The following is a 72089-nucleotide window of genomic DNA, read 5'->3' as shown; positions in this document are numbered from 1 at the left end:
AAAGGTAAAGGCAAAGGAGCCAGAATAAGTAAAACAACTTTGAGAAAGCAGAATATAGTTGGAGGATATTAAGACCTACCGTAAAGTTATAAGTAAGACAGTGTGGTACTGGTGGAAGGATAGATACATAGTTCAATGAATAGGATAGAGAATACAGAAATAGACACATACCAATACCACAAACTTTTTTTTTTACATAAGTTAAAAAGCAATATAATGCAAAAGGGATAGTGTTTTTAAGAAATACTAAAATTAACTGAAAATGGAACATAGATTTAAATGTAAAATTTTAAACTTTGAAAGTTTTACAAGAACTAGGAGAAAATCTTTAAGTCCTAGGACTTGGTGAAGAGTTCTTACACATGAGAGCAAAAACACTACTCAGAAAAGAAAGAATAGAAAATTGGACTTATCTAAATTAAATGTTTTCCTGCATTAAAGACCCTGTTAAGGATGAGAAGAAGCTACAGGTTTGGAGAAACTATTTGCAAACCACACATCTGACAAAAGACTTGTATCTGGAGTGTATAAAGAAGTATCAAAACTCAACGGTAAAAATAGGAACAATTCAATTAGAAAATGGGGAAAAGATATGAAGAGACATTTCACCAAAGAGGACATATGTTTGGCAAGTAAGCCATTAAAGTTGTTCAAAACTACTACCCGTTAATGAAATTCAAATTTGGAACACAATAAGAATAATCACATGTTGATTAGAACAGCTAACATGAAACTTAATTGTATTGCCAGTGAGGATGGCTAGAAACAGGATTTCTCTTAGTATTGTTAGTGGGATTGTAAAATGATACAGCCACACTGGAAAATAGTTTGGCTATTCCTTTAAAAAATGGAATATATACATACCATATGGCCCAGCAATTGCATTCCTGGCTATTTATCCTAGGAGAATGAAGACTTATGTCCACACAAAAATCTGTACATGATTTGACTGTAGAAGCTATATTTGTAAAAGCCAAAGATTGGAAACAACTAAAAATTCCTCCTAATAGGTGAATAGTTAAAATGGTGTTACACCTATACCAGGAACACTACACAGCAATTAAAAAAAGAACAGTTTATTGATACAGCAACTCTTTGGAGGGACTCAAGGGCATTATGCTGAGTGATAAATGCCAGTCTCAAAAGGTCGCATACTTTATTCTATTAATATAATATTCTCAAAATGACAAAATTGTAGAGTTTGAGAAAAGATTAGTGGTTGCCAAGGAATAGGATGGTGTCAAGGAGGAGATGGGTGTGAGAAGTATGCCTTCTCTGATTATTTTTTTGAATTTTATTTTACTTATTTTTCTATACAGCAGGTTCTTAGTAGTTATTCATTTTGAACATATTAGTGTATATATGTCAATCACAATCTCCCAATCATCACACCACCACCACCTCCCCGCCACTTTCCCCCCTTGCTGTCCATACGTTTGTTCTGTACATCTGTGTCTCAATTTCTGCCCTGCAAACCGGTTCATCTGTACCATTTTTCTAGGTTCCACATCTATGTGCTAATATACGATATTTGTTTTTCTCTTTCTGATTTACTTCACAAAGTATGGCAGTCTCTAGATCTATCCACGTCTCTACAAATGAATCAATTTCATTCCTTTTTATGGCTGAGTAATATTCCATCGTATATATGTACAACATCTTCTTTATCCATTTTGTCTGTCGATGGGTATTTAGGTTGTTTCCATGTCCTGGCTACTGTAAATAGTGTTGCAATGAAGATTGGGGTGCATGTGTCTTTTTGAATTATGGTTTTCTCTGGATATATGCCCAGTAGTGGGATTTCTGGGTCATATGGTAATTCTATTTCTACTTTTTTAAAGAACCTCCATACTGTTCTCCATAGTGGCTGTATCAATTTACATTCCCACCAACAGTGCAAGGGGTTCCCCTTTTCTCCACACCCTCTCCAGCACTTGTTGTTTGTAGATATTCTGATGATGCCCATTCTAACTGGTGTGAGGTGATACCTCACTGTAGTTTTGATTTGCATTTCTCTAATAATTAGTGACATTGAGCAGCTTTTTAAAAATTGATTTTCGTTAATATCTTTATTGGAGTATAATTTCTTTACAATGGTGTGTTAGTTTCTGCTTTATAACAAAGTGAATCAGCTACACATATACGTATGTTCCCATATCTCTTCCCTCTTGCATCTCCCTCCCTCCCACCCTCCATATCCCACCCCTCTAGGTGGTCAAAAAGCACCGAGCTGATCTCCCTGTGCTGTGTGGCTGATTCTCACTAGCTATCTATTTTACGTTTGGCAGTGTATATATGTCCATGCCACTCTCACTTTGTCACAGCTTACCCTTCCCCATCCCCATATCCTCAAGTCTATGCTCTAGTAGGTCGGTGTCTTTATTCCCGTCTTACCCCTAGGTTCTTCATGATCTTTTTTTTCCTCTTAGATTCCATATATATGTGTTCACATACAGTATTTGTTTTTCTCTTTCAGACTTACTTCACTCTGTATGACAGAGTCTAGGTCCATCCAACTCACTACAAAGAGCTCAATTTCATTCCATTTTATGGCTGAGTAATATTCCATTGTATATATGTGCCACATCATCTTTATTCATTCCTCCGACGATGGAAAATTAGGATGCTTCCATGTCCTGGCTATTGTAAATACAGCTGCAATGAACATTTTGGTACATGACTCTTTCTGAATTATGGTTTTCTCAGGGTATATGCCCAGTAGTGGTATTGCTGGGTCATATGGTAGTTCTATCTGTAGTTTTTTAAGGAACCTCCATACTGTTCTCCATAGTGGCTCTACCAATTCACATTCACACCAGCAGTGCAAGAGTGTTCCCTTTTCTCCACACTCTCTCCAGCATTTACTGTTTCTAGATTTTTTGATGATGGCCATTCTGACTGGTATGACATGATATCTCATTGTAGTTTTGATTTGCATTTCCCTAATGATTAATGATGTTGAGCATTCTTCATGTGTTTGTTCTGTATATCTTCTTTGGAGAAATGTCTATTTAGATCTTCTGCCCAGTTTTGGATTAGGTTGTTTGTTTTTATGTTATTGAGCTGCATGAGCTGCTTATAAATTTTGGAGATTAATCCTTTGTCAGTTGCTTCATTTGCAAATATTTTCCCACATTCTGAGGGTTGTCTTTTGGTCTTGTTTATGGTTTCCTTTGCTGTGCAAAAGCTTGGAAGTTTCATTAGGTCCCATTTATTAATTTTTGTTTTTATTTCCATTTCTCTAGCAGGTGGGTCAAAAAGGATCTTGCTCACATGGGAGCACATGTATATGTATGGCTGATTCACTTTGTTATAAATCAGAAACTAACGCATCATTGTAAAGCAATTATACCCCAATAAAGATGTTAAAAAAAAAAAAAAAAAAAAAAAGGATCTTGCTGTGATTTACGTCACAGAGTGTTCTGCCTATGTTTTCCTCTAAGAGTTTGATAGTTTCTGTCCTTACATTTAGGTCTTTAATCCATTTTGAGCTTATTTTTGTGTATGGTGTTAGGGAGTGATCTAACCTCATACTTTTACATGTACCTTTCCAGTTCTCCCAGCACCACTTATTGAAGAGGCTGTCCTTTCTCCACTGTACCTTCCTGACTCCTTTATCAAAGATAAGGTGACCATATGTGCGTGGGTTTATCTCTGGGCTTTCTATCCTGTTCCATTGATCTTTGTTTCTGTTTTTGTGCCAGTACCATACTGTCTTGATTACTGTAGCTTTGTAATATAGTCTGAAGTCAGGGAGCCTTATTCCTCCAGCTCTGTTTTTCGTTCTCAAGATTGCTTTGGCTATTCGGGGTCTTTTGTGTTTCCATACAAATTGTGAAGTTTTTTGTTCTAGTTCTGTGAAAAATGCCAGTAGTCGTTTGATAGGGATTGCATTGAATCTGTAGATTGCTTTGGGTAGTAGAGTCATTTTCACAATGTTGGTTCTTCCAATCCAAGAACATGGTATATATCTCCATCTATTTGTATCATCTTTAATTTCATTCATCAGTGTCTTATAATTTTCTGCATACAGGTCTTTTGTCTCCTTAGGTAGGTTTATTCCTATATATTTCATTCTTTTTGTTGCAATGGTAAATGGGAGTGTTTTCTTGATTTCACTTTCAGATTTTTCATCATTAGTGTATAGGAATGCCAGAGATTTCTGTGCATTAATTTTGTATCCTGCTACTTTACCAAATTCATTGATTAGCTCTTGTAGTTTTCTGGTAGCATCTTTAGGATTCTCTATGTATAGTATCATGTCATCTGCAAACAATGACAGCTTTACTTTTTTTCTGATATGGATTCCTTTTATTTCTTTTTCTTCTCTGATTGCTGTGGCTAAAACTTCCAAAACTATGTTGAGTAAGAGTGGTGAGAGTGGGTAACCTTGTTTTGTTCCTGATCTTAGTGGAAATGCTTTCAATTTTTCACCATTGAGGACGATGTTGGCTGTGGGTTTGTCATATATGGCCTTTATTATGTTGAGGAGAGTTCCCTCTATGCTTACTTTCTGCAGGGTTTTTATCATAAATGGTGTTGAATTTTGTCGAAAGCTTTCTCTGCATCTATTGAGATGATCATATGGTTTTTCTCCTTCAATTTATTTATATGGTTTATCACATTGATTGATTTGCGCATATTGAAGAATCCTTACATTCTTGGAATAAACCCCGCTTGATCATGGTGTATGATCCTTTTAAAGTGCTGTTGGATTCTGTTGGCTAGTACTTTGTTGAGGATTTTTGCATCTATGCTTATCAGTGATATTTGTCTGTAGTTTGCTTTCTTTATGACATCCTTGTCTGGTTTTGGTATCAAGGTGATGGTGGCCTCGTAGAATGAATTTGGGAGTGTTCCTCTCTCTGCTATATTTTGGAAGAGTTTGAGAAGGATAGGTATTAGCTATTCTCTAAATGTTTGATAGAAGTCGCCTGTGAGCCATCTGTCCCTGGGCTTTTGCTAGTTGGAAGATTTTAAATCACAGTTTCAATTTAACTTTTTGTGATTGGTCTGTTCATATTTTCTATTTCTTCCTGGTTCAGTCTCCGCAGGTTGTGCAGTTCTAAGAATTTGTCCACTTCCTCTGTGTTGTCCATTTTATTGGCATAGAGTTGCTTGTAGTAATCTCTCATGATTTTTTTTATTTCTGCAGTGTCAGTTGTTATTTCTCCTTTTTCATTTCTAATTCTATTGATTTGAGTCTTCTCCCTTTTTTTCTTGATGAGTCTGGCTAGTGGTTTATCTATTTTGTTTATCTTCTCAAAGAACCAGCTTTTAGTTTTATTGATCTTTGCTATTGTTTCCTTCATTTCTTTTTCATTTATTTCTGATCTGATTTTTATGATTTCTTTCCTTCTGCTAGCTTTGGGGTTTTTTTGTTCTTCTTTCTCTAATTACTTGAGGTGCAAGGTTAGGCTGTTTATTCGAGATGTTTCCTGCTTCTTAAGGTGGGCTTGTATTGCTATAAACTTCCCCCTTAGAACTGCTTTTGCTGCATCCCATAGGTTTCGGGTCGTTGTGTCTCCATTGTCATTTGTTTCTAGGTATTTTATTATTTCCTCTTTGATTTCTTCAGTGATCACTTCATTATTAAGTAGTGTATTGTTTAGCCTCCATGTGTTTGTATTTTTTACAGATCTTTTCCTGTAATTGATATCTAGTCTCATGGCGTTGTGGTCGGAAAAGATACTTGATACAATTTCAGTTTTCTTAAATTTACCAAGGCTTGATTTGTGACCCAAGATATGATCTATCCTGGAGAATGTTCCATGAGCACTTGAGAAAAATGTGTATTCTGTTGTTTTTGGATGGAGTGTCCTATAAATATCAATTAAGTCCATCTTGTTTAATGTATCATTTAAAGCTTGTGTTTCCTTATTTATTTTCATTTTGGATGATCTGTCCATGGGTGAAAGTGGGGTGTTAAAGTCCCCTACTATGAATGTGTTACTGTTGATCTCCCCTTTTATGGTTGTTAGTATTTGCCTTATGTATTGAGGTGCTCCTATGTTGGGTGCATAAATATTTACAATTGTTATATCTTCTTCTTGGATCGATCCCTTGATCATTATGTAGTGTCCTTCTTTGTCCCTTTTAATAGTCCTTGTTTTAAAGTCTATTTTGTCTGATATGAGAATTGCTACTCCAGCTTTCTTTTGGTTTCCATTTGCATGGAATATCTTTTTCCATCCCCTTACTTTCAGTCTGTATGTGTCTCTAGTTCTGAAGTGGGTCTCTTGTAGACAGCATATATAAGGGTCTTGTTTTTGTATCCATTCAGCCAATCTGTGTCTTTTGGTGGGAGCATTTAGTCCATTTACATTTAAGGTAATTATCGATATGTATGTTCCTATTTCCATTTTATATATTGTTTTGGGTTCGCTACTATAGGTCATTTCCTTCTCTTGTGTTTCGTGTCTAGAGAAGTTCCTTTAGCATTTGTTGTAAAGCTGGTTTGGTGGTGCTGAACTCTCTCAGCTTTTGCTTGTCTGTAAAGGTTTTAATTTCTCCATCAAATGTGAATGAGATCCTTGCTGGGTAGAGTAGTCTTGGTTGCAGGCTATTCTCCTTCATCACTTTCAGTATGTCCTGCCACTCCCTTCTGGCTTGTAGGGTTTCTGCTGAGAGATCAGCTGTTAACCTTATGGGGATTCCCTTGTGTGTTATTTGTTGTTTTTCCCTTGCTGCTTTTAATATGCTTTCTTTGTATTTAATTTTTGACAGTTTGATTAATATGTGTCTTGGCGTGTTTCTCCTTGTATTTATCCTGTATGGGACCCTCTGTGCTTCCTGGACTTGATTAACTATTTCCTTTCCCATATTAGGGAAGTTTTCAACTATAATCTCTTCAAATATTTTCTCAGTCCCTTTCTTTCTTTCTTCTTCTTCTGGAACCCCTATAATTCGAATGTTGGTGCGTTTCATGTTGTCCCAGAGGTCTCTGAGACTGTCCTCAGTTCTTTTCATTCTTTTTTCTTTATTCTGCTCTGCAGTAGTTATTTCCACTACTTTATCTTCCAGGTCACTTATCCGTTCTTCTGCCTCAGTTATTCTGCTATTGATCCTATCTAGAGTGATTTTAATTTCATTTATTGCATTGTTCATCGTTGCTTGTTTCATCTTTAGTTCTTGTAGGTCCTTGTTAACTGTTTCTTGCATTTTGTCCATTCTACTTCCAAGATTTCGGATCATCCTTACTATCATTATTCTGAATTCTTTTTCAGGTAGATTGCCTATTTCCTCTTCATTTGTTAGGTCTGGTGGGTTTTTATCTTGCTCCTTCATCTGCTGTGTGTTTTTCTGTCTTCTCATTTTGCTTATCTTACTGTGTTTGGGGTCTCCTTTTTGCAGGCTGCACTTTCGTAGTTCCCGTTGTTTTTGATGTCTGTCTCCAGTGGCTAAGGTTGTTTCAGTGGGTTGTGTAGGCTTCCTGGTGGAGGGGACTAGTGCCTGTGTTGTGCTGGATGAGGCTGGATCTTGTCTCTCTAGTGGGCAGGTTCACGTCTGGTGGTGTGTTTTGGGGTGTCTGTGGCCTTATTATGATTTTAGGCAGCCTCTCTGCTAATGGGTGGGGTTGTGTTCCTGTTTTGCTAGTTGTTTGGCATAGGTTGTCCAGCACTGTGGCTTGCTGGTCGTTGAGTGAAGCTGGGTGCTGGTGTTAAGATGGAGGTCTCTGGGAGATTTCCACCGTTTAATATTATGTGGAGCTGGGAGGTCTCTTGTTGACCAGTGTCCTGAAGTTGGCTCTCCTACCTCAGAGGCAGAGCCCTGACTCCTGGCTGGAGCACCAAGAGCCTTTCATCCACACAGCTCAGAATAAAAGGGAGAAAAAGTAGGGAGAATTAGTAGAAGTATGAGTAAAGAAAGAAGGAAAGGAGGAAAGGAAGGAAGGAAGAAAGAAGCAAAGAAGGAAAGAAAGGAGGGAGGGAGGGAGGGAGGGAGGAAGGAAGGAAGGAGGGAAAGAAGGAAAAAAGACAGAAAGAAAGATGATACAGTAAAAATAAAATAAAGTATAATATAGTTATTGAAGTAAAAAATATTTAGAAAAAAAAAAGGGACGGATAGAACCTTAGGACAAATGTTGGAAGCAAAGCTATACAGAGAAAATCTTACACAGAAGCATACACATACACCTTCACAAAAAGAGGTAAAGGGGGAAAAATCATAAATCCTGCTCCCTGAGACCACCTCCTCAATTTGGGGTGATTCGTTGTCTAAAGGAGGGAAGGAAGGAAGGAAAGAAAGAAAGAACGAAGGTAAAGTATAATAAAGTTATTACAGTTAAACTTAATTATTAAGAAAAAGAATGTTTAAAAAAAAGTCATGGACGGATAGAGCCCTAGGACAAATGGTGGAAGCAAGAGTATACAGACAAGATCTCACACAGAAGCATACACGTACACATTCACAAAAAGAGGAAAAGGGAAAAAAATCATAGATCTCGCTCCTAAATTCCACCTCTTCAATTTGGGATCATTCCTTGTCTATTCAGGTATTCCACAGATGCAGGGTATATCAAGTTGATTGTGGAGCTTTAATCCGCTGCTTCTGTGGCTGCTGGGAGAGATTTCCCTTTCTCTTCTTTGTTCTCACAGCTCACAGGAGCTCAGCTTTGGATTTGGCCCTGCCTCTGCGTGTAGGTCGCTGGAGGGCATCTGTTTTTTCGCTCAGACAGGACGGGGTTAAAGGAGCCGCTGATTCGGGGCCTCCGGCTCACTCAGGCCGGGGGTTGGGGGATGGGGGAAGGAGGGGCACTGCGTGCGGGGCGGGCCTGCAGCGGCAGAGGCAGCGTGACGTTGCGGCAGAGGCCAGCGTGGTGACGTTGCACCAGCCTGAGGCCCGCCGTGCGTTGTCCCGGGGAAGTTGTCCCTGGATCCCGGGAACGTGGCAGTGGCGGGCTGCACAGGCTCCGCGGAAGAGGGGTGTGGAGAGTGACCTGTGCTCGCACACAGGCCCCTTGGTGGCGGCAGCAGCAGCCTTAGCGTCTCACGCCCAGCTCTTGGGTCCGCGGTTTTAGCCGCGGCTCGCGCCCGTCTCTGGGGTTTGCGCTTTCAGCCGCGGCTCGCGCCCTCAGCCGCGGCTCGCGCCCGTCTCTGGGGTTTGCGCTTTCAGCCGCGGCTCGCGCCCGTCTCGGGGGCTCGCGCCCTCAGCCGCGGCTCGCGCCCGTCTCTGGGGTTCGCGCTTTTAGCCGCGGCTCGCGCCCGTCTCTGGAGTTCCTTTAAGCAGCGCTCTTAAACCCCTCTCCTCGCGCACCAGGAAACAAAGAGGGAAGAAAAAGTCTCTTGCCTCTTCGGCCCGTGCAGGCTTTTCCCCGAACTCCCTCCCGGCTAGTCGTGGTGCACTAACCCCTTCAGGCTATGTTCAAGCCGCCAACCCCAGTCCTCTCCCTGAGCTCCGTCCAAAACCAAAACCCGAGCCTCAGCTCGCAGCCCCGCCCGCCCCGGCGGGTGAGCAGACAAGCCTCTCGGGTTCGTGAGTGCTCGTCGGCACCGATCATCTGTGCAGGAATCTCCCCGCTTTGCCCTCCGCACCCGTCGCTGTGCACTACTCCGCGGTCCCGAAACTCCCCCCTCTGCCTCCCGCAGTCTCCGCCCGCGGAGGGGCTTCCTAGTGTGTGGAAACTTTTCCTCCTTCACAGCTCCCTCCCACTGGTGCAGGTGCCGTCCTTATTCTTTTGTCTCTGTTTTTTCTTTTGCCCTACCCAGTTACGTGGGGAGTTTCTTGCCTTTTGGGAGGTCTGAGGTCTTCTGCCAGCCTTCAGTAGGAGTTCTGTAGGAGTTGTTCCACGTGTGGATGTATTTCTGGTGTATCCGTGGGGAGGAAGGCGATCTCCGCGTCTTACTCTTCCGCCATCTTCAAGGTCCCCCCCTGAAAAAAACTTTTATCCTCTGACACCTATAGCTCTGCCAAATAGTAAGAAGAGTAACTACCAGCGAGATAAATATAAAATCTCACACTAAAGGCCTATTTACTTCAGTTTCTTTCACTTAGTCCACTACGTCCAGCTTTCGACATAAAGCTGCAAGCCATAAAAAAAGACACACACATAAAAAAACAGTTTGAAGGACAGAGCAAGCATCAGAAGCAGACTCAATTATGGCAGACATATTGGAATATTCAGACCATGAATATAAGATAACTATAATACTACAGACTCTAGTGAAAAAAGTAAGCAACATGCAAGAACATATGGGTAATATAAGCAGAGATATGAAAAAAATCTAAGAATTAAAATAAATGCTACAATGTAAATCAAATACACTTCAATTTTTAAAAACTTTTTAAAAAGTAAATGCTAAAAATAAAAAGCACTGTAACCAGAATAAAGAATTCCTCTGATAGACCTGTCTGTACACTGGACACAACCAAGAAAAGGATCCATGAGCTTGAAGATATGCCAAAGAAATTTCGAGAATGAAAAAACACAACAATGTATCCAAGAATTGTGGGATAATTATAAAAGATGTAATATATGAGTAGTGGGAATACCAGAGGAGAAAAAAGGAAAGAAAGGGCCATAAAAAATATTTGAAGTGATAATGACTGATAATTTTCCAAAGCTAATGTCAGCCATCAAACCACAGATCCAGAGATCTCAGAGAGCAATAAACAAGATAAATACTAAAACTTCTACACTTAGGCATGTCATTTTCATACTGCAAAAAAAAAAAAAAAAAATCAAAGGTAAGGAGAAAATGGTGAAAGAAGCCGGGGGCGGGGGGCAGGAAACACTTTACCTGTAGAGGAGCAAGGAAAACAATTACACTGGATTTCTCTTCAGAAACTATGCAAGCAAGAAGAGAGTGGAGTAAAATATTTTAAATGTTGAAATAAAGAAGCCACCACCATAGAGTTCTGTATTCAGCAAAATTATCCTTCAAAAGTGGGAGAGAAATAAAGACTTTTTCAAACAAACAAAATTTAAGGTTTTTTTTACCAGTAGTCCTGCCTTGCAAGAAGTGTTAAAAGAAGTTCTACATAGAGAAGGAAAATGATATATAACAGAAAATCAGATCAATATAAAGGAAGGAAGAATTTTGGAGAAAGAATAAGTGAAGGTAAAATACAAATGTTTATTTTTCCTATTCTTAATCAATCTAACAAACATCAGTTTGTTCAAAATAGTGATAATCACTATGTACTCAGTGACGGACTATAGCTTATGGATGAATGACAGCAATGTTATAAGGAAAAGGAGGGAAGAATTGGGAATACTCTGGTACAAAGTAGTTGCACTACCCATGAAGCAGTATAATGTTATATGAAATTGAATGTAGATTAGTTGTAAATGTATAATGCAAAATCAAGGATATCACTAAATATGTTTATATATATATATACACACACATACATACATATACACGAAATGTTGAGAGGAGAAAAAATGGAGTCATAAAATGCTCAATTAAAATAAGAGAAGGGGGCTTCCCTGGTGGTGCAGTGGTTGAGAGTCTGCCTGCCGATGCGGGGGACACGGGTTCATGCCCCAGTCTGGGAGGATCCCGCATGCCGCGGAGCGGCTGGACCCGTGGGCCATGGCCACTGGGCCTGTGCATCTGGAGCCTATGCTCCACAGCGGGAGAGGCCACAGCAGTGAGAGGCCCGTGTACCGCAAAAAATAAATAAATAAATAAGGGACCAGAGGGCAGACAGCAGAAGCAAGAAGAGCTACAATCTTGCAGTCTGTGGAACAAAAACCACATTCACAGAAAGATAGACAAGATGAAAGGGCAGAGAGCTATGTACCAGATGAAGGAACAAGATAAAACCCCAGAAAAACAACTAAATGAAGGGGAGATAGGCAATTTTCCAGAAAAATAATTCAGAATTATGGTAGGGAAGATGATCCAGGACCTCGGTAAAAGAATGGAGGCAAAGATCGAGAAGATGCAAGTAATTTTTGACAAAGACTTAGAATACACTAGAAAGAATCAATAACAGAATAACTGAGGGAGAAGAACGGATAAGTGACCTGGAAGACAGAAAGGTGGAATTCACTGCTGCGGAACAGAATAAAGAAAAAAGAATGAAAAGAAATGAAGACAGCCTAAGAGACCTTTGGGGCAACATTAAATGCAACAAGATTCGCATTATAGGGGTCCCAGAAGGAGAAGAGAGAGAGAAAGGACCCGAGAAAATATTTGAAGAGATAAGAGTCAAAAACCTCCCTAACATGGGAAAGGAAATAGCCACCCAAGTCCAGGAAGTGCAGAGAGTCCCATACAGGATAAAGCCAAAGAGAAACAGGCTGAGACACATAGTAATCAAATTGGCAAGAATTAAAGACAAAGAAAAATTATTGAAAGCTGCAAGGGAAAAACGACTAATAACATACAAGGGAAGTCCCATAAGGTTAACAGCTGATTTCTCAGCAGAATCTCAACAAGAGAGAAGGGGATGGCATGACATATATAAAGTGATGAAAGGGAAGAATTTACAACCAAGATTACTGTACCTGGCAAGGATCTCATTCAGATGCAATGGAGAAATCAAAAGCTTTACAGAAAAGCAAAAGCTAAGAGAATTCAGCACCACCAAACCAGCTCTACAGCAAATGCTAAAGGAACTTCTCTAAGTGGGAAACACAAGAGAAGAAAAGGGCCTACAAAAACAAACCAAAAACAATTAAGAAAATGGTAATAGGAACATACATATCAATAATTACCCTAAACGGGATGGGATTAAATGCTCCAACCAAAAGACACAGTATTGCTGAATGGATCCAAAAACAAGATCCATATATATGCTGTCTACAAGACACCCACTTCAGACCTAGGGACACATACAAACTGAAAGTGAGGGGATGGAATAAGATATTCCATGCAAATGAAAATCAGAAGAACGCTAGAGTAGCAATACTCACATCAGATAAAATAGACTTTAAAAACAGATTGTTACAAGAGACAAGGAAGGACACTACATAATGATAAAGGGATCAATCCAAGAGGAAGAAATAACACTTATACATGCACCCAACAATGGAGGACATCAATACATAAGGCAATGATAACAGCTCTAAAAGAGGAAATCAACACTAACAAAATAATAGTGGGGGATTTTAACACCTCACTTACACCAACAGACAGATCATGCAAAATGAAAATAAATAAGGAAACAGAAGCTTTAAATGACATAATAGACCAGATAGATTTAATTGATATTTATAGGACATTCCATCCAAAAACAACAGAATACACTTTCTTCTCAAGGGTGCACAGAACATTCTCCAGAATAGATCACATCTTGGGTCACAAATCAAGCCTCAGTAAATTTAAGAAAATTGAAATCATATCAAGCATCTTCTCTGACCACAACGCTATGAGATTAGAAATGAATTACAGGGAAAAAAACGTAAAAGACACAAACACATGGAGGCTAAACAGTACATTATTAAATAACCAAGAGATCACTGAAGAAATCAAAGAGGAAATCAAAAACTATCTAGGGACAAATGACAATGAAAACACGATGATCCAAAACCTATGGGATGCAGCAAAAGCAGTTCTAAGAGGGAAGTTTATAGCTATACAAGCCTACCTCAGGAAACAAGAAAAATCTCAAATAAACAATCTAACCTTACACCTAAAGGAACTAGAGAAAGAACAAGCAAAACCCAAAGTTAGCAGGAGGAACGAAATCATAAAGATCAAAGCAGAAATAAATGATAGAGAAACAAGAGCACAGATCAAGAAAACTAAAACCAGGTTCTTTGAGAAGATAAACAAAATTGATAAACCATTAGCCAGACTCATCAAGAAGAAGAGGGAGAGAACTCAAATCAATAAAATTAGAAATGAAAAAGGAGAAGTTACAAAAGAAACCGAAAAAATACAAAGCATCCTAAGAGACTACTACAAGCTACTCTATGCCAATAAAATGGACAACCTGGAAGAAATGGACAAATTGTTAGAAAGGTACAACCTTCCAAGACTGAACCAGGAAGAAATAGAAAATATGAACAGACCAATCACAAGTAATGAAATTGAAACTGTGACTAAAAATCTTCCAACAAACAAAAGTCCAGGACCAGATGGCTTCACAGGTGAATTCTTTTTTTTTTTTTTTTTTTTAACATCTTTATTGGGGTATAATTGCTTTACAATAGTGTGTTAGTTTCTGATTTATAACAAAGTGAATCAGCTATACATATACATGTGCTCCCATGTGTCTTCCCTCTTGCGTCTCCCTCCCTCCCACTCTCCCCCTCCCACCCCTCCAGGCTGTCCCAAAGCCCCGAGCTAATATCCCTGTGCCTTGCGGCTGCTTCCCCCTAGCTATCTACCTTACTACGTTTGTTAGTGTGTATATGTCCATGACTCTTTCTCGCCCTGTCAAAACTCACCCTTCCCCCTCCCCATATCCTCAAGTCCGTTCTCCAGTAGGTCTGCGCCTCTATCAAACATTTAGAAAAGAGCTAACAACCAACCTTCTCAAACTCTTCCAAAAATTTGCAGAGGAAGGAACACTCCCAATCTCATTCTATGAGGCCACCGTCACCCTGATACCAAAACCAGACAAAGATACTACAAAAGAAATAAAATTACAGACCAATATCACTGATAATTATAGATGCAAAAATCCTCAACAAAATACTAGCAAACAGAATCCAACACCACATTAAAAGGATCATAGTGGGATTTATCCCAGGGACGCAAGGATTCCTTAATATACACAAATCAATCAATGTGATACACCATATTAACAAATTGAAGAATAAAAACCATATGATCAACTCAATAGATGCAGAAAAAGATTTTGACGAAATTCATCACCCATTTATGATAAAAACTCTCCAGAAAGTGGGCATAGAGGGAACCTACCTCAACATAATGAAGGCCATATATGACAAACCCACAGCAAACATCATTCTCAATGGTGAAAAACTGAAAGCATTTCCTCTAAGATCAGGAACAAGACAAGGATGTCCACTCTCACCACTATTATTCTACATAGTTTTGGAAGTCCTAGCCATGGCAATCAAAGAAGAAAAAGAAATAAAAGGAATAGAAATTGTAAAAGAAGAAGTAAAACTGTCACTCTTTGCAGATGGCATGATACTATACATAGAGAATCCTAAAGATGCCACCAGAAAACTACTAGAGCTCATCAATGAATTTGGTAAAGTTTCAGGATACAAAACTAATGCACAGACATCTCTTGCATTCCTATACACTAATGATGAAAAACCTGAAGGAGAAATTAAGGAAACACTCCCATTTACCATTGCAACAAAAAGAATAAAATACCTAGGAATAAACCTATTTAGGGAGACAAAAGTGCTGTATGCAGAAGACTATAAGACACTGATGAAAGAAATTAAAGATGATACCAAAAGATGGAAAGATATCCCATGGTCTTGGATTGGAAGAATCAATACTGTGAAAATGACCATAACACCCAAAGCAATCTACAGAATCAATGCAATCCCTATCAAATTACCAATGGCATTTTTTACAGAACTAGAACAAAAAACTTAAAATGTGTATGGAGACACAAAAGACCCCAAATAGCCAAAGCAGTCTTCAGGGATAAAATGTAGCTGGAGGGGCTTCCCTGGTGGTGCAGTGGTTGAGAGTCCGCCTGCCGAGGCAGGAGACACGGGTTCGTGCCCCGGTCCGGGAAGATCCCACATGCCGTGGAGCGGCTGGGCTCGTGAGCCATGGCCGCTGAGCCTGTGCTCCGCAACGGGAGAGGCCACAGCAGTGAGAGGCCCGCGTACCGCAAAAAAAAAAAAAAAAAAAAATGTAGCTGGAGGAATCAGACTCCCTGACTTCAGTCTATACTACAAAACTACAGTAATCAAGACAATATGGTACAGGCACAAAAACAGAAACATAGATCAATGGAACAAGATAGAAAGCCCAGAGATAAACCCACACACGCACCTATGGTCAACTAATCTATGATAAAGGAGGCAAGGATATACAATGGAGAAAAGACAGTCTCTTCAATAAGTGGTGTTGGGAAAACTGGACAGCTACATGTAAAAGAATGAAATTAGAACACTCCCTTACACCATACACAAAAATAAACTCTAAATGTATTAGAGACCTAAATGTAAGACGGGACACTATAAAACTCTTAGAGGAAAATGTAGGAAGAACACTCTTTGACATAAATCACAGCAAGATCTTTTTTGATCCACCTCCTAGAGTAATGGAAAAAAACCAAAAATAAACAAATGTGACCTAATGAAACTTCAAGGTTTTGCACCACAAAGGAAACCATAAACAACATGAAAAGACAACCCTCAGAATCGGAGAAAATATTTGCAAATGAATCGACAGACAAAGGATTAATCTCCAAAATATATAAACAGCTCATGCAGCTCAATATTAAAAAAACAAACAAGACAATCCAAAAATGGGCAGAAGACCCAAATAGACATTTCTCCAAAGAAGACATACAGATGGCCAAGAGGCACCTGATAAGCTGCTCAACATCACTAATTATTAGAGAAATGCAAATCAAAACTACAATGAGGTATCACCTCACACCAGTTAGAATGGGCATCATAAGCAAATCTACAAACAACAAATGCTGGAGAGGGTGTGGAGAAAAGGGAACCCTGTTGCACAGTTGGTGGGAATGTAAACTGATACAGCCACTATGGAGAACAGTATGGAGGTTCCTTAAAAAACTAAAAATAGAATTACCATGTGACCCAGCAATCCCACTCCTGGGCATATTCCCAGAGAAAACCATAAGTCAAAAAGACACATGCAGCCCAATGTTCATTGCAGCACTGTTTACATTAGCCAGGTCATGGAAAAAACCTAAATGCCCATCTACAGACGAATGGATAAAGAAGATGTGGTACATATATACCATGGAATATTACTCAGCCATAAAGAGGAACGATATTGGGTCATTTGTTGAGATATGGATGGATCTAGAGACTGTCATACAGGGTAAGTAAGTCAAAAAGAGAAAAACAAATATCGTATATTAACACATATATGTGGAACCTAGAAAAATGGTACAGATGAACCAGTTTGCAGGGCAGAAATTGAGACACAGATGTAAAGAACAAACGTATGTACACTAAGGGGGAAAAGCGGTGGGAGAGTGAGGGTGAGAGTGTGATGAATTGGGAGATTGGGATTGACATGTGTACACTGATGTGTATTAAATTGATAACTTATAAGAATCTGCTGTATAAAAAAATAAATAAAATAAAATTCAGAAAATAAAAACATGGATTATTTAGAAGTGTGCATCTTAATTTCCAGATGTTTTGAGGCTTTCTACTTCTCACTCTCATTTTTATACAATTTAAAGCTTAGACTTTGGACACAGTGGAATAAAATGCAATTATGTTTGTTTAGTTACTTTATAGAGGTCCTCCAAATATCACTGAAGTGAAGTTTTGAAATATTAATTTTACATAGTAGTTCTCAGACTTTTGCACTTGTAACCATAAGTGAATTCCCAAAAAATATGTAACCCTGGCTGCTGGAGCCATGTTTATCAGGGGAAGTTCACAGACACAGGAATAATGGGGCATTTGTGGGTCCCCACTGCACATTTTTTTCTGGGCCAGCACACAGGGATCCAGTAGGGATCCAGGGTCCAGGAGAGGGACCCAAACTTTGGGCTCTGGTGCTTTATATGTCCATGAAGTCTTGAGGAAGACTGGCCTTCGTCCTGCAGGGAGACAGTCTTGAACAAGTTAGCCCTGTCCTGTCACTACTTCAACAACCATAATTTTCATTACTCCCTCTTGCTCCCCAACCCCACTCAGATAAAAGCGTAGCTTCTCATGGGGTTGCCAACCTTTTATTTTCCAAACATTATCAACATCATTTCATAAAAGGAAGGACATTCAAACCCCAATTAACTAAGAAGCACATAGTGCAGAATAAGCTCTTTTGCCCTAAAATAAGACCCTTAGCTATTTCCATGGATCATCCTTGATTTCTCCATTATGCTGCTGAGTAGTGCAAAGTTGGTGCTCAAGAACTCCTTGGATGACGGTGTGCTATCAACAGCTGCTGTGAAAGAAAGAAGCTGGCACCCTCGGTGGCTATACGGGCAGAGGAGTTGAGGAGACAGTAGGTGATGGCTCTGTGCTGTCAGTGAGGGCTGTCCTCTGCCCGCACCCCTTTTAATCCCTTCGTATCCCTACCACCTGAGGAATGAAGGCAGTGATGAATTACTGGCAGAATTGCCCTGTCTGATAAGAGGGTCACCTGCAAGCCAGAGGGCCCAAATCCTCCCTGGAACACATCACTCCCTACCCACCACTTAACAATTCCCTTCAAACAAAGGTGCAAATTTGTAATAGCTGTACCGTTAAGATATGCAGTCTATGATTCGGAAAATTGTGACTCCTTTCAATTGTCCTTTCGGAAAATTGTGCCCTGTTCTTGGAGAAACATGACATTTTGTAGGGAGAACCCAGGCCAGGTGGCCAAAGTCTCTGTCAAGTCTGTTTCTTCAGCCAGTAGTTTGATTTCAAGTGAGGGTGTTGGAGATGAGTGCACCTTCACCATGACAGCCTTTCCCTGGTATCACTGGCCAAGGTTCCCTTTGGTGAATAAAACGTACAAAAGGTTGCCCAGCACCTGCCTCGCTGCTACTCCTGGGATTAGGCACCTGTTTTGAACACCCTGTGGATGGTGGTCCTTTCTCTGATTCTGTGAATGTGTCACTTGTTAAAGTACTCTTTCTTGAGGCCTGTAAACTATTATTTCTTGATGTCTGTGCAAGTTTCAATTCTGAAATTTCTATTTCATTCTTCTTACGGATTGAAAAACACTAGTGAAATTCCTCATCTTACAATCTATGCTCCTTAACATTAACCCTGGTCTGCTTAAAGTCCTTGGTCTTCCTCTCTCGGAGGCTTCCTGGGCGTGATTCCAGTGGGCTGGTGAGGTAGATACCACTGAGCTTGACAACATGCCATACTCCACCCAAGCCTGGAGATCTCCGATGTCTGGAGGAAAAGGCAGGGGCCATGAGACAGGAGACAAGAATGGAGGTAAATTCAGGGGTAAAGCCCAGGGAAGAGTCCATAGGTCAGTTGCAGGTCAGCTATGTGCCCTCTGTCCGAGAAGACGCCCCTCAGTGTGGGATGACCAGCTGCTCTCAGAGAGAGCGAGGCTCCTGGGCCCGGCTTCTCATGTGATACTGGGCGGATCCTATGCACAGAAGCTGTGACCTGCAGGGGCATCTATCAGCACCTCTGCAGGGGTGAGGGGCCAAAGGGGGCCATGGGCAACCTCTCCCAGGAGAAATCACCTGTCCTGGGGCTGGGGCATCAGTCCCTCAGACCCACACCATCTACCTTTCTACCTGGGTTCCAAGCCCAGCAAGGCACCATCCTGACTTCCCCAGTGTAGGATTTCCCCAGTGTGTGACAAGCCAGGCTGTGGCCACCTACCCCGAGGGCCTAGGTCAGCAGGGCAAAGCCCATCACTGCCCCCTGGTGAGGCAACTACAACAGCAAGGTGAGCTTTTGAGAGCAAGGATCAGGTGTCAGGGAGGAGAGGCAGAAACCCAAGAAGGGACCCATCGCCTGAGGCCACATCCTTGTCCACCTCTGTGGGGTCAGTCAGCCTCCAGTGTCTGCTCTGAGGTCACAAAACCCCACAGTACTGGCCATCACAACCACCTGCCTCAGAACTAAACAAGAGGGCATGAGAACAGGAGGCCCATATGAAAAGTGTGGTCCGTTGAGGAGGTGCTCCTTGGGCCAAGTGACAAGACATGGCTTCTCAGGGCACAGCTGCCCCCAGACTCAGCATAAATGTCTGGGCTGTGAGCCCATTGATTCTGGGAAGGGTACCAGTACAAGGTGAACAGATGCTCCATACTTTGAGTCAGGCAAGCCAGGAGCCAAGCACTGACAAACAGCCTGCGTTACACCCTCATGTTTCACAGGGCAGGAGCCTCACGGTGGGGGGGGGGGGGGGGATGGGGCCTGCCCTGAGGTCACAGCAGAGAAGGTTTGCTGCTGGAGGGCCATACACAGGACAGCTGTATAGAATGTGATCAAAGGCTCTCTAGTACTTCATGCCATTCAAAACCAGGGGCTCTTAAATAGCCCGAGGGTAAGATACCTCCAAATCCTTGCTAAAATTTCTAAGCCCATCCTCAGATCCCAAATTTTGCACAGATTGCCAAAAGTTTCATGGGCTTCTGGTCAAGGACCCGATTCATCTGGACTGCTCAGTGCACAGCAAGATTGCCAGGACAGGGCCTAGGGATCTTGCCCACACAACTGTCCCTGACATTTGCTCCTGGAGAACCACCTGCCCAGCTACTGACATCTCCTCCTTCCCTCTAATCAGGCTAAATGCAACTGGGAGAAAGGCAACACAAAAGGAGGCAAATGTGGAAAAATAAACCCAACAGTGCTGTCTCCCCCAGCCAAGACTAAGAGTCCATGAGTCTACCTACTGCACTCACCTGAGAGCCCCCACACATCACAAGGAGCACAGAGAGCACACAGGCCATCAGATACACCTGACCTCAATTTCCTCCTGAGAGAGCACTCAGGGGCCTCCCTGGGATTTGGAGGTGTCAACAATTCACTGCACTGTGGCTTATGCCACGGAGCAATTTTGAACAAGGATTGTAGTACCAGTAAACTTTAAGCACTGCTTTAAGGCCAATCACTTTACGTTTAAAGAGAGAGGAATTGGAACTTCCGTGGTGGCGCAGTGGTTGGGAATCCGCCTGCCAATGCAGGGGAAACGGGTTTGAGCCCTGGTCTGGGAAGATCCCACATGCCGGCGAGCAACTAAGCCTGTGCTCCACAATTACTGAGCCTGCGCTCTAGAGCCCACGATCTATGACTACTGAGGTCGTGTGCCATGACTACTGACGCCCACACGCCTAGAGTAGTTTGGTTCATCATCACCGGTCACAGTAAAACACATCAGGAGAGAGAGAAATTGAAGACCAAATTTTTAAGCAAAAGAAATCAGAACGTAGAGATTTGGAAACTTCTCAGCCTATAGCCTATCCATATTTGAAAGTGAGAAAGCTTGTTCTGAAGAAAACTCGAAGGGTGTAGCAGGTGTGCTATTAATTTAATTAGTCCTCTCAGCAGAGGCCAGGAATATAGAAGGATTAAACCAGCAGGGACACTGCCAGTTTGAACTAAAGGGGACAGAGAAAGCCGGGCAGAATGAGGGAAGGCTGTCAGAATTCTTGGATTCTACAGAATGGGAGACTAGAGCAATTCGGCTGTGAATGTGTACTCCTCTTTTTTTTTTTTTTTTGCGGTACGTGGACCTCTCACTGTAGTGGCCTCTCCGGTTGCGGAGCACAGGCTCTGGATGCACAGGCTCAGCGGCCATGGCTCACGGGCTCACGGGACCAGCCACTCCGCAGCATGTGGAATCTTCCTGGAACGGGGCACAAACACGTGTCCCCTGCATCGGCAGGCGAACTCTCAACCACTGCGCCACCAGGGAAGCCCTGTGTTCTCCTCTTGAAGAAAAGGGAAGAAAGACCCCAAAGGTGACTCTGAGGTCATCGGGTCTGTCAATCCCACCACAGGCCCAGGGGGCCTCAGTTTCAAAGTGTGAGATTGTCACCCTCACAGAGAGTCATGGTGTAGGTGGAGGCCTTACAGACAGCTGCAGTGTGGGTGGCACCCCACCAAGCTGAAGGAGTGGGGCTGCCCCACCGAGTTGTGGGGATGATGTTGCCACCTCAGTGGGCCTGGAGGGCAAAGCCTCAAACCAAAGAGGATTATTCTCGTACCTTAAGATCTAATGGGATTGACCTTGCTAGGCTTTGGACTTGCTTGAAAACTTTCACCACTTCCTTCTTTCCTATTTCTTCCTTTCGGAGTAGGGATGTCTATTATATGCCAGTTCCATCATCGTATTTGGAAACAGTTAACTTGTTTGGGTCACAGATTTACAACTACAGAGGAATTTTGCCTCAGGATGAATAGTACCTCCATATGTGATTTCGATGGTGTTTAGATCAGACTTTAGATATAAATTTTACAGTTGATGCTGGGATGAGTTAAGGCTTTTGAGGCTGTTGGGATAGAATGAATGTATTTTGCATACAATAAACACTCGAATCTTGGGTACCAGGGGCAGAATGCTATGGACGTGTATCCCCCCCACCAATTCTTATGTTGAAGCCCTAACCTTCAATGTATTTGGGGATAGGGCATTTGGGAGGTAATTAGGTCATGGGAATGGAGCTTTCATAATGGGTTTAGTGCCCTTAGAAGAAAAGACACAAGAGAGATCCGTCTTTCTCTCTGCCACGTGAGGACACAGTAAGACAACCATCTGAAAAGTAGGAAGAGAGCTCTCACCAGGAACTGAATATGGCACCTTGATCTTGGCCTACCAACCTTCAGGACTGTTAAGAAATTACCGTCTGTTTTTAAAGCCACCAGGTCTATGGCATTTTGTTATAGCCGTCCAAGCTGATGAAGACATAGAGAATGTATAAGATGGTCTAATATACATATATCTAGGGTTCTAGAAGTAGAGGCAGGAGAGAATGAGTAGAAGTAACATTTGATAAAGATAATATTATGTTCTAGATGAGATGAAGAATGTGTTATCACTTAATGAAGCAAAATAGATCACATGGAGGATCAATTTTTTCAACCTGAAACTAATCACAAGTGAAGAAACTGGAGAACACAAAAGACAAAAGACAATCTTAAAAAAAAACAATTAGCAAGGAAACTGATCACCCACCATGAAAGGGTGTACTGATGGCATAATTTGAAGAAACAGTAACAAAAGCCATATTCGATGGAATAAATATTCAAAGTTCTGAAAGGAAAAACTTTTCCTCTGGAACTGATTACCCTGTCACATTATAATTTATAAAAGTTCACCAACAAGGGAACTGATAAATTATTTTTAATGTATGCATACAATGCAAAATTATAAATAATTAAAAAATTAAAGAACATCTAATATATCCATTTTTCTTAAAGTAAGAATGTTGAAAGAAGAAGGCAAAGGCAATATGATTTGCATGACACCATATATAACCAAAAATATTATTACACATAATTTTGATTATCTACAGCTGTGCTAAAAGCATAAACATTTTTATAAGATGGATATTTACCACGTTCTTGATGGTGACTCTCTTTCTCATTGTTGATGAGAGCGTATAATGGGACAACCCTTAGGGAAAACAATATGAGGTTTCCTCAAAAAATTAAAAATAGGGGCTTCCCTGGTTGTTCAGTGGTTAAGAATCTGCCTGTCAATGCAGGGGACACGGGTTCGAGCCCTGGTCTGGGAAGATCCCACGTGCTGCGGAGCAACTAGGCGCATGAGCCACAACTACTGAGCCTGCGCGCCTGGAGCCTGTGCTCCGCAACGAGATGCTGTGGCAGTGAGAGGCCAACGCACCGCGATGAAGAGAGTGGCCACCGCTTGCCGCAACTAGAGAAAGCCCTCGCATAGAAACGAAGACCCAACACAGCCAAAAATAAATAACAAATTAAAAAAATTAAAAATATAACTACCATGTGATCCAGCACTCCCACTTCTGTATTTATATGCAAAAGAATTCAAAGCAGGATCTCAAACATATATTTCCACACCCACATTCATCGTAACATATCCAAAATACTCAAGATGTGAAGAAACCCAAATGTCCATCAACACATGAATGGATAATGGGGTCTATAAATACAATGAAATATTTCCTTCCTGGAAATAAAAGGAAACCATGTCTCATGCTACAACATGGATAAACCTCTAAGACATTATGCTAAGTGAAATGAGCCACTCATAAAAGGACATGTCATAGACACTCACATGAAGTATCTACAGTAGTTAAAATCATAGAAACATACAAAGGTGATTGTCAAGATCTCAGGGAGGAGGAGGGAGAATTAGGGAGTCTCTGCTGTCCCAACCCCCGCCTGGGTCCTGGGGAAGGAATCAGAACTCAGAAGCAGGAGAAGATGCTTTGGCCAGCAGGGAAGGGGGGGTGAGGCCCAGGGCGGGTTCACAAAGGATCAGAGCATCTGAGTGCGTTAGCAGGAAGGGGCTTCAGAGGTGGGCCAGCACTTGCCATGACGGGGGCTAAGCAGGCTGCAAGCGGGGGCAGTTCGGGGAGACAGCAGGGGTCTGCGCCCTGGCCCTCATTGTTTGCTCGTCTCACCCTTATAAGCGGGTCATTTGCCCTGCTCTGATGATTCGAAGTCTCTGCCGGCACCCACAGGATGGTGACTGAAGACTCCACACTCCTCAGCATGGATCCCAGCTCCCACCCAGACCTGGGGCCACAGACACCTCTCCCCCAACCCTGCTGCCCCTGTGAGCAAGCTGTTCTTGTGAAACGCGGTCAGAGTTTGTTAGGAGGAACCATTTTATATGGGAATACAAATCAGTGTGGATACCAATACACACACATGTCCAGCCATGGGTGGAAAGGGAAGGGACAGTAGTTCTGGGGTGTCTTTGCACGCCCATAGGCCCCGAAGGCCAGTCCCCACAGCCACAGCCAGATGGGTCCTCCTCCCTCAGTTGAACGAGATGCTGCTGCACAGAAATCCCACAAGTTCCACAAAGGGGCCCAACTGTCATTACCCTTATACACACCTTTCTCGGGTGGCCCATGAATTTCCCGCACCCATTCCCCTTGTTGCATCCTCATTGGGATTAAGAGTGCCTCCACCACTCTCCACATTGCAATAATCCCAGTGGGAGTAGAGGATACTCTCGCTACGACGAGACAGACAGTCCTGTCCGCATAGCCAAGACTTTTCCTCTCTGGTCACTCCACCCACACAGGAAACCCGGGATGAACGGAGGGTCATCCGAGCGCCGTCGCCTGGCCACTTCAGGGAAGCAGAGAGAAGCTCCATAATGACAAGGGCTGTGTCCAGGCTCCATCCTAGAAACTGGTGAGTGTCCAGAGGGCTGAAAGGCACAAAAGCAGCTCTGCCTCCCCAGAAGGATCAGGGATGCAGAAGATGGTACAGAGGCCCCAGAAGGCCCCTAGCCAAGCAGGCTTTAGAGAAGGGGATGATGAGGGGGTCCCTGGGGAAAGTGAGAGCTGTGCGTTCCCAGGGGCAATCTGAGGGGTCCTTGTCTATGTGGAGGAAAGGTTTGGCCACCTGTAGATCCAGAGCTCCTGTGACCTCCCTCATCCTTCCTTCCTCTCTGGATTGCTCTCTGTGGAGCAGCGCAACACGAACAAGATGACAGTGGCCTGAGAGCATTTCCCACCAAGACTATCTTTATTCACAATTGATACACATCACTCCAAAGGTCCTGCTCCCACCCACACCTGGCCACACCCACCTCACCCACCTCTCTAACCCCCCACAATCCCGCTCCCCCTCCCAGCCCTGGTGGTCCTTCCCTTCCTCCCTTCCCCCCACATCATCCAAGGTCAGCAGTGGGATGACAAGGAGCCCCTAGGCTCCCCTGGGGGTCACCCTGGAGGGCCGGCCCAGCTGTTCCCTACTGGCTGCTGTGTTTCTTCTCCTCTTCCTAGTCTTCTCTGTGACACACGGGTCACGCTTTCTCTTTCTCGGCTGTGAGGGGAGAGCCGGCCCCAGGGTCAAGGCTGGCCTCCCAGACACCCCGAGGCTAGTCACGGGGATGGACAGCTTCTCAGCAGTGGCTGGGCATCCACACAGAGCCCGCTTCCTCAACTTGGGAGCGGCTGGTGGAGCTGGGCTGAGGCCTCTTTTCTGAAGGGAGGGGGTGTGGGGAGCACTCCGGGCTCCCCAACCTCCAGGGGAGGCCACGCCTGGGGCATGGGCAGGACTCTGGGACACCCAGCCAGGCAGCAGGCTCTGCAGAGAGCCGAAGAGGAAGGCCAGGCTGGGGAGCTCCTCGTCGTCGTCACTGGACCTGTCCCTGGGCCCTCGGGCCTCCCGAACAGGACAGGCCTCTCTGAGAACAGACGCATCCCTGGGTCCCTGTAGAGGGGCAGCACGCCTTTGACCCTGGGGAGGAGAGGGCCGTCCGGCCCGGAATGGAGAGACCTCCTGACGTCCTCGAGAGGGAACAAAGACTTTGGGCCTGCACAGGCCAGTGTCTGTTTGGATGAGCCTATGAGGAGCCTCAGAATCAATCTCTGGTGGGCAGGCTTCATCACTGACCCCTAGATGGGGGTCTTGGTCATGCCTCTGGGCACCTTGGCCGGCGTCGGACTCAGAGGGACTTGAGCGCATTCCGGGTGCACTGTGACTCGGGGCTGCCCGCACACCCTCGTCCTCTTTCAAGGCTAGGAGTCGTTTCTGCACCAGCTGGTAGGAGGGAGGAGGACAGAGTTGGCTCCACACACACGTGTGAGAGGAGGAGCCCTGTGCAGTGGGACAATGGCCCTTGGGGGAAGGTGGGGATGGGGGACTCCAGGACTCGAATCCAAATACAGACACTGTGGAATTCCTGCCATCCTCCTGCACCTTATTCCCAGCTTTGTGCCCTTCCCTCCCCTCCCGGCTCCCCATCCTCTCCTTCCTTTCACCCTGCACTGCACCCATCCCAGAACGGGCCCTTCCCCATGCCAGGCTTCCCAGGAAGGGGAGGGATGGACAGCGCCAGGTGGTCCTCCAGTTCTGGGGTCTTACCTCTCCCCTGTTCACTGGGGTCCCTCAATTCCCTGATCTTCCTTGGTGTCCCTTGTCTCCCCTGTTCTACCGGGGATCCCTCCATCCTCTGGCTCCCCTGGGTCATCTTGGTTCCCCTGAACACTGGATCACCTGGGGTCCCCCTCCAGTGGGGTCCCCTGGCTCCCTGAGTGTCCTTCTCCCTCCCCTGGCTCACTTCTTCTGGGGTGAGCCCTTCCTCCTGCTCCAGCTCCTCCACTAGGGCCAAGAGATCCAGCTGTGCATCTGGGGAAAACAATTCTGCCAGGAATCGAGGGTGAATGACTGCCTCCACCTCGGAAAGAAAGAAGAGGCTGTGAGCATCCTTGGCCAGGAGTGGCCTGTGAGACAAGAAGACCCGGAGGGAAAGTGAAAAGCAGAGACCCACCCCACTCTCCTCCACATGGCGGGGATGCTCAGCACACACACACACACACACACACACACACACACACATACACACACACGCACATACACAGTCACACACAAAAGAGCACATATACAGAGGCACATACACAGACACACAAAGGCATACACACAGACAGACACAAACACGTACACACATACATCTGCGTAAACTTCCCCTAACACCAGGCTCAGGAACAAGGAGCTGAGCTTAAGTCCCAACGGCCTGAGCAGAACCCAGATCTTGGGTGCTGAGTGTTCCATGCCCTGGCATCTTGTAGACCCCAGGCTCCAGGCCTAGCCTACCTCGGTGACAAAGTCCTCCTGGGAACACAGCTTGTCAATGTAGCTCAAGAGGCCCGGGTCCGAGTAGATGCCGTCCTCTTCCTGCTTCAGCTCATTTCCGTCCTCTCCACCTTCTGCATCTGACTCGCCTGTGGCTGAGTGGACGGGCCCCACCAGCGCATCCATGATGTCCATATACTCCCTCACAGCCTCGGGGGGAAGCTCCTTTGGTGCCTTGGGCTCTGGGGGCCGCTGGGACCCGTGTGGCTTTGGGCGGGAGGGCTGGGCCCTGGGGCCGGACATCCTGGGAGCACAGGCTGAGGCAGAGCGGGAGGAAGGGAAGGAAGGTGAGGGACTCCCGGTCCACCTCCTGACCACCGAGCACACGTTGGTGAGGGCATTGTTTGGGGACATTGATGTGGGTGTGGGGGGGTCAGGACCACCTGAAGCCTCATGCACTGTTGGAGAGGGGAGGTAAGGGGGGCATCTAAGAGAGTCACAAGTAAGGAAGTGGGGCACGTCCAATTTTCGAGGGGTCTCGCCATCAAACCCACTTCCTAGGCAGACTTTGTGTGGGGTCCTTTGACAGGGAGGTGTGAGAGGAGTTACAAAACTGACCAAGTCAATACCCAGTAGTGACAAAGAGCAGCTGAGACCCCACGACCCCACGCCAAACCCCCTGCCTCAGTGGCTGTTTTGTTTGAATGACCAACGCCCCTGTGTTGAAGGAAAAGGATCCACGTGGGGACAGTGGCCAACCCTAGGCCCCTGTTACCTGTGCCTTCAACTCCAGTGGGAACCTGGGTGCCTGGCTGAAGGCCCACTTTCGGGGCTGGGGGCCCCCGAGGATCCAGCTTCGATGGGGCTGGAGGAGGCAGGTTCTGCACGCACTGCATCCACTGCCACTTCTGAATCTGCATCTCCTCCTCGGCCTCAAATTCCATGAACCTGGGGGGTGACGGAGGCACAGGCCACCCTGAGAAAAAGGCCTGGGTTCTGGAGCCCAAAAAAGGCAGCCAAGAATGAGGGATTGGGAGAGGATGTGCCTTGGGGCAGTCAAGGCCCTGTGAGGTGCTGTCCACAGCAGAGAGCTGCTCCTGGAACTGATACGAGACCTGCGACCCTTCCTGCCTCACCAGCACTGGAGGCCATTCAACAGCATCGACCCACGTTGCTGAATTGAACCAGGTCAACGGGACACGTGGCTGACCCAGGGGGCACCCTCCTCATGCCCCCCGTCCCCATCCAGAACCACATGAAGGGCTGACAGCCAGAGGCTGGAACAGGCATGTGTTCCCCACAGGGGTCCTTGCCCGAATCCAGGACCCTGGGCTGGGACTGAGAGTCCTGGAACAGAGACCTGGAGACAGAGCCCAGGAGAGACTGGACGATGTGGATGCTGAGCTTGGAGGAGAGGCCTTCCTTTCCTCTGAGAGGCACTCGTTTGTTTGCTTTTCTTTCTTAAACCAAGAGGATTACCATGGAGCAAACAACGGAAGGGTCAGAAACCCTCGGGCTGATGACAGCAGGCTTCCCCAGCCTCTTCAGGGATCCCAGGTTACACACTCAGGCCACTTTTCATGAGAAGAGGGTGTCCCAAATCTATGTCAGTGGCCACCAGCCACCCACCACTAAGGAAGCAGCAGGCTGGCGGGTGGAGCTCTTTCCCCGGCTCAGCCCATATGGCCGGAGTTGGACCCCAACTGGACTCACAGCGTCACCCTGCCCCATCCTGAGACCTTCATGTCAAGGCAAGGGTAGGTCAAAAACAGGGGAGGGTAGAGCTCCAGGTGGAGGAAGGATAGAAGACCCAAACTGTCAAGGTGAGAGAGGGGTTTCTGGAGGACAGTAGGGCCTCTGGGCTGTGGGGTCCCTGTTCTGAGTGATAGCCCTTTTCCTTTGTCCTCTCTGATGAGCACCCCCACGGCCAGACCCTGCCCTCACCCACTCGCCTCAGCCTCCACGCAGCCCCTGGGCCCAGGACGCTGACTCACTTTTCTGCTATCTCATAGTAGATCATCCGGTCAACGTTGCCTATGCGCTGCCATTCCTGCACGGCCCTGCACAGTCCCCACTCCAGCGTCATGGTGGGCTTCAGGCGGGCCATGGATCGAAGCACTGGGCTGTAAGACCTTGGGGTCAGTCTCCGTGCCCAGCCCAGCAGCCACCTGCCTGACCCCACCGGCCAATGTGGACCACACATCACTCAAGACTGAGCAACAGGAGGGTGAGAGGCAGGTGTCTGGGAGGGCAAAGACAAGGCTTCCCGGCCACTGCTGTCACCGCCTCACACTCACTCGAGGATGACCATCCACTCCCAGGCTACAGCTGGGACACTGTGCCTTGGGGAGCTGTTTTCCTCTTCAAGGCTGCCTTTTCGTAAGAAAAATCACTATCATCAATGAGGCGTGGCATCTGCTAACACTTCATAGATTAGCCCAAGGAGTCTTCTGCCCGGTCCTCTGAGTGAAGTGTGACTGTCCCCTTTTTACGAGGGACCGGAGGTTTAGGATGGAAATGCCTGCCAGGCTCACAGCTCTAGTGGGAGAGAGCCCACGCCCTTAGGAGAGCTCTACCGTCACCCTGTTCCTAGTGGAATTCTCCACAACAACGAAGTCGAGGCGTGCATTAAGCGCTCTCCTGGGCCCCGTGCTCCTCCCCCTCCTCCGACGTGACCTCCCCCGGCCTCGTACACTCAAGTCCTGTATGAAAGGAGACGGCACCACAGGAGACTGCAGCATCCACTCCTTGGCTCCTCACCTTACAGCACGACCCTCTCTGACTGCAAGTCTTCAGTCCATATTACCATGAGAATCATGGAAGAGCAAGTTGGCTAGACTCTCAGGGTGGTGGGGTCAGGTGAGATAAGGCACATTTCAGTCATGATGTCATGGACTGGCAGGCTTACCCATATGACCGACAATGTGCCTTCTCATAGCATGGACATTGCCCTCAGACCTTGCTTCCAGTATCCCTAGAAACCTAACCTGCGAGTGCATCCCCAGGTCCTCTTTATCTAAAAGTTCCGATAAGCTCACGACCCCCTGAGCGTTCACTCACATGAGAAAGCAGGAAAGAGCTTCTGCATCAGGACGCTGGGGAAGGTGTCTCCGCGCCAGTGGCTTGAGGCACTGCCAACGTCGGAAGTTACTGTACACGCTCTGGGGTTTAGAGCAGTCACCCTGCAAGGCGTAGGGCTGGTTGGTGGCCAGGCTGCCCTCCCTGGAAGTGCCATGTGACCAAGGCCCAGAGTTCACTGGACAAATGATAGGGGCCAACTGGGCAGCTGGTGGTGGAGCTTGAGGAGGAAAGTCTGGGGTCTAGCCTCTCTTGCCAGCCTGAGTAATTCCAACAGCTGGAGCAGTCACAATGGTCTCCATCGCAGGGGATGCTAAGAATACGGGTGCAGGACATGCAGCAGTCCCGCTGAGGGCCCCTGGAGCGCTCCAGGTGAGGAGGCCCTGAGTTATGATAAAGGTCTGAGTCTGGGGCGCCTCCACTGGCCTCCCTTGTGACCTGACTTGGACAGTGAGGTTGTAGGCCCCTGGGGCACTGGGTCCACAATTACCGTTAGCCACCAAAGGCGTCGTGGGGAAAGCTGGCAGCAGGCTGCTGCCAGGAGGGAATGCTGGAGTGATGGGAGGTGGCAGGTGCTGCCCCCAGGGTGGCCGGTGCTGGGGCCCAGGAATGGGTGGAGAATAGAGCACTGCCATGAAATCAGACAAGGAGGCACCAGGGTTCATGATGACATCCGTTCCCAGCACTGGAGATGCTGTTGAGGCAAAGGAAAGGAGTGAATGGGGGAGCAGAATGGGCCAGTGGGACAGAGGCTTTCTGCGGCCTCAGAGTGTAATCTCCACAGGTGAGAGACACCTGGACAAGGGAAACTGCAGCGTGCAAATGTCTTTAAGTGCTTTTCATGCCCTGACTTCCAGCTGAGAATTATTCCACTGGTGACCCCGTGCCCATCCACCAAGGCCCCTGACCCTTGCCTGCCGAGAAGAAATTGCCTCAGCAAGCACTCACTTGGAGAGCCTCCCTAAGGCAGCCGCTGGCAGCTAAGCCTCACAGGCTGTCTCCCAAGACCTGGAACTGTGTGCACCTCCGCTCTGTGAGAAATGCCCCTCAGCCGGCGTACTAGCAGGTAGGGACCTCCTGCAAGGTAAGTTCTAGGCACCCAAAGGCCTTTGTTGACAGGCACTGTGTAAAACATTAGGGCCCCACCTCCTCCTCAGTCCTCCTTTTCCTGACGCTCAGTATAAATCTCCTCTTTCTTTCCTAGCCTCACAAAACAAGACAAAACGCTGGAAAATATCCCTCTAATGGAATCCTGATATAAACCCATAACACTGGCCCAGAACGCACCTGCATCTCAGAACAACCCACAGCAGGTACGTAACATGGGCCAGGTCCTGCCACCCCCTTCCCAGGGCCCAGAGTCACTGTTATCACTCAGGAATTCTGTTCTTAGGAGGTGGGGGGGGGGGGTCTGAGAAGTAGGCACGTGTCCCTTAGATTCTGTCATTTCACAGCCAGTGATGGCTGCAGAGGAGTAAACAAGGGCCAGGGAATTGTTATGTTACATTGGTGGTGGGAGTATAGACAGCCTGTGGTCCTTCCCCTTCCAGCTCCCCATAACGGAGAGACAATCTGAGAAGCAAGCATAAGCCAGGTGCCATGGCGATCAAGTTGTCTGAAACACATCCCTGTTCAGGAGAACAAGGTACACGCCACGGTGCACCTAATTAACCAGAATAGGTGTCATAGCACGTTTAATAGTAACACAGAAGATCGTCTTCCTGACCCTGGGCTACACTCCTTCCCCCTTTAAAAGAGGAAGCAGCCTTCATAGACGTTCCACCCGAAACAACCCCACTCCACATCTGTTCCCTGCCCATGAAGGAGTGACATGAAATATGAACAAACTCTTCCTCTCAAGGCAGCCTGAGGGTCCACCATGAGATACTGGACAAGATGAAGTAGGTCTGAAGTACTGCGATTCCACAAAAGGAAGAACAATTCAGAGCAACTCAGGAACCTGAGCCCTCTCTTGGCTGAAGTTACACGGTTGCCCATCCCCTGTTGAATCCAAGGCAACAGTTACCTGAACTGAGAAGTGACCTCTGGGCTGGGAGGAGTGGACGAGGTGTGGGCTGCGGCAGTTAGAGTAACCTCCTGCCTCGCTCTCAGAGAGGACACCTCACTACAGGTGTGGCCACACACAGCCCCATTGAAGAGTTTTCTCACCAAGACCATCTCTCCCCAGGGCCCCCTGAGATACAGTAGGCTCCTGTTCAAATCCCTTTGAAAGATATAGTGAGGCAAGCTTCAGGTACCTCAGGAACATAGTACAGGTCTAGGCTTTCCTCATGACCCTCCCTGAGTCACCACCAGGACATCACACACATCCTTCCACACACGTTTCAGAGTGGCTTGTCTCCTCTCTAGAAAGAATCAACCTGTCTGCTGCCATCCTTTCGCCATAGCCAGGGCAATTCCTCTTGATCTACCTCCAATGACCCCTCCTCCCCAGTGCAGTCTCAGGTTTCTTCAGGCTCCCCAGTCTCCCCAGGTGAAATGTCCTTGTGTGTCCAGTGCTCTCTTCTCCCTCTACTTCAGTCCAACTATGTGCCCACAGTGAAGTGTCACATGTGAACCCGAAGGACGTGAGAGATGGCAGGGTCTCTGAAAACACACCCCCAGCCTATAGGCTTACCTCCTTCTGAAGCCATCCTGCAGGCTTGGGTACGGACTACTGCTGCCTGGTAGCCTCAATGAGAAAAGTCAAGACCAGGACCCAGAGAACGACCTGCTTCAGCAGTTGCTCAGGATCCAAGTAAAGGAGAGCCATGTTTAAATTTAAACAGTAGAATGTGGGCTGAAACGTTCTGCAGTGGGGGAGGGGCAGAGGGTACGTGAGTCCCGGTGACGTGGGGTGGGGGGACATTCCACGAGGGCTCTGGGAGGTAGGCAAGAACCGGAAGTTCCTTCCATCTCACACAGTGGCAACACAATTGGCGTGTGCCTCTTTAGGCCGTTTATAAGCTTTTTTTGATTCATGGCACCGATGTTGGTGGATATGACAGTCCCTTCCTTTCACGTCTTTATCCATCAACCTAGTTTTGTGTCCCTCAACACACTCTGCTTCCTACCTGGCTCTTGACTTACTTCAACAGAGACTAGACTTTCTGAACAAAATACCCAAGTGTTAGTCTGATAAACATAAATAATGGCCACATGGAACTGAGTATTTGAAATTAGGATTGTCTCAGCAGATGCAGTGTCTTTGACTGCTGTATGTACATCACTCCTAAGGAAATGGTCCTTGTGCTCCAACCAACATCCAGCAGGACCAGCCTTACTAATGATCCTTTGTGCTGGAAAGCCCCCGGCCATCAAAAAACTGTCGTGCAGTCCCCATGTCCAAGACCAGAATTCACTAAATGTCTTTCTCATAGTATTCCATGGTTGTTAAAGATTTAGTTTTTTACCTTTTAAATGATTTTAGTATAATATTTTAAGCGAGTAACACCTTCTCATGGTTCAAAATTAAATTGTGCAAAATGGAATATGCAGTGGCGAGTCCTCCTCCCACCTCTTTCCCCTGTCAACCCAATCCTCTTTCCCGGAGGAAACCAGTGTTATCTCTTTCATTAAAATCTTCCCAGAGATACATCATGCAGCTAAAAACGAAGGCAATCTATTTTTATAGAAGAGCAGAATTCTGCAAGATATTATAAAAAAGGAGGGAGGGAAAGTAAAATTGTTCCCATACTACCTGCTGTGTTGAAATTGGCCCAGATGGTCAACTCTTTCTCAAAATTATTTAAAAAAAACCCCAAACCGTACAAAGGACACACCTGTGAATCAACATTTATTGAACAACCTCCATGTATTAAATACACTGAGAAAAAATATTCTAGAAGAGTAAATGCGTTGGAAAAACTCTAGGAACGGAGTCAGGAGACAGTATCTTAAGAGTGTTTCCCAGGTCTGAAATTCTTTGCTAGAATTGTTCTTTAACAGAAACTTCAGGCTTGCTAGGAAAAAGGACCTGTTGTTTTCTGAAAGGCATAAACAAGAACCAAGGAACGGCAGTCCAAAGGGCATGAAAGCACTTGCCCCAATTTGAGGCTACTGTGCTTACAGCGGAGCTCTCCAGAACTCTTTGTAGCTAAGTGCATGGGTTTCACGTGTGCAATATAAAAATCACGAGTGCACATCTCACAAGAGCTGGTTTGAAGAAGAGACCGTCACGAAAGTTCCCGGCGAGGAGCGTCGCCAGTTAAGTTCCGCAGCGTTCCGGACCCTCCATTTCTCTCCTCTCCTGCGGAGACCTCCTGGAGCAGATGCCCGAGCGCCCCGCGCCTGCACGCCTGCGCACGCCCACTGGGCGCGGGGCTCTCGGGCACGCGGACCGCCGTCCTCCAACGGCTCCCAGCGTCTGTTGGGGCAGTTTGCTCCGGAAGACAGGAGCGCATGCGCGAGCGCGGACGGTGGGGCCCCAACGGCCATCCGGCGCGGGAGCGGCCTGTCATGGCGGCCTCTCGCGTCAATTATAGGAATCCTGAGGTAAGGGGTACGGGGACTTTTCACCCCTCAGCTGTCACCGCTCTGCGCTGTTGTTCACCCTGTGGGTTATTTGTGCCCTTGTCGGTGTAAGGAGACTCGCCACAATGTGGATTCACGCCCCCATAGAGCTCGATTCCCTTGAGGTGTTTACCCCAGGGTTATTGGCACCACTGGGGAGCTGGCTGCATGAAGGGTTCAGTGGCTGCGGGGCCTACAGTGGGGGGTGAATAGTGTGTGCGAGCTATTAAACAGGTGCCGTTCTAGTCTGCGCCTTGTGAAGAGTACAAAAGCTAGAGGGAAGTTCTTGCGAGTTGAAAACCCTCATCTGGTTCCAAAGCTGTAGCTCAGGTGATTGGAAAATGAGTGAAGATCGAAGGAATACTCTCATAGTTTCACTAGTGTCTTCCTTCGTATCATAAAAACATCAATCAACACTTATGTTCAAACTGCATTCTTTTGTCAGTGATGGGAGCAACTTTGCTGAATGTGGTCATAAACACGTATTTGTAGTCTGATGTCAAATCATGATTGATTTGCAAGCATAGATGGGGTCTGTACATATTTAATTGGTTGGTGGGAATCTGATATGTAGTCAAATGTGCGGCTTGGTTTTGTCTGTGCATATTTGACTTTGAAGGGAGGTCATGCCTGTGTTATTGTGAGAGTGTGTAAGAGTGAGTGCTGTATTTGGAGGGTGTTGAGATGTGACACAGGCATACTCAAGGAGTTGGTGGTTAGGTGTTTGTAACTTGGTGTTTGGGGAATATGTTTACATGTGTTCTTTTCTCCTATGAATTTGGGGATTTGTGTGTGTCTAATGGTGGATTTGGAAGGATTATCTGCCTATGCATAAGGGCAATGTCAGGAAAAGTAGTGGTGTATATTACTTTGGGTGTCCAGTCTGTTTGTTTTGTATATTTGGGGAATGTAGGCTGATCATTTGTGTATTCAGGGCATGTTGTATGGTTATGGGGTGTTTGTGTGTGTGCATTTTCAGGAGCTATCTATGTATATTTGGATGTGTAGGGGGCAAGTCTGTGACTATTTTATGGGACTGGTGGATGTTGTATATGTAGGTATGTTGTGTTTGTATGATTCTGTATTCTGCAAGATGGCAGAGTTAATTCTGTGTGAGAAGTTGGGAATGTGGGGTTATGTATATGCCAGTAGTGTGGTACTGTATGTGTATTTGGAAAAAAGGGCGTATAGGGTGATATTATTGCATATTTGTAGTGTACTAGGTAATTGTGGTGCTCTTTGGGACTTGTGGAGAGTTGTGTGTTAAATGAGTTTGTGTGTGTATTCAAGGGGCATGGCCACTTGGAGGAATATTTGCTGAGGCTGTGCATTTGTAATTTTCAGTAGGAGCCTCTTAGGCTTATGTATTTTGGGAAGTGAGTATATGTGTATCTGATAGAGAGGTGGGGTTCTATGTTTCCACAGGGAAGATGGACAATTGCATTTATATGTATTAGAAATATGTGATACCGGTATTTGTTAGTACTTGCATATGTGTGAGCTGGCTCCTGATAGCTAGGGATAAGTTGATATATGGAAGTTGTTTCATAAATGGTTTGCTGGAGATATTTCCATGTATCTTACTTGTGTATTCTAATCCGTGTGTGTGTCCATCATCAGGTGCATGCATTATCAAAGTTTGTTCATAAGGTATGGAGTTGTTAGGAGTATTCAAAGTGTATTTCTTTGGTGAATGCTAGGGTGTTTATACATGTGTTTGGTAGGAGTAAGAGGTGGTCTGTCTATATATTCAGAGTGAGGGTAGAAATATATATATATATACACACACACATATACAGTTTATATGTTGGGGTAGTGGTGGGGAGCTTGTATTCTGGAGAGGTAGCATAATGTATAGTGTTCGGGAGGGGATCCATATGTTCAGGGGTTAGGAATATTTGCAGGTGTGTGTCCATAGGTGTGTGAGAATTGTGTATGTGTATTAGTAAGACTGCAGACGTTGTCGGTGTTTTTCTGTTTTGAGTGTGTCTGAGCATTTGGGGTGTATACTCATGAGGAGTTTGTGGGTGTGTGTATTTGTGATTTGTGCGTATATCCGGAGGCTTAGAGTCCTCTATGTGTCTATTTTGAAATGTAATACCTGAAGAATTTAGTGGTGTTGCTTGTATGTGTGTTGTCAGTATTAGTGAGGTGGACTTATAGGTACAGTTGATCCTTGAACAACACGGGTTTGAACCACACGGGTCTACTTATAGTGGATTTCTTTTTCAGTAAATACTACAGGACTACTACAGGATCCATGGACACAGAGCCACTGCATGGAGGGTTGGCCCTAACCCCCACGTTGTTCAAGGGTCAGCTGTATTTGCTAAGTATAGGTTATTTGTGTCTGTGTGTGTTTTTGAGTTCCTGGGGCTTTTGGGGTATGTATTCTGCAGGATGTGAGAGTTTAGTTTGTGTGCTTGGAAACCAGTAGACTGTGTAGGTTACGTGTGTGTGCAGGAATCCTGGAGTATATGTATTCTAGGGCAGTGAGATTGCATATGGGTCTTTTTTGGGATTGCACATGAGACAGTTGTGTACTTGGTGAGCCTGTGTGTTTAGGTACTCAGTGTGTACATCTGGATGGCATATCGGTTGCACATGTTTGTTTTCAGGCCCATGTTGTGTGTGTATATATAGTTGTGAGAGTGGTGTGTGAATATTCGGGGTGAGTAAGGTTTCGCCTGTAAAAATTTAGGTGGTAAGAGGTGGTCTGTTTGTGTATTTATTCAGGGTGAGCGTAGAAATGTATGTGTGTGTTCAGGATATATATATAAGTGTGTGTGTGTGTGTGTATGTGGTACAGACACAACACATATGTATATGTGGTACACACACAACACATATGTATATGTGGTATCCTTTTGGTTATATATCTGTGGTGGGAGTTGAGGGTTCTACTTGGGGTGTAAGTGGATTCTGTGCACATATTTATAGGAAAAGGTATGGCATGTGCTGGAACTGGTTCATACTATCTTGGGATAGTCAATGGTGCATATCTCTTCTCAGCTCTGTGTTTAGTGATGTCAGGTGGGTAGCTTCAAATTGGTCATGTTGGGAATATTTATACCATGTAGATACCATAAGTGAAGTCTTTCCCGCCTTTCTTGGAGAGCTTTTTATCAAGCACTTACCAGCGTACCACTGATGTGCATGTTTGGATGTATGTATGTATGAAGCAAGAATATTTGGGCATCGGTGGTTACGTATGGGACACTCATGTGAATTGTGAGTGGGGCATCTGGGGCTATGGGCCCTTGTATATGTGCATTGACCCTGGTAATTGTGAATCATTGCATTGCTCCTATCCTGTTCTTTAGGGCCAGAGAATCGCCATAAATGTTGTTGATTCCCAGTAGAAATCATGCAGATGGCTACAGAGGTGTCTGTACCTTAGGCAGGTGGACACTACTTCAGCATTTGTGTGGTCCTAGCATCTGGGTCCCTAGAAGGGTGGGCCTGGTGGGCAGATGGCCATGCAGAGCAAAACCTTCACAGGTGTGTTGTTGGCGTGACAGGCTGCAGTCAGAAAGTCATGGGGCTTCCTGGATAGGAGGTCAGATGACCAAGGGCTCTCCCAGGAAAACCCCCTGAGAATCTTTTGGACAGCTACAGACGTTACTGGCTCTTCTGTGGCACAGCTGATGTGCAAGGACACCCTCCCCATGGGGTCCAGAGCCATGTGTCCCTGAGCCCAACTGCCCCACGGTGGTGGGAACTGTTGCGTATCAGGCTGGTCAACTGTATCACTAGGTCTCAACTAACCTGTCTCCATGGAAACCTAAGTCCTCCGGGATAGGCAGGACCTCTAGGGATCACTGAGCTGACAAGGACAGAGGTGGGGAGGCTTTCTCACTGAGGGAGAGTCGGGGACTGAGACCTGGAGAGCCTTGGGAGTCCCACTCTGAGGAGATATGGCTCTGATGTTTCCAAACCCTTTAGACATGTTCTCTGTTCTTTTCTGAAGGCTCAAGATGCTTCTAGCAGTGGGAAGCTTATCTCAGTTTCATGTTTCTCTGATAGGATGAACTGACCCTTTTATTCACTATTCCAGGTCGAGCTGCAAACCCATCAGAGGGAACCATGTGATCATTGTAGCCACCAGCTGACCCTACAGCCACCTTGTGCCTCCCTTGGACCCACCCAAGAATTTCTGAGCCTTCTGGTGAGTCTTGTGGCCTTTTCTCCCTCATTGTGAATCCTCCTGCCAATAAAACACGCTGTGAATGTTAACAAAAGGAAACCTCAACTAGAATTGGAGTGTGGAAGTACCCCCCCCATAGAGGGAGCTCTCATGCCGTGTCACTCATCATCAATTACCGCAACAGGAAGAGGTCATTTACTGACCCCAAAGTGGAAGTGCAGCCACCTTACTACCCCAGCTGGAGGAGGGAAGACTTCCTTCCTGGCCAGCGACAAGAAATAGAAAATAGAGATAGCTAATAGAAAATGCCACAGTTTAGCCAATGAGACGCCATTGTCACCTGAAGTTTTCCTTTCTTCCAGTGAACTTTCATTTTTTCCCTTGATGATGACTTTCTTTCCTTGTCCCACCCTCCTTACTATAAAAGCCTCCTGGGACTTCCCTGGTGGTCCAGCAGCTAAGACTCCGCGCTTCCAATGCACGGGGCATGGGTTCGATCCCTGGTCGGGAACTAAGATTTCCACATGCCATGTGGCATGGCCAAAAAAAAAAAGCCTTCCACGTTGTGTAACCCATTGGACTATCTCCCTTTCTATCAGATGAGATGCTGCCTGATTCATGAATCATTTAATAAAACCAATTTATTCAAAATTCAAAGTAAATGTTCAAATTTACTCAGTTAAATTTTGTTTTTTAATACATTGGTGGCATGCAGAGGTGGCCACTAACAGTTTAATATGTATGCCTCCAGAAATGTTCTGTATAAAAATATGTATGTGCACTTTTCTAAAATCCACTCTCATGATTGCTACTGCTAACAGGATGATTTTATGACTAAATGCTTACCTTTTTAAAAAGAAAAAGATAAATATATTGGTGGCAGTGATGGGATCTGAAGCAAATTTCTGATAACATTTGGGACAAGGAGGAACAGGTGTGGTGCCCACAACTCCTTTGAGTTCCCTGTCTTTCTTGCCATTCCTGAAGGTTGTTGGTAAGCTCCTCTTGGTTTGAGCTCCATTCTCTTTGCGTTTGTGCTCCCAATCTAACTGGTTTTCCTTTACAGGGCAGGACAGTTTGGGCTGGTAGAGGATTCTCCCTGAGGCCATAGTCCTAGCCTTTCATATGGATATTCCCAGGACACAGTAACATCTCTTGGTTATTGCCAGTATATTTTTGGGCGGTAAACCCTAGCCCCTAATTTTGTTCCCTGGATTCCACATTGGGCACTGCTGACAGTGTAGTCTGCACTTGCCCATCTGTTTGGAATTAGCCCCCAGTTTCCATGCTTGGAACTGTTGGTGGCGGCTATAGTTCTCCATTTTGTTTGGAATCAGTTTGCAGTCCCCATTCCTTGGGCTTTGCTGCATGGATCTTTTTCCTCAGTCCAAGGATCCCTGGTAATTGGTGGTGGTGCATACCAGGCCTTCTTTTGTCCAAGACATAGTAACATCTCTTTGTTACTGCTGATATATTATGGTGCAGTTTTTTTGTGTGTTCTTTTTTCTTTTTAACATCTTTATTGGGGTATAATTGCTTTACAATGGTGTGTTAGTTTCTGCTTTATAACAAAGCGAATCAGTTATACATATACATATGTTCCCATATGTCTTCCCTCTTGCGTCTCCCTCCCTCCCACCCTCCCTATCCCATCCCTCCAGGCTGTCACAAAGCACTGAGCCAATATCCCTGTGCCATGCGTCTGCTTCCCACTAGCTATCTACCTTACGTTTGTTAGTGTGTATATGTCCATGACTCTCTCTAGCCCTGTCACAGCTCACCCTTCCCTCTCCCCATATCCTCAAGTCCTTTCTCCAGTAGGTCTGCGTCTTTATTCCTGTCTTACCCCTAGGTTCTTCATGACATTTTTTCCCCTTAAATTCCATTTATATGTGTCAGCATACGGTATTTGTCTTTCTCTTTCTGACTTACTTCACTCTGTATGACAGACTCTAGGTCTATCCACCTCATTACAAATAGCTCAATTTCCTTTCTTTTTATGGCTGAGTAATATTCCGTTCTATATATGTGCCACATCTTCTTTATCCATTCATCCGATGATGGGCACTTAGGTTGTTTCCATCTCTGAGCTATGGTAAATACAGCTGCAATGAACATTTTGGTACATGACGCTTTTTGAATTATGGTTTTCTCAGGGTATATGCCCAGTAGTGGGATTGCTGGGTCATATGGTAGTTCTATTTGTAGTTTTTTAAAGAACCTCCATACTGTTCTCCATAGTAGCTCTACCAATTCACATTCCCACCAGCAGCGCAAGAGTGTTCGCTTTTCTCCACCCCCTCTCCAGCATTTATTGTTTCTAGATTTTTTGATGATGGCCATTCTGACTGGTGTGAGATGATATCACATTGTAGTTTTGATTTGCATTTCTGTAATGATTAATGATGTTGAGCATTCTTTCACGTGTTTGTTGGCAGTCTGTATATCTTCTTTGGAGAAATGTCTATTTAGGTCTTCTGCCCAGTTTTGGATGGGGTTGTTTGTTTTTTTGTTATTGAGCTGTATGAGCTGCTTGTAAAGTTTGGAAATTAATCCTTTGTCAGTTGCTCCATTTGCAAATATTTTCTCCCATTCTGAGGGTTGTCTTTCGGTCTTGTTTATGGTTTCCTTTGCTGTGCAAAAGCTTGGAAGTTTCATTAGGTCCCATTTGTTTATTTTTGTATTTATTTCCATTTCTCTTGGAGGTGGGTCAAAAAGAATCTTGCTGTGATTTATGTTATAGAGTGTTCTGCCTATGTTTTCCTCTAAGAGTTTGATAGTTTCTGGCCTTACGTTTAGGTCTTTAATCCATTTTGAGCTTATTTTTGTGTTTGGTGTTAGGGAGTGATCTAATCTCATACTTTCACAGGTACCTGTCCAGTTCTCCCAGCACCACTTATTGAAGAGGCTGTCCTTTCTCCACTGTACATTCCTGCCTCCTTTATCAAAGATAAGGTGACCATATGTGTGTGGGTTTATCTCTCGGCTTTCTATCCTGTTCCATTGATGTATCTTAATGTTTTTGTGCCAGTACCATACTGTCTTGATTACTGTAGCTTTTTAGTATAGTCTGAAGTCAGGGAGCCTGATTCCTCCAGCTCCGTTTTTCATTCTCAAGATTGCTTTGGCTATTCGGGGTCTTTTGTGTTTCCATACAAATTGTGAAGTGTTTTGTTCTAGTTCTGTGAAAAATGCCAGTGGTAGTTTCATAGGGATTGCATGGAATCTGTAGATTGCTTTGGGTAGTATAGTCATTTTCACAATGTTGATTCTTCCAATCCAAGAACATGGTATATATCTCCATCTATTTGTATCATCTTTAATTTCTTTCATCAGTGTCTTATAATTTTCTGCATACATATCTTTTGTCTCCTTAGGTAGGTTTATTCCTATATATTTTATTCTTTTTGTTGCAATGGTAAATGGGAGTGTTTTCTTGATTTCACTTTCAGATTTTTCATCATTAGTGTATAGGAATGCCAGAGATTTCTGTGCATTAATTTTGTATCCTGCAGCTTTACCAAATTCATTGATTAACTCTAGTAGTTTTCTGGTAGCATCCTTAGGATTCTCTATGTATAGTATCATGTCATCTGCAAACAGTGAGAGCTTTACTTTTTTTTTTCCTATTTAGATTCCTTTTATTTCCTTTTCTTCTCTGATTGCTGTGGCTAAAACTTCCAAAACTATGTTGAATAAGAGTGGTGAGAGTGGGCAACCTTTCTTGTTCCTGATCGTAGTGGAAATGCTTTCAGTTTTTCACCATTGAGGATGAAGTTGGCTGTGGTTTTGTCATATATGGCCTTTATTATGTTGAGGAAAGTTCCCTCTATGCCTACTTTCTGCAGGGTTTTTATCCTAAATGGGTGTTGAATTTTGTCAAAAGCTTTCTCTGCATCTATTGAGATGATCATATGGTTTTTCTCCTTCAATTTGTTAATATGGTTCATCACATTGATTGATTTGCGTATATTGAAGAATCCTTGCATTCATGGGATAAAGCCCCCTTGATCATGGTGTATGATCCTTTTAATGTGCTGTTGGATTCTGTTTCTAGTATTTTGTTGAGGATTTTTGCATCTATGTTCATCAGTGATATTGGCCTGTAGTTTTCTTTCTTTGTGACATCCTTGTCTGGTTTTGGTATCAAGGTGATGGTGGCCTCGTAGAATGAATTTGGGAGTGTTCTTCCCTCTGCTATATATTGGAAGAGTTTGAGAAGGATAGGTGTTAGCTCTTCTCTAAATGTTTGATAGAATTCGCCTGTGAAGCCATCTGGTCCTGGGCTTTTGTTTGTTGGAAGATTTTTAATCACAGTTTCAATTTCAGTGCTTGTGATTGGTCTGTTCATATTTTCTATTTCTTCCTGATTCAGTCTTGGCAGGTTGTGCATTTCTAAGAATTTGGCCATTTCTTCCAGGTTGTCCATTTTATTGGCATAGAGTTGCTTGTAGTAATCTCTCATGATCTTTTGTATTTCTGCAATGTCAGTTGTTACTTCTCCTTTTTCATTTCTAATTCTGTTGATTTGATTATTTTCCCTTTTTTTCTTGATGAGTCTGGCTAATGGTTTATCTATTTTGTTTATCTTCTCAAAGAACCAGCCTTTAGTTTTATTGATCTTTGCTATTATTTCCTTCATTATTTATTTATTTATTTCTGATATGATTTTTATGATTTCTTTACTTCTGCTAACATTGGGGTTTTTTTGTTCTTCTTTCTCTAATTGCTTTAGGTGCAAGGTTAGGTTGTTTATTCGAGATGTTTCCTGTTTCTTAAGGTGGGCTTGTATTGCTATAAACTTCCCTCTTAGAACTGCTTTTGCTGCATCCCATAGGTTTTGGGTTGTCATGTCCCCATTGTCTTTTTTTTTTTTTTTCTTTCCTTTTTTTTTTTTTTATTAAACATCTTTATTGGGTATAATTGCTTTACAATGGTGTGTTATATAATTGCTTTACAATGGTGTGATTCACTCTGCTTTATAACAAAGTGAATCAGCTATACATATACATATGTTCCCATATGTCTTCCCTCTTGCGTCTCCCTCCCTCCCACTCTCCCCATCCCACCCTTCCAGGCTGTCACAAAGCACGGAGCTAATATCCCTGTGCCTTGCGGCTGCTTCCCCCCAGCTATCTACCTTACTACGTTTGTTAGTGTGTATATGTCCATGACTCTCTCTCGCCCTGTCAAAACTCACCCCTCCCCCTCCCCATACCCTCAAGTCCGTTCTCCAGTAGGTCTGCGTCTTTATTCCTATCTTACCCCTAGGTTCTTCATGACATTTTTTTCCCTTAAATTCCATATATATGTGTTAGCATACGGTATTTGTCTTTTCCTTTCTGACTTACTTCACTCTGTATGACAGATTCTAGGTCTATCCATCTCATTACAAATAGCTCAATTTCATTTCTTTTTAAGGCTGAGTAATATTCCATTGTGTATATGTGCCACATCTTCTTTATCCATTCATCCGATGATGGGCGCTTAGGTTGTTTCCATGTCCTGGCTATTGTAAATAGAGCTGCAATGAACATTTTGGTACATGACTCTTTTTGAATTTTGGTTTTCTCAGGGTATATGCCAAGTAGTGGGATTGCTGGGTCATATGGTAATTCTATTTGTAGTTTTTTAAGGAACCTCCATACTGTTCTCCACAGTGGCTGAACCGATTCACATTCCCACCAGCAGTGCAAGAGTGTCCCCTTTTCTCCACACCCTCTCCAGCATTTATTGTTTCTAGATTTTTTGATGATGGCCATTCTGACTGGTGTGAGATGATATCTCATTGTAGTTTTGATTTACATTTCTCTAATGATTAATGATGTTGAGCATTCTTTCACGTGTTTGTTGGCATTCTGTATATCTTCTTTGGAGAAATGTCTATTTAGGTCTTCTGCCCATTTTTGGATGGGGTTGTTTGTTTTTTTGTTATTGAGCTGCATGAGCTGCTTGTAAATTTTGGAGATTAATCCTTTGTCAGTTGCTTCATTTGCAAATGTTTTCTCCCATTCTGAGGGTTGTCTTTTGGTCTTGGTTATGGTTTCCTTTGCTGTGCAAAAGCTTTGAAGTTTCATTAGGTCCCATTTGTTTATTTTTGTTTTTATTTCCATTACTCTAGGAGGTGGGTCAGAAAGGATCTTGCTGTGATTTATGTCATAGAGTGTTCTTCCTATGTTTTCTTCTAAGAGTTTGATAGTTTCTGGCCTTACATTTAGGTCTTTAATCCATTTTGAGCTTATTTTTGTGTATGGTGTTAGGGAGTGATCTAATCTCATACTTTTACATGTACCTGTCCAGTTTTCCCAGCACCATTTATTAAAGAGGCTGTCCTTTCTCCACTGTACATTCCTGCCTCCTTTATCAAAGATAAGGTGTCCATATGTGCGTGGGTTTATCTCTGGGCTTTCTATCCTGTTCCACTGATCTATCTTTCTGTTTTTGTGCCAGTACCATACTGTCTTGATTACTGTTGCTTTGTAATATAGTCTGAAGTCAGGGAGCCTTATTCCTCCAGCTCCTTTTTTCGTTCTCAAGATTGCTTTGGCTATTCAGGGTCTTTTGTGTTTCCATACAAATTGCGAAATTTTTTGTTCTAGTTCTGTGAAAAATGCCAGTGGTAGTTTCATAGGGATTGCATGGAATCTGTAGATTGCTTTGGGTAGTAGAGTCATTTTCACAATGTTGATTCTTCCAATCCAAGAACATGGTATATCTCTCCAACTATTTGTATCATCTTTAATTTCTTTCATCAGTGTCTTATAATTTTCTGCATACAGGTCTTTCGTATCCTTAGGTAGGTTTATTCCTAGATATTTTATTCTTTTTGTTGCAATGGTAAATGGGAGTGTTTTCTTGATTTCACTTTCAGATTTTTCATCATTAGTATATAGGAATGCCAGAGATTTCTGTGCATTAATTTTGTATCCTGCTACTTTACCAAATTCATTGATTAGCTCTAGTAGTTTTCTGGTAGCATCTTTAGGATTCTCTATGTATAGTATCATGTCATCTGCAAACAGTGACAGCTTTACTTCTTCTTTTCCGATTTGGATTCCTTTTATTTCCTTTTCTTCTCTGATTGCTGTGGCTAAAACTTCCAAAACTATGTTGAATAAGAGTGGTGAGAGTGGGCAACCTTGTCTTGTTCCTGATCTTAGTGGAAATGCTTTCAGTTTTTCACCATTGAGGATGATGTTTGCTGTGGGCTTGTCATATATGGCTTTTATTATGTTTAGGAAAGTTCCCTCTATGCCTACTTTCTGGAGGGTTTTTATCATAAATGGGTGTTGAATTTTGTCGAAAGCTTTCTCTGCATCTATTGAGATGATCATATGGTTTTTCTCCTTCAGTTTGTTAATATAGTTTATCACATTGATAGATTTGCGTATATTGAAGAATCCTTGCATTCCTGGAATAAACCCCACTTGATCATGGTGTATGATCCTTTTAATGTGCTGTTGGATTCTGTTTGCTAGTATTTTGTTGAGGATTTTTGCATCTATGTTCATCAGTGATATTGGCCTGTAGTTTTCTTTCTTTGTGACATCCTTATCTGGTTTTGGTATCAAGGTGATGGTGGCTTCGTAGAAGAAATTTGGGAGTGTTCCTCCCTCTGCTATATTTTGGAAGAGTTTGAGAAGGATAGGTGTTAGCTCTTCTCTAAACGTTTGATAGAATTCACCTGTGAAGCCATCTGGTCCTGGGCTTTTGTTTGTTGGAAGGTTTTTAATCACAGTTTCAATTTCAGTGCTTGTGATTGGTCTGTTCATATTTTCTATTTCTTCCTGATTCAGTCTTGGCAGGTTGTGCATTTCTAAGAATTTGTCCATTTCTTCCAGATTGTCCATTTTATTGGCATAGAGTTGCTTGTAGTAATCTCTCATGATTTTTTTTATTTCTGCAGTGTCAGTTGTTACTTCTCCTTTTTCATTTCTAATTCTATTGATTTGAGTCTTCTCCCTTTTTTTCTTGATGAGTCTGGCTAGTGGTTTATCTATTTTGTTTATCTTCTCAAAGAACCAGCTTTTAGTTTTATTGATCTTTGCTATTGTTTCCTTCATTTCTTTTTCATTTATTTCTGATCTGATTTTTATGATTTCTTTCCTTCTGCTAGCTTTGGGGTTTTTTTGTTCTTCTTTCTCTAATTGCTTGAGGTGCAAGGTTAGGTTGTTTATTCGAGATGTTTCCTGCTTCTTAAGGTGGGCTTGTATTGCTATAAACTTCCCCCTTAGAACTGCTTTTGCTGCATCCCATAGGTTTTGGGTCGTTGTGTCTCCATTGTCATTTGTTTCTAGGTATTTTTTGATTTCCCCTTTGATTTCTTCAGTGATCACTTCATTATTAAGTAGTGTATTGTTTAGCCTCCATGTGTTTGTATTTTTTACAGATCTTTTCCTGTAATTGATATCTAGTCTCATGGCGTTGTGGTCGGAAAAGATACTTGATACAATTTCAGTTTTCTTAAATTTACCAAGGCTTGATTTGTGACCCAAGATATGATCTATCCTGGAGAATGTTCCATGAGCACTTGAGAAAAATGTGTATTCTGTTGTTTTTGGATGGAGTGTCCTATAAATATCAATTAAGTCCATCTTGTTTAATGTATCATTTAAAGCTTGTGTTTCCTTATTTATTTTCATTTTGGATGATCTGTCCATGGGTGAAAGTGGGGTGTTAAAGTCCCCTACTATGAATGTGTTACTGTTGATCTCCCCTTTTATGGTTGTTAGTATTTGCCTTATGTATTGAGGTGCTCCTATGTTGGGTGCATAAATATTTACAATTGTTATATCTTCTTCTTGGATCGATCCCTTGATCATTATGTAGTGTCCTTCTTTGTCCCTTTTAATAGTCCTTGTTTTAAAGTCTATTTTGTCTGATATGAGAATTGCTACTCCAGCTTTCTTTTGGTTTCCATTTGCATGGAATATCTTTTTCCATCCCCTTACTTTCAGTCTGTATGTGTCTCTAGTTCTGAAGTGGGTCTCTTGTAGACAGCATATATAAGGGTCTTGTTTTTGTATCCATTCAGCCAATCTGTGTCTTTTGGTGGGAGCATTTAGTCCATTTACATTTAAGGTAATTATCGATATGTATGTTCCTATTTCCATTTTATATATTGTTTTGGGTTCGCTACTATAGGTCATTTCCTTCTCTTGTGTTTCGTGTCTAGAGAAGTTCCTTTAGCATTTGTTGTAAAGCTGGTTTGGTGGTGCTGAACTCTCTCAGCTTTTGCTTGTCTGTAAAGGTTTTAATTTCTCCATCAAATGTGAATGAGATCCTTGCTGGGTAGAGTAGTCTTGGTTGCAGGCTATTCTCCTTCATCACTTTCAGTATGTCCTGCCACTCCCTTCTGGCTTGTAGGGTTTCTGCTGAGAGATCAGCTGTTAACCTTATGGGGATTCCCTTGTGTGTTATTTGTTGTTTTTCCCTTGCTGCTTTTAATATGCTTTCTTTGTATTTAATTTTTGACAGTTTGATTAATATGTGTCTTGGCGTGTTTCTCCTTGTATTTATCCTGTATGGGACCCTCTGTGCTTCCTGGACTTGATTAACTATTTCCTTTCCCATATTAGGGAAGTTTTCAACTATAATCTCTTCAAATATTTTCTCAGTCCCTTTCTTTCTTTCTTCTTCTTCTGGAACCCCTATAATTCGAATGTTGGTGCGTTTCATGTTGTCCCAGAGGTCTCTGAGACTGTCCTCAGTTCTTTTCATTCTTTTTTCTTTATTCTGCTCTGCAGTAGTTATTTCCACTACTTTATCTTCCAGGTCACTTATCCGTTCTTCTGCCTCAGTTATTCTGCTATTGATCCTATCTAGAGTGATTTTAATTTCATTTATTGCATTGTTCATCGTTGCTTGTTTCATCTTTAGTTCTTGTAGGTCCTTGTTAACTGTTTCTTGCATTTTGTCCATTCTACTTCCAAGATTTCGGATCATCCTTACTATCATTATTCTGAATTCTTTTTCAGGTAGATTGCCTATTTCCTCTTCATTTGTTAGGTCTGGTGGGTTTTTATCTTGCTCCTTCATCTGCTGTGTGTTTTTCTGTCTTCTCATTTTGCTTATCTTACTGTGTTTGGGGTCTCCTTTTTGCAGGCTGCACTTTCGTAGTTCCCGTTGTTTTTGATGTCTGTCTCCAGTGGCTAAGGTTGTTTCAGTGGGTTGTGTAGGCTTCCTGGTGGAGGGGACTAGTGCCTGTGTTGTGCTGGATGAGGCTGGATCTTGTCTCTCTAGTGGGCAGGTTCACGTCTGGTGGTGTGTTTTGGGGTGTCTGTGGCCTTATTATGATTTTAGGCAGCCTCTCTGCTAATGGGTGGGGTTGTGTTCCTGTTTTGCTAGTTGTTTGGCATAGGTTGTCCAGCACTGTGGCTTGCTGGTCGTTGAGTGAAGCTGGGTGCTGGTGTTAAGATGGAGGTCTCTGGGAGATTTCCACCGTTTAATATTATGTGGAGCTGGGAGGTCTCTTGTTGACCAGTGTCCTGAAGTTGGCTCTCCTACCTCAGAGGCAGAGCCCTGACTCCTGGCTGGAGCACCAAGAGCCTTTCATCCACACAGCTCAGAATAAAAGGGAGAAAAAGTAGGGAGAATTAGTAGAAGTATGAGTAAAGAAAGAAGGAAAGGAGGAAAGGAAGGAAGGAAGAAAGAAGCAAAGAAGGAAAGGAGGGAGGGAGGGAGGGAGGGAGGAAGGAAGGAAGGAGGGAAAGAGGAAAAAAAACAGAAAGAAAGATGATACAGTAAAAATAAAATAAAGTATAATATAGTTATTGAATTAAAAAATATTTAGAAAAAAAAAAAAGGGACGGATAGAACCTTAGGACAAATGTTGGAAGCAAAGCTATACAGAGAAAATCTTACACAGAAGCATACACATACACCTTCACAAAAAGAGGTAAAGGGGGAAAAATCATAAATCCTGCTCCCTGAGACCACCTCCTCAATTTGGGGTGATTCGTTGTCTAAAGGAGGGAAGGAAGGAAGGAAAGAAAGAAAGAACGAAGGTAAAGTATAATAAAGTTATTACAATTAAACTTAATTATTAAGAAAAAGAATGTTTAAAAAAAAGTCATGGACGGATAAAGCCCTAGGACAAATGGTGGAAGCAAGAGTATACAGACAGGATCTCACACAGAAGCATACACGTACACATTCACAAAAAGAGGAAAAGGGAAAAAATCATAGATCTCGCTCCTAAATTCCACCTCTTCAATTTGGGATCATTCCTTGTCTATTCAGGTATTCCACAGATGCAGGGTATATCAAGTTGATTGTGGAGCTTTAATCCGCTGCTTCTGTGGCTGCTGGGAGAGATTTCCCTTTCTCTTCTTTGTTCTCACAGCTCACAGGAGCTCAGCTTTGGATTTGGCCCTGCCTCTGCGTGTAGGTCGCTGGAGGGCGTCTGTTTTTTCGCTCAGACAGGACGGGGTTAAAGGAGCCGCTGATTCGGGGCCTCCGGCTCACTCAGGCCGGGGGTTGGGGGATGGGGGTAGGAGGGGCACTACGTGCGGGGCGGGCCTGCGGCTGCAGAGGCAGCGTGACGTTGCGGCAGAGGCCGGCGTGATGTTGCACCAGCCTGAGACCCGCCGTGCGTACTCCCGGGGAAGTTGTCCCTGGATCCCGGGAACCTGGCAGTGGCGGGCTGCACAGGCTCCGCGGAAGAGGGGTGTGGAGAGTGACCTGTGCTCGCACACAGGCCCCTTGGTGGCGGCAGCAGCAGCCTTAGCGTCTCCCGCCCGTCTCTGGGGTCCGCGGTTTTAGCCGCGGTTCGCGCCCGTCTCTGGGGTTTGCGCTTTCAGCCGCGGCTCGCGCCCGTCTCGGGGGCTCGCGCCCTCAGCCGCGGCTCGCGCCCGTTTCTGGGGTTCGCGCTTTTAGCCGCGGCTCGCGCCCGTCTCTGGGGTTTGCGCTTTCAGCCGCGGCTCGCGCCCTCAGCCGCGGCTCGCGCCCGTCTCTGGGGTTTGCGCTTTCAGCCGCGGCTCGCGCCCGTCTCGGGGGCTCGCGCCCTCAGCCGCGGCTCGCGCCCGTCTCTGGGGTTCGCGCTTTTAGCCGCGGCTCGCGCCCGTCTCTGGAGTTCCTTTAAGCAGCGCTCTTAAACCCCTCTCCTCGCGCACCAGGAAACAAAGAGGGAAGAAAAAGTCTCTTGCCTCTTCGGCCGGTGCAGGCTTTTCCCCGAACTCCCTCCCGGCTAGTCGTGGTGCACTAACCCCTTCAGGCTATGTTCAAGCCGCCAACCCCAGTCCTCTCCCTGAGCTCCGTCCAAAACCAAAACCCGAGCCTCAGCTCGCGGCCCCGCCCGCCCCCGCGGGTGAGCAGACAAGCCACTCAGGCTGGTGAGTGCCGGTCAGCACCGATCGTCTGTGCAGGAATCTCCCCGCTTTGCCCTCCGCACCCGTCGCTGTGCACTACTCCGCGGTCCCGAAACTCCCCCCTCTGCCTCCCGCAGTCTCCGCCCGCGGAGGGGCTTCCTAGTGTGTGGAAACTTTTCCTCCTTCACAGCTCCCTCCCACTGGTGCAGGTGCCGTCCTTATTCTTTTGTCTCTGTTTTTTCTTTTGCCCTACCCAGTTACGTGGGGAGTTTCTTGCCTTTTGGGAGGTCTGAGGTCTTCTGCCAGCCTTCAGTAGTTCTGTAGGAGTTGTTCCACGTGTGGATGTATTTCTGGTGTATCCGTGGGGAGGAAGGCGATCTCCGCGTCTTACTCTTCCGCCATCTTCAAGGTCCCCCTCAACTGGTGATTTTTATCTCCTAGGAATTAGCATTTTTTTCTAGACAAATTATACTATTATTATAGATCAATGTATTGCGAAACTAGTGAGATGATAAATGTGTAAAAAATAAACTTCAGGGCTTCCCTGGTGGCGCAGTGGCTGAGAGTCCACCTGGCGATGCAGGGGACGCGGGTTTGTGCCCCAGTCTCCCCATTGTCTTTTGTTTTTAGGTGTTTTTTTATTTCCTCTTTGATTTCTTCAGTGATCACTTTGTTATTAAGTAGTGTTTTATTTAGCTTCCATGTGTTTGTATTTTTTACAGATCTTTTCCTGTAATTGATATCTAGTCTCATGGCATTGTGGTCAGAAAAGATACTTGATAGAATTTCAATTTTCTTAAATTTACCAAGGCTTGATTTGTGACCCAAGATATGATCTCTCCTGGAGAATGTTCCATGCGCACTTGAGAAAAATATATATTCTGTCGTTTTTGGATGGGGTGTCCTATGAATATCAATTAAGTCCAGCTTGTTTAATGTATCATTTAAAGCTTGTGTTTCCTTATTTATTTTCATTTTGGATGATCTGTCCATTGGTGAAAGTGGGGTGTTAACGTCCCCAACTATGAATGTGTTACTGTTGATTTGCCCTTTTATGGCTTTAGTATTTGCCTTATGTATTGAGGTGCTTCTATGTTGGGTGCATAAATATTTACAATTGTTTTATCTTCTTCTTGGATCGATCCCTTGTTCATTATGTAGTGTCCTACTTTTTCTCTTCTATTAGTCTTTATTTTAAAGTCTATTTTGTCTGATATGAGAATTGCAATTCCAGCTTTCTTTTGGTTTCCATTTGCATGGAATATCTTTTTCCATCCCTTTACTTTCAGTCTTTATGTGCCTCTAGGTCTGAAGTGGGTCTCTTGTAGACAGCATATATATGGGTCTTGTTTTTGTATCCATTCAGCCAATCTGTGTCTTTTGGTGGGAGCATTTAGTCCATTTACATTTAAGGTAATTATTGATATGTATGTTCCTATTCCCATTTTCTAAATTGTTTTGGGTTCGTTATTGTAGGTCTTTTCCTTCTCTTGTGTTTCTTGCCTAGAGAAGTTCCTTTAGCATTTGTTGTAAAGCTGGTTTTGTGGTGCTGAACTCTCTCAGCTTTTGCTTGTCTGTAAATGTTTTAATTTCTCCATCAAATCTGAATGAGATCCTTGCTGGGTAGAGTAATCTTGGTTGCAGGTTTTTCTCCTTCATCACTTTCAGTATGTCCTGCCACTCTCTTCTGGATTGCAGAGTTTCTGCTGAGAGATCAGCTGTTAACCTTATGGGGATTCCCTTGTGTGTTATTTGTTGTTTTTCCCTTGCTGCTTTTAATATGTTTTCTTTGTATTTAATTTTTGACAGTTTGATTAATATGTATCTTGGTGTATCTCTCCTTGGATTTATCCTGTATGTGACTCTCTGTGCTTCCTGCACTTGATTAACTGTTTCCTTTCCCATATTAGGGAAGTTTTCAACTATAATCTCTTCAAATATTTTCTCAGTCTCTTTCTTTTTCTCTCCTTCTGGAACCCCTATAATTCGAATGTTGGTGCATTTAATGTTGTCCCAGAGGTCTCTGAGACTGCCCTCAGTTCTTTTCTTTTTTCTTTATTCGGCTCTGCAGTAGTTATTTCCACTATTTTATCTTCCGGGTCACTTATCTGTTCTTCTGCCTCAGTTATTCTGCTATTGATCCCATCTAGAGTATTTTTCATTTCATTTATTGTGTTGTTCATCATTGTCTCTTTCATCTTTAGTTCTTCTAGGTCCTTGTTAAATGTTTCTTGCATTTTGTCTATTCTATTTCCAAGATTTTTGATCATCTTTACTATCATTATTCTGAATTCTTTTTCAGGTAGACTGCCTATTTCCTCTTCATTTGTTAGGTCTGGTGCGTTTTTATCTTGCTCCTTCATCTGCTGTGTGTTTTTCTTCTTCTCATTTTGCTTATGTGTTTGGGGTCTTCTTTTTGCAAGCTGCAGTTCGTAGTTCCCGTTGTTTTTGATGTGTGTCCCCAGTGGCTAAGGTTGGTTCAGTGGGTTGTGTAGGCTTCCTGGTGGAGGGGACTAGTGCCTGTGTTCTGATGGATGAGGCTGGATCTTATCTTTCTGGTGGGCAGGTCCACGTCTGGTGGTGTGTTCTGGGGTGTCTGTGGACTTATTATGATTTTAGGCAGCATCTCTGCTAATGGGTGGGGTTGTGTTCCTGTTTTGCTGGTTGTCTGGCATTGGGTGTCCAGCACTGTAGCTTGCTGGTCATTGAGTGAAGCTGGGTGTTGGTGTTGAGATGGAGATCTCTGGGAGATTTTCACCGTTTGATATTATGTGGAGCTGGGAGGTCTCTTGTTGACCAGTGTCCCGAAGTTGGCTCTCCCCCCTCAGAAGCAGAGCACTAACTCCTGGCTGTAGCTCCAAGAGCCTTTCATGCACACGGCTCAGAATAAAAGGGAGAAAATGTAGAGAGAAAGATTTAGTAGAAGTAGGAAGAAAGAAGGAAAGAAAGAAAGAAAGAAAGAAAGAAAGAAAGGAGCAAAGGAAGGAAGGCAGGAAGAAAGAAAGAAAGAAGAAAAAAGAAAAGAAGGAAAGAAAGAAAGAAAGGAGGGAGGGATGATGGGAGGAAGGAAGGAAGGAAGGAGGCAAGGAAGGAAAAAAGAAAGAAAGAAGATAAAGTAAAATAAAATAAAGTAAAATATAATAAAGCTATTAAATTAAAAAATAATTATTAAGAAAAACAATTTTTAAAGAAACGGATGGATAGAACCTTAGGACAAATGGTGGTAGCAAAGCTATATAGACAAAATCTCACACAGAAGCATACACATTCACAAAATGAGGAAAAGGGGAAAAAATCATAAATCTTGCTCTCAAAGTCCACCTCCTCAATTTGGGATGATTCGTTGTCTATTCATGCATTCTACAGATGCAGGGTACATCAAGTTGATTGTGGAGCTTTAATCTGCTGCTTCTGAGGCTGCTGGGAGAGATTTCCCTTTCTCTTCTTTGTTCTCACAGCTCCCAGGGGCTCAGGTTTGGATTGGGCCCCGCCTCTGTGTGTAGGTCGCTGGAGGGCGTCTGTTTTTTGCTCAGACAGGGCGGGGTTAAAGGAGCTGCTGATTCGGGGGATCTGGCTCACTGAGGCTGGGGGGAGGGAGGGGCGCGGAGTGCGGGGCGAGCCTGCGGCAGCAGAGGCCAGCATGACGTTTCACCAGCCTGCAGCCCGCCGTGCGTTCTCCCGGGGAAGTTGCCCCTGGATCCCGGGAACCTGGCAGCGGCGGGCTGCACAGGCACCCCGGAAGGGGGGTGTGGATAGTGACCTGTGCTCGCACACAGGCCCCTTGGTGGCGGCAGCAGCAGCCTTAGCGTCTCCCACCCGTCTCTGGGGTCCGCGCTTTTAGCCGCAGCTCTCGCTCGTCTCTGGGGTCCATGCTTTTAACCGCGGCTTGCACCCGTCTCTGGAGTTCCTTTAAGCAGCGCTCTTAATCCCCTCTCCTCACGCACCAGGAATCAAAGAGGGAAGAAAAAGTCTCTTGCCTTTTCGGCAGCTCCAGACCTTTTCCCGGAGGCTGTCCCGGCCAGCAGTGGTGCACTAACCCCTTCAGGCTGTGTTCATGCAGCCAACCTGTGCTCTGACCAAAGCTCGAGCCTCAGCTTGCAGCCCCGTCCGCCCCGGCGGGTAAGCAGACAAGCCCCTCGGGCTGGTGAGTGCCGGTCAGCACCGATCCTCTGTGCGGGAATCTCCCCGCCTTGCCCTCTGCACCCCTGTTGCTGTGCTCTCCTCCGCGGCCCCAAAGCTCCCTGCTCCACCACCCGCAGTCTCCGCCCGTGATGTGGCTTCCTAGTGTGTGGAAACCTTTCCTCCTTCACAGCTCCCTCCCACTGGTACAGGTCCCGTTCTTATTCTTTTGTCTCTGTTTTTTCTTTTTTTCTTTTGCCCTACTCAGGTACGTGGGGAATTTCTTGCCACTTGGGAGGTCCGAGGTCTTCTGCCACCATTCAGTAGGTGTTCTGTAGGAGTTGTTGCACGTGTAGATGTATTTCTGGTGTATCTGTGGGGAGGAAGGTGATCTCCGCGGCTTACTCTTCCGCCATCTTCCCCTCCGGCCCCTTTTTGTGTGTTCTTTTGGGTTGACAAAGGCTAGCTAAGGAAGTGATATCCTTTATCACCAAAGAGTTGAGAATGCCAGCTTCTGGCACACCTGCTTATTTTATATTTAAGAACTATGGTCCAAGAGGTTGTAGATATTTAGAAAGATGGCAAAATTATACTAATATTGATCTAGAATTACAGTGGTCATTGTGGGGCATGTTCCAGTTAGACAAGATTGTAAATTTAAGGAAAACACTAGAGAGCAAGGGTTCATAAATTGGACAGGGAGAATGAGATGCCTTCTTTAATTGGTATGTAAAAGTTTACAGAAGGTGTCAAGATTCCAAAATAGCTCCGTTTAGAGACTTAGAACAAAAAGCTAATGAAAAATTAAAGAGACAAAAGGTACCTGAAAGAAAAGACCATAGGACAGATGTGACTGCAGATTTAACTCCTACTCTCCCCCTTCCTTTTTCACCTGAGTACTCTTGTTTTACTCATTTTCTGTCTGCGATACTTTTCTATTCCAAAGAGAATATTGAACAATTGCCATTTAAAGTAAAACTACCTGAGGTTGCAGGTGAGCCCCCTCAGGTGTCCTTTACCCCTTGGTCAAAGACTGAGCTGAGAGCTATAGTCAAAGAATTCTCTCAACCTAGGGAGGAACCCCCAACAGTTATTGAAGAATTTAGAGTCACTGTCAGGTTGTATGTCCCCAAACTGCTAGATCTTTATCCGCTTGTACACGTGTTGGTAGGACTGGGGGAAGCCCCAGAATGGATGCGGGAAGCAAAATGACATAATCCCTAGGATGATCTTCAAGATCCTCAACCTGAAAAGGCTTGCAGAATAACAAGTGACCTTTTATAAGCTATTCCTAAAATCTTCCCTGCTCACACTTGGTCTATTAGTAATTGGCCTAATAATGATTGGTCTATTATTCACTCATACAAACAAAAGAGGGGTGAATCTGTGGAAGACTTTAGAGCCAGTTTGGAAGCTCTCTTTTTAGAGCAGTTGGTGTTCCAAGGAATGAAAAGGCCACTCAGCCTGCTTTAACTGCCCTTTTTGTAAATGGATTATCTTCTGAGATTAGTGGATTGATAAAAGGACAGAAAAGAGGGTGGGAGGCTGTAGGCCTGACTGAACTCGTGACTATAGCTGAGCATTTTGAAAGGACCCTGGAGCCAGATCAGAAACAGAAATCCACCAAGCTCATAGCCTTACAGTTAAAACAGCTCTAAGGCAAGAGACACAGAATAACACCTGGGCCTCCCCCATTACAACCTCCTAGGCGTCCATGATCAATTCGATGAACCAAAGTTGATGTTTCATTTGTAATCAGTGAGGACACTGGAAGAAAAGGTGTCCTCAAAGGTCCTATGCAAACTCTTCACAAATGCGCTCATATCTGTCACAAAGGGAGGGCCCCCCATGACTCTCTCCCATAGTTGGCAGAACTCCAGAGGTTCTCTGGTCAACTATTACCAGCAATTACCTTAAGCAGCCAGAGGAAAATGTAATGAAAAACTGCCAAATTTTAGTTGATACTGGAGGTATGCCTTCTACTTAAACCCCACTCTCATACTTCACTTTGAAATCTACATTAAACCCTAACCCTAACTGTAAACAGAATTACCTAACCCTGTAACACCCTACCCCTAGCCCTAACCAGAGCTGTGCTTTCTACTCTAAATCGCACCCTCAAAGAACAACAGGTCCCTCTGAGTAAAGAGGATGTTTCCATAGTGGGAGTACCTAATACAGTTCAGAGAGAATTTTTATCTCCACCAAGATTCCTTTTCGCTATGCAATATAGCCCCAGTTAATCTATTAGGTAGAGATCTCTTTTCTAACATAAAAGGGCCAGTACATTTTGCCTCCAGTGGAGATCTCACCTTAAAATTTCCTGATCAACCTGAACCTGATCATTTATGTTCCTTAAAATCTGCCCTAGACATAAAAGAGGAAGTTCAACAAAAGTTCCCTAATTGGATGGAGATGCCTGCAAATTTGGGGGCTACTTCTGACAGTGTTAACATCAGAAGAATAAAAAAATGCAAACCTGTAAAGATTCAGATAGATGTAGCTAAACCTCTCCCTAGGTTTCCTCAGCAACTATTAAAGCCTGCGGTCATACAAGGTCTCATACCTATTGTAGAAGACTTAATTGCCCAGGAGGTAATCATTCCTGTACTCGTCCCTGCAGCATGCCAATCTTGCCTGGTTGGAAACCTGGCAGGATGGCGATTTGTCCAGGGCTTGGGAGCTGTTAATCAAAATAGTTTTTCCCTGTTTTCCTGTTGTTCCAAACCTAGCCACCCTTCTGTCACAAGCTTCAACTGACTTGAAATGGTTTAGTGTTGGAGACCTTTGTTCACCTTTCTTCAGCATCCCGGAGACTCAACAGCTAATATCTATATGCCTTTACTTGGAACAGTCAACAGTATACCTGCACTTTTATGCCTCAAGGGTTCACTGGGACCCCTTCTTTTTTCTCCCAAGTACTTCACCAAGATTTAAGTAACCTCTAGTTCCCTGAGAAATCAACCATTTTACCATATGGAGATAACCTCCTGCTGTACTCAGCTACTGTAAAGATTCCATAAGGCATTCATAAAAGATTCCATTTATTTGCTGCAACAGTTAGCTGAGAACGAACACAAAGGAAAAATTACAATTATCTCTAGACGCTGTTCATTACCTAGGACGTAATCTAAGCACTGAAGGAATTCAGCTATGTCCAGAGAGAATTAGGCTGATTCAGGAACTTCCTAGACTCACAACTAAGTGCTAGCATTGTGGATTTCTAGGTTTAGCTGGTTATTGCAAGCTCTGGGTTCCAAATTTTTCTGTTACCTCTTCCACTCTATGAACTTATTAAAGATGTAGTTCCTGAATCCTTTGCTTGGGAAGATAAACATAAGCAGGCTTTTATAAGGCTAAAATGAGCACTGCAAGAGCTGCTTGCCTTAGGGTTACCCAAATGATCAGGCTCAGGTTGATCCGGAAACTTTAAGGTGAGATCTCCACTGGAGGCAAAATATATTAGCCCTTTTAAGTTAGAAGAGAGATCTCTACTTAATAGATTAACTTTAGGTTATTCAAAACCTTTTACTTTATTTGTGCATGAAAGGCGTAATCAGGCCGCGCAGAACTGTGTGAGCATGGTAGTAAACGTAGGCCTATTGCCTGTTATAGCATGCAACTTGATTCAGATGCTTTTGCCTATCTCAGTTGTCTTCAGGTTATAGCCACAACTGCAAATTTAGTGGAAGCCTTGTCAGATTTGACTCTAGAAAATGAAGTTTATTTGCAAACTCCACACATTGTCCACAGTCTTCTTAAGGCTGAATTGACAACATTTCACTGCAAGTATCACTAGATTAACTTCCTGTGAAATCCTGCTTTCACCACCTAATCTTTATCTTAAACTTTACAACATACTCAATCCTGCTACACTACTACCTCTGTCTCACAAAGGTGAGGGCCATGACTGCAAGGTAACAGTTTCTCATGGGAATTCCCTGGTAGTGCATTGGTTAGGACTCCTAGCTTCCACTGCAGGGAGCGCGGGTTCGATCTCTGGTCGAGGAACTAAGATCCCACAAGCCACATGGCACGGCCCAAAATGAAAACAAAGCAAACAGAAAACAATGTCCCATTTTGTGACACCGTGTCCTGAGTAAAGATGTTCCCAAGTCCAAGCTTGCTCGGCTTGCCGCACGATAGGCCATAAATCGGAGATGAGGTGTTGAGACAAGGAATATGACTTTATTCGGAAAGCCAGCAGACCGAGAAGATGGTGGAGTAAAGTCTCAAAATAACCATCTTAATGGGGTTTGGATGCCAGTTTCTTTTATAGCACAGAGATGGGGAGGAGATGAGGAGGTAAAATAAGAAGGCCATAAGTTTTGCAAATAGCCTCTGGAATGGCCAGCCTCGGGGAGGAGATGTGTTAATTTCTTCTTTTTTGCAGCCATCCACAGGTGGACAGAGTCCATATGTTTCCCTGAACAAAGGCACTTTGGTTTAACATTCAGACAGAGGGACAGGGTTCCCCGAGGCAGGCCATTATGTACAGACAGTATCCTTTTAGTGAACAAAAGCAGCTGAAGGCAAAGGTTAAAGTAAAAGAAACAGATCCAACGTGTAGTCAGATTTGGCTCTTTCCTGTTACGATTCCCTACTGTCAATGTCCATTCCACAGTCTTGTGGAAAAAGGGGTGACGGCCCTTCTAATTGCTTCGTCAGATGGATCTTTCCGGGAGTGTCCATCATGGGTGCCAGTGTTCCAAACGTTGTTTTTTTTTTCTTTTTTTGTTCCTCTCTGGAAAGTGTCTCCTTTACACCTGTAGCCTTAAAAAAATATTCTCAGCCTAAAAGTTGAGAGTTATGATCTATTTGATGGGAATTTTGAGGGCTTCAAGCGTGGGAGGCAGCATCTCAAGTTAAGGAATTTAGCACTTTTCTATGTATGGGAAGATGCAAGAGTCTGGGCTCAGTGAAATCATTCATTTGATATGTACCTCAGCTATCCGGGGCCTGTATCCTATGTTCTCATATCCTGAGTTTCGTCAGGGCTCACCGGCTCATGTTGGAGGGCTGCAGGCGCTGATGACTGATGTGTCAGGAAATATTCTATTTCTCAGATCCTCTCCTCTTGGTCAGGATTTTGGCCAACATTTGGGAGACATTTTAGGATCAAATTTTGTCCCACAGCGCTGGGAGGCTCATCCCAGGTCAGGGGACACTTCTTGATATGCCACTCCAGGTGCTAGTTTTTGAATTAGGCCCTATTGATAATTAAAGAGCCTCTGGATCCTCTATCTAATTATGACCAGGAGACATTTTCCCTTGTTGCTTCCTCCCATACCTAGAATCACAGTATTACAGTTATTTCATGTTATAAATGTGGTCTATTTCCTCAAGATGTTTAGCCATAGAAGTACTGTTGGAGGCCTGGTTACATACTGGGTACTGTAAGAGACACCAATCTTATAAAATAGACAGGATATAAGTAATGCAGCTAGTAACGTTAACAAAGACACAGTGCAGGGAGACACAAAGAGCAAACAATCTGGAAACAAAGAACAATGATCAGTATAACTACTTGTAATCCAATTGCAATAGCGAGCGACCAGAGGTACCATAACTGATTTAGTGAGCCATCCGCTGTTTCGGTGTACCAGCAGTGCGTGCTTAGACATGCAGGGCTTAATCTTTGAGACAAGCCTATGCTACTGGCAGGATCAACCAGGTAGAGAGAAAAAGATAAATGTTTCAATTCTGCTTACAAGGATATAATTTAAGAAATTACTGTAAGTCATAATTAGTTTAAGGGGAGGGTTTTCCTTCCACCTGGAAAACACAGATTTAAAGCAGTCATTTTTCAGATAGAAACCATAAAAATTATAAGCATAGTCACCAGTTTACCCAGTCATGTGCAACTAATTGTTTTTGTTAACAACTTTATGAAGCCATCAGGTTTCCCATTAGAATTCTTCAAGTTCTTACCCAGTTCACCTTTATGGTTTGAAAACCAGCAACTTGTATTCATGCGAAGGTCCCTTCTATAACTCTTCTTGAAGAGGAAGCATTGTTGCAAAGGCATCAGAGTGAAGCCATAGCTGTGCACAATGGCGGAAGCCTTAAGAAGGCTCGTTCAAATCTGATTACAGTGCAATTGACAAAGCAACGCGGCTGCTGCGGTGACATGCGACACTTTCAGATAATAAAGGGAATTCTGACTGGTAACATTTCACCAGGCCATACCAGATTGTAGGAACTCCATCTAATCTGTAGAATACCTGTATCATTCGGCATACAATATAACCTAAGAAGATTTATTGCTTATTTGACAACACTTGCCTTGTAATTCAACATACCAAGTCAACCTAATTAGTTAATATCTCTCTTTGGGGTGTTTCAGGGGCCCTTTGAAGCACCCCAGAGTTAGCTAGACGTCAAAGGAACTTCATTATAATTTGATTTGGGAAGTTTTGTCAGAAAAGTAAGAAAAGGGTTTAAAACAGTCAGATAGGATCACATGTCACTGTGAAACAATAGTTATTCACTTAGCCAAAGTAACAATAAAAGATTTCAAAGGCAAGTACAGAACAGATCTCTTAAAAGGTAGAAAAACTTAAAATCTGGTATCAAAGGCAGTCCAGAATCTTAAGAAACCTTGTCTTCTTAACAGAGAGAAAAGCGAAATTCAAGTTGTGCACCAGCTTACTTTTAAAATTTATTTACTCAGTTAAACTTATTTTAAACTTAGTCCTGACCACGTACAGAGCTCCTTTTTTTCAGGGTCCACTTTTTATAAACCTTCTGTCACTTATTTTAGCACAATTCTGACTTTCAACTGGTCAGATATCTGGAGAGATTAAGTTTAGATAGACCTTCCTAAAAGATAAGTATTTTAAAAAGTTTACCTAAAGCTCTTATCTCATTTGCATTTTCTTTCCTTAAAAGTTTCTTCACGGGCTTCCCTGGTGACGCAGTGGTTGAGAGTCCCCCTGCCGATGCAGGGGACACGGGTTCGTTCCCCGGTCCGGGAAGATCCCACATGCCGCGGAGCAGCTGGGCCCGTGAGCCATGGCCCCTGAGCCTGCGCGTCCGGAGCCTGTGCTCCGCAACGGGAGAGGCCACAACAGTGAGAGGCCCGCGTACTGCAAAAAAAAAAGTTTCTTCATGTCAAGTTATTTCCTTGCTGAGAAATTTGCAACAGATATAACAAGATTTTATGTAGGTTATATTAAACCTAGGCCCAATAAAAGTATTATACTTAATGTTGATGACTCTAACAGCATGTCTATATTAATTAGATCAACAAACGAACGTTAATAACAGGTCTCAATTAATACTGAATATTTCCCAGTCCACATGAACCTGAAGCTCATTTAGCTCAGTTTCTCTTGTATTTAGAATAGTTTGGTTTGTAAGTGCTTACTTTTCTTTCAGCCAATTAAATAGACCTCAGCAATGTTATCCAAAGACAAAGACACATACAAGGACACAAACATACAGAAACGTCATGGTTGTCATTTCAGAATTTCAGCACTGAGTCGGGTACAGCCATGTGAAGCCCATCAGTTTATAAAAAGAGGTTGGATTCAAATTAGGTTTCTGGCAGATGGAACAAATCAAACTCACTTGTCTAGCTGGCTGAATTTTTACAGAAAAAACACTTAGGTTTTTTATTTATCCTTGATAAGTCAATTTCTAAATTACTTTACCCTCTTTCAAAAAGATGCATTTTTAAAAGGTGGCAGAGATGAGGGTTCCTGAGAAGACCAGAAAGGACATTTGCATCTCAAAGATACAGGCAAGTTTTTCCTAGGATGACTTTGTTTCCCCTTTGTTTAATATTTACAAGCCTTTTGAGATAAACAGGGAGGGTTTGGGGAGTGGTGTCTATAGGAGAGTCAATCAACTCGTTCCCCAGTGTCAAAGTTCCCTGGGGCTCCTGTGGGGAAATGAGATTCGGACGCCTCAAGTCAAGGGAGTCCCCTGGCCTCTTATAGGATGTCAGCAGGAGGGAAATTGCCCTGCTGTGGAAGTGTTTCCCGGTCCAAATTGGGTGGCCTGTGGAGTCTTAGATGGTGATACTAAATCGGGCTCCTGTGCTCTGGGGGTTAACACAGAAACTTCTATTTGATCCCCGTGGGTAGGGGAAACAGGAAGTGGTAAATATGATGGCGGCATGGGGGGAGGGTGGGCAGTTGGAACAACTGCCAGTGCAGCTTGCTGTTTTGCAAAACACTTCTAACTGCGAGATCCTATAGAAATTGAGTGAGCCATTCAGGGGCTACTGCCCTTCTGATCCTATATTTTGGGTCCACACCCTATTACAATAGTATACCGTGTCTTTCTTAGTCATAGGCTCAGGGCTATGTTACACCCATTTATCTAATACAGGCCCCAAAGGGCTCTCCTTCAGGGTAGATGGAGTATTTCCCATTTTGTACACCAAAACGCAAAAGTCGCAAACAAATTCTGGCGTCAGTGCACACAAAAGCAAGACCAAAACCAACGAACCAGTTCCCAAATCGGTTCTGAGGGTGTGTAGTGGTGTAGAGAGCAGCCGTCTGGTGCAGAAGCCCACAGGCAGCTAGGAGGAGCTGTGTTAGTCCAAAGGCTCCGGGACACATAGTCCATTCTCAGCCCAGAAGGAGCAGCCAGGGGGAACCAGTGGGAGGGCTTGGCTAATTGACCTTTGTGCCTGCCATAAAGCTTATTGTTTAGCTCTTCGCCAGTAAACTATGGAGGGTTTGTACGTGGCTGCATAAATGGGTCTAAGAATGATGGACAAGTGTGGTATCTGTTGCCTCCAAAGTGTGAAGAGACCGAAGTAAGACATGTTGGGCTTGCTATAGTGTGTTGGGGGGCTGAATAATTAACGGCTGAGGTTTAGCTGCAAGAGGAATTTCCTGGCTTTTAGAGGATCAGTTATTGCCCAGAAATTTAATAGTTGTGGACAGCCCTTGAATTTCATGTGGGGCAATATGTAGCCCACCTGTATGTTATAGATGGGTCACCAACCATGTTAGGGCCTCGTGCACCAATCTCCTGAGGGGCTCTGGATTAGAACATCAGCATAGTGCCAGACGGTGCAAGGGGACACCAGGTCTTGCCAGCAAAGACTGTGGGCAATAGCTGGGCTGTTAAGATAGCCAGTAGGCAGACAGGTTAAAACATACTGGGTGCCTTCTGAAGTAAAAGTAGACTGCAGCTGGGACTCCTTAATAACTGGTACTGAATAGAACATAATAGCTAGATTGTCACAGCAAAGTAATTCCCTGGAGCCCTTTGGATATCCTTAATGAACTGGACAATGTTGGAAATGGGAGCCTTAATCGTGGGGATCAGCATTTATATTTCAGTAGTTGATTATAAGGGGCCACTCATTACTAGCAGGTTTTAATAGCAGCCAAATGGGGGAATTGAAAAGGAGAAATGGTGTGTTTAATGACTTCTTCCTTTCATAAATTCTGAATTATGGGCTGCAATCCCACAGCCCCCTGTCATACATGTTATTGGGGGATATTTACTGTCTTAGGTGGCAGTCTTATGGGCTCCCAATATTCAGCTTCCACCAGAAAGGCCAGGAATTTGGGTTTGTTCCAAATGGCGTTGAGTACATCAAGGCATCCATAGCTGTAACGGGAAAGGGTAGGGCCAAAGAGGCTACCACCACTAAAAGGTTTTTAGCAAAGATTGTTTCAATGGTAACATTCAATGGAAGTTGAACGCCTTCTACTCCCCTGACTACTATGCCTTGTAATCTAAAGTGTAGCCCTTGCTTATAACTGGAGGGGCTCCCAGGAGGCACTGTAACTGGAGCTCCAGTTGTCAATGAGAGCCATAAGAAAAGTTATGTGTGTCCCAAGGATAATTAGAGAAGTACATGGGCAAGTGTCCCAGATGAGGGCCACGCTCCAGGGATCTGCCAGGTCCCTAAGGCAGAGGCCTTGGCAGAGGTCAGGGTACAGGTTTCGGAGAGGTGACAGCTACCCATCACTCCGGTCTCCTGAAGAGTCTGTAGTGCCTGAGCAAAAATTTCTAACTTGTGCTTGGGCTTTCCCAAGGTTACGTCATCAGGGACCCCCGATCTCCAGAGCTGCCAATACAGGGAGGTCTGTTGGTCATCTCATGAAGGATGGAGCTGTGTGATGGCACCACCCCTTGGTGGAGACCAGTAAGGGTCCCAGAAGTCCCTATATCCCTTAAGCGTCCTCTCTTGGGTTTCTGGCCAATGGGGCAGCGGGGCCCATGTGCCTTTACTGGCAAGTGAGATTTGGGGCTTCAGAAAAATTATCTTTTTCATATCTAGCTACAACATGGATGCAGTCCCATGCCTGTTGTACTGTATCTGATGTTTCTTTGAACTGTAACAGCATGGCTTTGTAATTAGGGTGAACACCCTTCTCCCCCTTCCCTTGGACAAATTTTTTCTAGAAAAATTTGCATTTCAGTCATGGTATAGTTACATGTCTCTGTGTCTGGTTCATGCTGGTCATTGAGGTTTCGGTGCAATGGATGGTGACAGGGAACACCTGGAATGGAGTTTTCCTCTTCCCTGTCTCGTATGCTGCCTCTTCCTGTTTAGGGTGTCCCAGTCAGCCTCGGTGGGGTCAAGGGATGATTTGCAACAGCAGCAAGAAATGCAGCAACACAGGAGGCACTTACCTCAGCGTCATTTGCCCATTCGGGGTGCCAAGATGCCCCTGGTCGAGCTGCCTCTATCATGGCTTAGGGCTGTGTGGGGAACTCTTGGATGTATATTTAGGGTATAGGATGGTTTGGGGTAATAGTAAAGCTGTGTAGAGACTGTGTATGTGTGATCTGGGGAGAGACGAGGGGCATGAGTGCCTTTGTGAGTGTACGGTTGGTGTAGCATGGTGTGGCTGGGTGGTGGGCTGCTTCTGGGTGCCCTGAGGCTATGTGTGCAGGCCTTTGAGAAGAGGTAGGGGTATGCATTTTAATGCTTTGTGTGTTGGATCTGTGTGTATTCAGAGTGCAGGGGTTATACACATGCTCATCCAGTAGGGTAAGAGTTCAGGGAGTGTATTTTTGGTGTGGAGGAATTTGCAGAGATTGGGGTTGTCAGTGTAAATTGGGGATGCTAGCTGTATGTGTATAATCAGGGGATGTGACGGAGGCTGTTTATTGTATCTCAAGAGGGAGATGGGTGTATGTTTCTATTGTGGGTGTGAGGTCATCATGTGTTCTACGGGGAGTATTTAGGAAAAGGTTGGAAACATTGTGTCTCTCTGATGGTATTTTGTGTTTGTCTCACCTTCTGAGGCATTGCACATACGTGGATGTTGAGAGCTGTGGGGGGACTATATGTGTTATATTTGGATTTGGGGGTTGTATCTTATATGAAGAAGTATGTGAGTTTAGTCTGAATGTATTTGGCTATTGTTGAAGGGTTTGTGTGTTTGCATTGAGGGGTTATATGGGGTTGGGTGGATTTTTGTGGGATATGAGGATTTAGGTGTTTGATTATCAGGGGCCGTTGTGGGTGTGTTTTTGTATTCAAGACTGTGGCTGTGATTTTATTGGGGTTTGTAGTGCATGTATATTGGAGCAGGAGGGTTCTGGGCACACAGTCAGACATCTGCTTATAGGTAGGGAGTTTGTGTGTTTGAGGATGTTTGGAGCTCTGTGGGGCTGTGCGATGGTGGCACAGGTGACTGTGGGCAGGTGGAATGTGTGTTGGCCTGGAAGGGAAACTCAAGGGCATGTTGGGGACTGTGAGGCGCCCATGTGAACTCCCACGTGGACTGACCTTTATTCCTTCTGATCGTCTATGTCTCGTTCGCATCCTGATCTTCTGTGGCAGCTACTCCCCTGGAATGGTCAGCGATACTCTACTCTTTCTTAGTCAGATGAGTCAGGAAATGTCACTTTCTCTGGCAGCTGGATGTGCCTCTTGCAAGTGAGTGGTCCTGGGTCCAGGGTGCCGGACTGGTGGATAGATGCAGAGTGAGGCTGATTCCGCCATGAGCCCTCTCCTCAGTGAGGTGGCCCGGAGGTCAGGGCTGTATCTCCAGAAGGTTAGACATGGCCAGTCCTCTCTAGAACGTGCTGGAGGGGCCAACTCATTGAATGGACCATGCCAGGAGATAAACAGACCCCGGGGACAATTCCTAAGGGAGAAATCTATACCTACCCATCTTCCACTTTCTCCTTTGGATGGCCTCTACCACAAGGTAAAAACTAAGCCCCTTCACATGGCCTTTCTTGGCCTGATCTTACTGAGCGGCCAGTCTCTCCCCACATCCTGGCTCACTATGGACCCTCTGGTGATACCAGCAAGGGAACCCCTGCATGTCAGTTCTCACCTCCTTCCCTTGGCCCATGCTGCCCTTGCTGTTTGCCCTGCTCTTCTTCCCCGAAGGCTGTGAGTCACCCTGTCCAGGTGGGAAGGATTCACTGCAAATGCAAAATTGAGTAATTACCGCATCACCTGAGCCTCTAGCATGTGCCAGGCACTATGACGCTTGCCAAATCCATAAGAACCCCTACAAAGCGGCATATGCCATTAGTTGCACTTTGCAGGTGATGAAGCTGAGGTTCAGAGGTGAGCAACCATGACCAAGTACCCTGTATGTACCAGAATATCGATCAGACTGGTCAGCATATCCAAAAAGCCAAACATTAGTCTGATCAGTACGCCTAGATGCCAGGCTGTAAAGGCGCAAAACACGTCCCAGCACGAGAAGGAGCAGTGCCAAGTACCTCCAGCAAAGAAGCAGTGTTCATATCCTGCTTTCTTAATCGAAATAACTGCACATCAACCCACAATTTCCTACTCTGTTAATAGGAGAAAAATGCCAATGTGCGTTGTCCTATAAAACTACCTTAAAATAATACGTATGATCCCGAGTGCTTTAGTAATGACCCCAAATCATCATCATGAGGTTGGGATACTACTTAAAACACTGCATGTCTTACACACTGGCATATAGAATCTGTAAAGTCAGTTCTTTGGGTAATGATGGTAGATAGAAGTGGCCCAGAAGGACAGAAGACAGAAAACAGAGCAGAAACTATTTGTCCAGAGGTGACAATGGGTCATAGCCAAGGTTCAAGCATTACGAGGGAGGTGGTGAAAATAGTAATGGGCATAGAGTGTAATAAGTCAAGGATATCTAATGTAGTTTCCAATGAAGGTTTGTGAAAGACATATAGCTGAAAAGATAATAGGCTGGGAGGTGAAATAATACAAAACATTTGATATATTTTTTACAAGGATAAAAGAAGATAGAAATGAACATTAAAGAAGTAGGTCAAATAGAAAAACTGTAAGATGGTTAATAACCTCACAATATGATGAGGCAACTTAGCTGTATTTTGTTTAAATAAATTGGTAGACTATATTTAGAGTAGTTTTAAGTTTAAAGAGAATTTGAGCAGAGTATAGAGTTCCCATACACCCCCTCACATCTATTCCCCAAACCAAAGTTTCCCCTATTATTAACGTCTTGCATTAGTGTGGGGCATTTTTTACAATTGATGAGCCAATGTTCATACATTATTATTAACTAATATCCATAGTTTACATTACAGTTTACTCTGTTGTCTATCCTATGGGTTTTGAGGAATGTATGACAAGCATTGACCATTACAGTATCATACAGAATCGTTTAAGTGCCCTACCTTTTCCAGGATGTCATATAGCTGAAATCACACAGTATGTATCCATTTCAGTTTGGCATCTTTCATTTAGCAGTATGCGTTTAGGGTTCCTCCATGTCTCTTCCATTTAGTACTCTTATAGCTCAAGCTGCCATAACATAATACTATAGGCTTGGAGACTTTAACAAGTCACAGTTCTAGAGGCTTGGAAGTCTAAGATCATGGTGCTGGCCAATTCAGTGCCTGGTGAGGGCTCTCTTCCTGGCTTGCAGACAACTGTCTTTTCACTGTGTCCTCACATGGTGGAGAGAGACAGAAAAACTTCTCTGGTTTCTTCTTATAGGGGCACTAATAGAGCCTACTCCTCATGACATCATTTAATCTAATTACCTGCCAAAGGCCCCATCTACAAATACCATCACTTTGTTAGAGCTTGAATATATGAATTTTGGGGGGACAGAATTCAGTTGATAGCCTCATTCTTCTAACAGTATAAAATATGACTAATAAAGAAAGTTCATCATTAAATTACCTCTTTTCTAGCAATACATAGATATTTACTTGATTTTTTAAACCATTTGCATATTCTAAGATAAATGAATTAAAGATTTTAGAAAGTCAGGTAGAACAAGATAAGAAATTGTAGGTAAAAACATGTTGAAGCAAAAACAGATAAACCCCCCAGTTGCATTGTCTCAAAAATTCAGTTAGAGTTCTAAGGTCTGATTTAGGTTTCCACCTCTGGTTCATGCCATTTGCTGTACCACAACAATAGGATGGGGTGGTATGCTAAAGTTAGGACATTAGAAAAACCATTAGAAGACAGATACCTTGCTAAACTGAATGTTTATTTGGTATGAATTGAGGCTGTTTTTTCTTTAAGATATGATTCATATTAAAACTTGTCAGGACACAGTAAATTAACTAAAAGTAACTTGGGGAGAAGTTTTATTTTTTACTGCGATAAAATTAACCGTTGTAACTTGCGCAATTCAATGGCATTTAGTACATTCACAATGTTGTGCAACCCTTACTTCTATGTGGTTCAAAAATATTTTTATCGCTTTAAAGGGAAGCCCTACCCATGCTTTCTTCTACCGAACCCCTGGGCAATCACCAATGTGCTTTCTGTCTCTATAGATATATCTATTTGGATATTTCATATAAGTGTAAATTATACAGTATGTGACCATTTATGTCTGGCTTCTTTCACATAGCATAATTTTCAAGGTTCACCCATATTGTATTATGTATCATTACCTCATTTATTTCTTCTTCCCATCTTTAATGAGGTATAATAGAGAAATAAAAATATATATTTAGGGCTTCCCTGGAGGCGCAGTGGTTGAGAGTCCGCCTGCCAATGCAGGGGACACGGGTTCGTGCCCTGGTCCGGGAAGATCCCACATGCCGCGGAGCAGCTGGGCCCGTGAGCCATGGCCGCTGAGCCTGCGTGTCCGGAACCTGTGCTCTGAAATGGGAGAGGCCACAACAGTGAGAGGCACGCGTACTGCAAAAAAAAAAAAAAAAAATAATATATATATATATATATATATATATATTTAGAATATACAACTTGATGTTTTGATGTACATATATATTTTTGAAATAATTGCCACAATCAAGCCAATTAACGTATCCATCACCTCATATAATTACCATTTTCTTTTTTCTTTCTTTATGGTGAGAACACTTCAGATCTACCCTCTTAGCAAATTATAAGTACACAATACAGCATTGTTAACTGTATGCACATTGTTGTACACTAGATTTCCAGAAATTATTCACTTTGCATAACTGAAACTTTGTTCCTCGTGATCAATACCTGCCAATTTTCCCATCCCCTCATCTCCTGTCAACCACTGACTGCACCCCACATCTATGACTATTTTGGATTCCACATGAAAGTAGTATTATGAAGTGTTTGTAGCTGTCTTTCTGTATCTGGCTTATTTCACTTAGCATAATCTCTTTCAGGTTCATCCACGTTGTCACAAATAGCAGCATTTCCTTCATGTTAAAGGCTGAGTAATATTCCATTGTCTACAGGCATGCCTTGGAGATATTGCAGGTTTGGTTCCAGACCACCAAAATAAAGCAAATATTGCAACAAAACAAGCCACATGAAATTTTTGGTTTACCAGTGCATATAAAAGTTATGCGTATACTATATTATAGTGTGTTAATGTGCGATAGCATTCTGTCTAAAAAACCCATGTACATACCTTAATTTTAAAGTAATGCTGATTGGGAAAATGGCACCGATAGACTTACTCAATACAGGATTGCCACAAACCTTCAATCTGTAGACAACGTAGTATCTGCAAAGCACAATAAAACGAGATATGCCTGTTTATATACCACACTCTATTTATCCATTCATGAATCTACAGACACTTAGGTTGATCCAATATCTTGGCTACTGTGAAAGTAAGCATGGAAGTGCATATGTCTCTTCACGATACCGACTTCATTTCCTTTTGCTGCATACCCAGAAGTGGGATTGCTGAGTCAGAAGATAGTTGTAGTTTTACTTTTATGAGGAACTTCAATACTGTTTTCCTTAGTGGCTGTATCAAGTTACATACCCAACAAAAATGCACGAGGGTTCCCTTTTCTCCACATCCTCATCAACAGTTGTTATCTTTTGTCTTTTTGAGAATCGCCATTGTAACAGGAGTGAGGTGATTTCTCATTGTGGTTTGACTTGCATTTCTCTGACAGTTAGTGATGTTGAGCACCTTTTCATATATCTGTTGGGCATTTATATGCCTCCTTTGGAGAAATGTCTATTGAAGTCCTTTGCCCATTTTTAAAAATAAATTTATTTTGTTTATTTATTTATTTATTTTTGGCTGCATTGGGTCTTTGTTGCTGAGCGTGGGCTTTCTCTAGTTGAGGTGAGTGGGGGCTACTCTGTTGTGGTGCACGGGCTTCTCATTGCAGTGGCTTGTCTCATTGCAGGGCACAGTGTCTAGGTGCGCGGGCTTCAGGAGTTGTGGCTCACAGGCTCCACAGTGCAGGCTCAGTAGTTGTGGCGTGTGGGCTTAGTTGCTTCACGGCATGTGGGATCTTCCTGGACCAGGGCTCAAACCCATGTCCCCTG

General features: G+C 44.1%; 1 pseudogene; it reads right to left on the bottom strand.

The window, feature by feature from the left end:
• Positions 1–25381: 25381 nt before the first annotated feature.
• On the bottom strand, positions 25382–32985 carry LOC116755034 (annotated as a pseudogene).
• Positions 32986–72089: the final 39104 nt, after the last annotated feature.

The sequence above is a fragment of the Phocoena sinus genome, chromosome 6, assembly GCF_008692025.1.
Source record: "Phocoena sinus isolate mPhoSin1 chromosome 6, mPhoSin1.pri, whole genome shotgun sequence".
NCBI classification, from domain to species: domain Eukaryota; kingdom Metazoa; phylum Chordata; class Mammalia; order Artiodactyla; family Phocoenidae; genus Phocoena; species Phocoena sinus.
The sequence above is the reverse complement of the archived record's forward strand: the minus strand, read 5'-3'. Positions and strand labels throughout refer to the sequence as shown.